At 35.6% G+C, this 72089-nt stretch overlaps 3 protein-coding genes and 2 long non-coding RNA genes across 9 annotated transcripts; 2 read left to right on the forward strand and 3 right to left on the reverse strand.

The window, feature by feature from the left end:
- Positions 1 to 4043: 4043 nt before the first annotated feature.
- Positions 4044 to 7894, reverse strand: LOC120091702 (glucan endo-1,3-beta-glucosidase 7-like). The gene is made up of 5 exons (XM_039049814.2): positions 7567 to 7894; positions 6555 to 7219; positions 5264 to 5587; positions 4408 to 4747; positions 4044 to 4324 (listed from the first exon to the last, which is right to left on the reverse strand). The coding sequence occupies exons 1-5, from the start codon at positions 7634 to 7636 to the stop codon at positions 4287 to 4289; spliced, it is 1437 nt and encodes a 478-aa protein (XP_038905742.1). The 5' UTR covers positions 7637 to 7894; the 3' UTR covers positions 4044 to 4286.
- A 1665-nt stretch (positions 7895 to 9559) lies between these two features.
- LOC120092062 (uncharacterized) lies at positions 9560 to 15082 on the forward strand. Its single transcript, XR_005485892.2, has 2 exons — positions 9560 to 9928; positions 14579 to 15082. It is a non-coding gene; the product is annotated as an uncharacterized LOC120092062 (long non-coding RNA).
- LOC120092061 (uncharacterized) lies at positions 10344 to 14888 on the reverse strand. Of its 2 annotated transcripts, none has more exons than XM_090317734.1 (5): positions 14755 to 14888; positions 14055 to 14116; positions 11586 to 13958; positions 11374 to 11476; positions 10344 to 11121 (listed from the first exon to the last, which is right to left on the reverse strand). In XM_090317734.1, the coding sequence occupies exons 1-5, from the start codon at positions 14864 to 14866 to the stop codon at positions 10475 to 10477; spliced, it is 3297 nt and encodes a 1098-aa protein (XP_090173860.1). In that variant the 5' UTR covers positions 14867 to 14888; the 3' UTR covers positions 10344 to 10474. The 2 variants fall into 2 exon arrangements, with proteins under 2 accessions (XP_090173860.1, XP_038906190.1); XM_039050262.2 differs by having other exon boundaries at positions 10344 to 11127.
- A 2234-nt stretch (positions 15083 to 17316) lies between the features above and the next one.
- LOC120091346 (uncharacterized) lies at positions 17317 to 18774 on the forward strand. The gene is made up of 3 exons (XR_005485692.2): positions 17317 to 17467; positions 17577 to 17851; positions 18113 to 18774. It is a non-coding gene; the product is annotated as an uncharacterized LOC120091346 (long non-coding RNA).
- Positions 18775 to 26568: 7794 nt separating this feature from the next.
- LOC120091538 (putative ribosome biogenesis protein RLP24) lies at positions 26569 to 30119 on the reverse strand. Of its 4 annotated transcripts, none has more exons than XM_039049613.2 (5): positions 29854 to 30119; positions 27661 to 27775; positions 27275 to 27388; positions 27044 to 27180; positions 26569 to 26952 (listed from the first exon to the last, which is right to left on the reverse strand). In XM_039049613.2, the coding sequence occupies exons 2-5, from the start codon at positions 27739 to 27741 to the stop codon at positions 26778 to 26780; spliced, it is 507 nt and encodes a 168-aa protein (XP_038905541.1). In that variant the 5' UTR covers positions 27742 to 27775; positions 29854 to 30119; the 3' UTR covers positions 26569 to 26777. The 4 variants fall into 4 exon arrangements, with proteins under 4 accessions (XP_038905541.1, XP_038905544.1, XP_038905540.1 ...); XM_039049616.2 differs by lacking the exon at positions 29854 to 30119 and adding an exon at positions 29606 to 29817; XM_039049612.2 differs by lacking the exon at positions 29854 to 30119 and adding an exon at positions 28721 to 29814.
- Positions 30120 to 72089: the final 41970 nt, after the last annotated feature.

Consider the following 72089-nt stretch of genomic DNA (forward strand, 5'->3'; position numbering starts at 1 on the left):
CCAACGATTCGAGATTAATCGGCTAAACTCATTAGTCTGATATAACCCCCATTCATTAACTAATGGAATACTCCACTATAGCCCATAGTCGCACTCCCTTCACTGTAGATATATTATGTTCATTTTATAAGCATAATCAGTAAGTCGATCCTTCACAGGTTGTTCATAATCACAACTAGGTCAAAATTACCGTTTTATCCTTGTGAATACATCTTGTTCCTTAAGTTCCTACTGACCTTCTAATGAATAATTATGATTCGTAATCTCTATGAATCAAATCATTTCTCTATCATGAGAAGGTGGGGCCTCGATTGTTCAAGACTTGGAATCAGTATTTAAGAGAACAACCTATCTGCTAACCTTAAATCAGGTAGGAGTGAAACTTTTTTTTGCCATTTTTCTAATTTTTAATAATTAATAATCTTGAAAATCATTTTGCCATTTTTCTAATTTTTTAAATTTTTTTGCTATTTTTTTAAATGAATCTCTAAAATTTGCTATTTCTCTTGTTAGCTCTTTTTATATCTCGATTTAAGATGTTTTGTGTTACACCACAAAGATGAAAAAGACTTTGGAATGCTTATGAGATAGATGAGTTATTATACCTATTGTTGTTTAGTTTTGAGGTGGAACTTAGGTTCGTAACGACTGTGGGAATGAGGGTTGAACCTCCAACCTCTGACCTCTAAGCTCACTTTTGCAATTAATTTTGAGTAGTTAAAAGCATATTTTAGAGTGATTTTAAAAATTACAAAAGTGATTTTGATGTTTTCTAAAAAAAATACTTTCATAATTTTTATAAGATAGATGAATTATTCAAATAATTTGGAAATGATTTTAAAATGATTAAAATTGCTATTGTCATGTTCAAAATCATTTTCAAATTTATTTCTTTTTTTTTTTAAAAAAAAAATGAATTTATTTTTTGTGTTAAATTGTTGATATAATTAAATTTACCATAAGTTGTTGATGTAATTAAATTTAGGTTTAAATACTATTTTAATTTGTAAACTTTAAGGTTTGCTCTATTTTAGTCCTTAAACTATAAAAATGTCTAGTTTAGTTTCCAAATTTTAAAAAAAATGCTCATATTACTCCTTAGTGTTATGATTCTCTTAAAAACTTAAAAGGGATGATGATTTGATATTTTTCCTTAGACATTAGCATCCATGTCAAATAAACAAGTTGGGTACCATCTCCAGAAATCCTTATGGCTTCAATTAGATGAGAAATAAGGTATAAAAAATAAAAAAAACAAACAAACAAAACAAAAATGCAGAAAGAACTTCAAAAAATTTGCAACTTGCACAAAAATGACAAAAACAGCTTGTGAGATGCACAATTTTCTGCCATTAATGGAAAATTACAAGCTACAAATCTTAATATTATTTTCACCACTTCGTTTTTCTTTTTGGGCTATAGTTTCTTTGCTCTTTTCTAGTCTTTTTTCAATTCACGTTTAAAGAGGAAGTGAAGGCCGACAAACATTATTGTAGTGAGAATCAAGAGATTGGAAGAGTAGTTATAGAAATCAAGAGAAATTGAATCTATATATACACAAATATAAACCTAGATATGAAATTAGGATAGCGTTAACAGAAATGATTAATGAGAGAGAATGGAAGAGACTAGTTCAACTGAGAAAATCGCAGATTATAGAAGAAGAGAGAATGTAAAAACGATGAAGACATGATGAAAAATTCAAATTTACAAAAATAAATCAAACAAAGACTATGAGAGAGAATAAGGAACAACACACTCTAATTTATACCCAACTTGCTTATTTGATGGATGCATCACTTATAGAAAAATGCCAAATCATCCTTCTGTTAAATATTTTTAACAGAATATTAATAGCAGAGACTAAATTAGACCTTTTTTCTAAAGTTTGAGTACTGAAACAGTCTTTTGAAAGTTTAGGGACTAAAATAGAACAAAAAGTATAAGGACCAAAATAGTATTTAAACCTTAAATCGATATCCATTTTCCTTGCATCCATCCCGACAACGGTAACTTTATCAGTGCCTATCACTGATATAAGTCTATCAACTTTAAAGTTATCACTTCAAAATAAATTTGTGCATACAAACGTATAAACATATCTCTCCCTACATCCCATTTGGTTGCCTTGAAGTGTTAATATTTCAAAGTTGATAGCCATCGATAGACTTCCATCAATTATAATTTTAAGGGTCAATCTTTCAAAGTTAATAGTTTTTTTACAAAGTTGATAGTGTGTGATAAAAGTCTATTAGTGATAGTCATTGATAGATTTATATAATTTATAACTTGAAGTGTTAATATTTCAGAGTTGATGGCCACTGATATACTTCCATCAATTATAATTTTAAGGGCCAATCTTTTAAAGTTAATAGTTTTCTTATAAAGTTGATAACGTGTGATAAAAATTCAGTGATAGTTATAGATAGACTTATACCACTAATAACTTTAAGTGTTAATATTTAAAAGTTGATAGTTTCCTTTCAAAATTGATAGCCACTGGTAGAAGTCTATTAGTGATAGTCATTGATAATTATTGATAATAAAATATTCACAGTCAATCATCATCATAAACATAGAAACCAACGTGAGATGAAGCATTAGTGGAGAGGGTTTTTTTTAACCTCAACAACACAATCGATAACTGCTGATAACTAATCAAAATTGATAGCCACTAATAGAAGTCATTATGATAGCAACTAAGAGCTTTTAAGTGTTGATCTTGTTGAGATGTATGCCATAAGGTCTCGTAGTTAATATGTTATTTGAAATAATGATTAATTATTTTATATGCTATATCCATTAAAGAAAGATCCAAAGTTATTTTATGAAACTTGAACAGTATGTGGTCGACATACATGTAGATTATGTTCAAGTAATAATCTAAATGGTCAGTATATAGATAAGGTTGGGTGTCTTATCTTAGTGACATTACGGATATGTCTCACTTTGTAATTGTTACACGAACTGTAAAATGTTATAAACAATTTGATCTTAATTGTTTATGTGGAGACATGCGAGTGGGGGTATCCTATACAACGAGTTTGTATAAGATTGGACTGTGAATTAATTAATCTCTCTTTATAACACCGTTGATTGAAGACATTTCATAGGATGACCATAGATAACTCGACCTTAATCCTAAGTGAGTTCACATACGGAAATATGAAATTCAAACTCATGTGACAAGCCACGGACCTGAAATAATCACTAACGAAATACCCCATCTAGAAGCCCGTTGAACTCCTGTTTAATCCTAAGTGGGTTATGAACTCCTGTTTATGAAGACAGACTTTTGATTTGTATGGGTAAGAGTAACCCAACATGCTGCTCAATAAGCCTCCAATGAAAATCACCTTCAATAATCAACTTCGATGACCACCTTCGAGCAATCAACTCCGACCACCAAATAAAAGGAGGAAGAAGTAGGGCTTTAGCGGAAAAAGATCGATGTTTGGAGAGTTCGTGTGTTGAGCCCAGCTTCATGAACACAAATTTTGGAAGATAAAAGAGATCAATGAGGGGGAAGTAGATTGCACAGAAAAGTCTGAAAGGGAAGAAGATCAAGAAGCATAGAGAATCGAAGAGAGGGAATCGAGTAGAGAGAATTGAGAGACTTCATTCATTTGCTCATTTGGTAATTTCACTTGGTAATTTCACACGATAATGATATAAGCAAAATACCAAAAAAAACTTACATTTTCAAAAGATAAGTCAAATTTCATTCGGCCCTGCAACAAACCCTACACGAATTGATTTTTTTTTTTTTTTTTCCTTTTAAGAAGTTTGGTCACTTATGTTTTTTAAAGAAGTCTATACTTTGCTGGTTCTTTCTTTTGAATTTTGTTTGAAAAACCTTGCCATATAAGAAGTCAAGAATATATATACCGTGTCATAGAAATTATTATTATTATTCTTAAAAAACTTCTTAAACTATTATTGTACACGACAGTATTCAATAATTTTTTTTCCATAGCATTAATATCCTTGAAAAAGTGTTATAGATAGGTTAATTTATATTAATTAATAATTAAGAACAAGTATTTTATGACAAAAACAAAAATACCAATTTAACATGTCACACAAATTACAATTTACAACGCTCTCATGGCTCGAAAACAATAAGATATATATATATAAAGGAAAAAAAGTTTCAAAACCACCAGAAAATATACATATTTATGGAGTTGAGAAATTGGAATATGGATCTCTTCATCCTCATTCACCTGCTGAAGATTGCAAGCCTCTATTTCCAGAAATTTACATTAAACTGCATTCTCATCTCATCATGTGCTCCCACCAGGGTAATTGCAGCTATTGTAGCCTGCAACAAACAAAAACAAATTAAATTTTGGACTAAAACTATTAATGGTGAAATTATCTCAATGAAAACTATGGGGTCCTCACTTGGGTTGTTAGAGGAAAGTGTGGCGGTTTGAGAGAAGTCACAGGTCCATGGATCCCGGTCGGCGTTTTGGAAGAAGAGGTTCATGGCGTAGGCGGCGTGTGAGGCTATGGTGTTTGGCTCGAAACACGCTCCACCGGGTTGAATCGCGCTGCAATCGAGCCCTCTTCCACAGGCGTAGTCCAAATTTGCTTGAAGCTGGGCGTCTGATACGCCGCCTTTCGGCACGCACCATGAGCCTCCTCCTGCCTTTGGCTTTGGAGTCGTTGGTGCTTTGGTTGATGGATTAGTTGCTGGAGACGATGGAGTAGTCACTGGTGTTTTAGAACCAGCTGGAGTGCTCTGTTGGTGAACCAAACCACAATTCATGTCAAAAACTTCTACGTTTAAATAAAAAAATTTTGGTTTTTAAAAGTTAAAAGTATATTTTCTTTCCATTTTCCACAATGGCGAGTAAAAAAAAAAGTTGATAAGTTTTTAAAAATTAGATTTTGTTTGAATTTGGTTTTTTTTTTTTTTTTATTTGTTGTTTTTAAAATTTAAGTTTATTAGACACTATTTCTACCTCTAAAATTTCTTTTTTTTTTTATCTACTTTGTAGACACTAATATCATTTTAGTCCCCGTACTTTGGAGAAAGGTTTAGTTTTAGTTTTTATACTTTCAAACATTCAATTTTAATCCCTGTACTTTCAATAAACCTTAAATTTAATCTCCACTGCTGGTATATTATTTATTTTTTTAATTTTTTTTTGTTATTCATTATCATTTTCACTACAAATTGTATAAACATATTCAAATAAAGTATAAGGATCAAAATGTTATTTTAAAAAGATTAATACGAGAATGTGTGTGTTACCTGGCCATCTTTGGAAAGACCAACGTTATAGGTCATTGTAAGATCAGGCTTGAACAATCCGAAAGCTCTTTCAGAGCCAGGCCCAGGCTTTAAATCTTCGTCGTAAAGTGCAAAGAGATACGTATCAACAGATTTTCCTGGCATCAATGGCGTTCCGACCATGGAACGAAGGTGCGCAATCAGATTACCATTGAATGCCTTAGCATTCTCAAGACTCGGACCAACCTCGTCGCCATCTCCTTTGTACGGCCACCCAGTCTCCGCCACCACAATCTCTACGTTCTTGAACCCCATGGAGTTCAATGCAGATCTTATGGCGTCCACCTGCATCCATAATTGCCGTGTTCATAATTTTCAAACGACATAGTTTTAATTTTTTGTAGAATTCTGAAACTTATGTCTGTTTATGTGATTCTCGCTAAATTAATGGAAATAAAATAACACATCTACTACTCGGGTTAGATATAAATTAACGAAATTAACACCTGAAATATTAAACGTTCTACATGGTCGATGGTAACATTGGATTAGATGCAAAATATGGATATTTTGCTACATGACACCAAATCATACAAATTTAAGAGAAAATTACTTTTTAATTCCCTAATTTTAAGAATATGTGTCTTTTGTCCTGGATTTTCAAAATTTATATTTTTGGTCCTTCAACTAGTTCGATCATTCATTATTAAAATGTACTTTTTTTTACTTCCCGAATTTAAAAGGTCTAAGACTGAATTTATTTTGTTAAATTAAATTAAAATTTTAAATTTTAAATGCCATAAAATAATAAGTACATTAAACATTCTAAATATATTCTAAAAGAATTCAAAGCTAAAAATGACAATGCACATGTTTTCTTTTTTTTTAAAAAAAAGAAATCAAAGGACTAGAAAAGTAAAATTTTCAAAATCTGAACCATTTGAAAGACATCCTCCCAACCATTAAATATAATCTAACAATTTAGAGCTATTGGAATTGAATTAGTTATTATAGTTAGTGATTGATATGTTTAAAGATATACTATTTTTATTTGAATAGAAAATTATTTTTTTTAATAGAAAATAGTTAATACAATAGGATATGAGGCTGAAAAAAATAAATATTGTAAAACCACTATTATATTTGAACAAAACCTAAACCAAAATAAAGCTTAGCCGAGTTTTAGTTCGAAATTACGTAACAATCCAACGAATTCGAATATTTTAGTCCGAACTACATAGTTATTTAAAAACTTCACAAAAGCCAAAAGCACAAACAGATCAGAACAGGGCTCGAAGATTGATGAACTCACCTGAGCATCGAACATATTCATGTACTTGATATTCGTGTTCGTGTCGAGCCGGCCGGCGTTTGGCTGAAAAAGACAGAAGGCCAAAGTCTCCGGCCGCGGATCGCTCCGGTAGGCGAAGTATGGGTATGGGTTAATCGTAAATGGTGATCCAGTGGCATTGTTGAACTCCAATAGCCCCTTCAACACACTCATATAATTCGGGTGGAACATCCCCGACGACGGCGGCTCCGATTGGCGAAGCACCGCCATGGAATGGACAGTGGAAACCTTAATATCCTTCCCTAGAGACATCGAATTCAGCGCGTTCTGAAGATTCTGAATCGCCGGCACCAGTTGGTTCATTAGATTTTCATCGTTGGAGGTTATCACCTCGTTGCCGACCGTGATGAGAATGATTTTACTCGCCGGATAGAAGGGGGCTACATTAGCGTTAACCCAATTTTTAGCGAAATTCGGGTCGGACGCTAGGGCTGGAATGTCACCGTTCGCAGCGCCGATTACAATTCCGATCCCTGTGTTTGCTAGGGCTTTGATGATGGCCGGATCAGCGCCGTAGAGTCGAACCTTCTCGATTGAAGTGGATTGAAGTAGCTTCGCCGTCGCAGACGGCGGCGGAAGGTTATCAGCGACTTGACCGTAGTTTATTCCGATGAACGATTGTGAATCTGCAAAACAGAGCACATTCAACTAAAAATTCGCATTCAACCTAACAATTCTTTCGATTCTTGTTATCGAAGATTCTCCATCTACTTTCTTTCTTTCCCTTTCTTTCTCCTGGTCTGGAATCTTATCGCAATCACAATCAAGGTTCAAAAAGACTGACGCCACAAGAAAATTCACAAAGAATCCACATCAATTTCTCAAAATACATCACCAGATCACCAGATCACCAGAAAACTAGATTTGTAGATTATAATAAGAACACAAAACGCAAGAAGAATTCAAGCGTTCAAAGTTGATAAAAGATTCACAGAAAAACAAAAATTAAGAAATTACGAAACCAGAAACTTACAGACTATGTCAGTGGCCAGTAGAAAGCTAAAGAAGAAAAAAACAGTGGAGCGAAGAAGAGTGTTAGCCATGGCGGATGAGTTTGAAAGCTGTGATATGTTGGACACGGGATGCAGAGGGGAATGAGAAATTAAATAGATGGAGAAGGAAGGAAGAGGACAAGGGTAATATTGTAAAATGGATATTAAGTTGGTTCTTTAACTTTTTGGAAAGCGGGCTGCCCGACAAGGGCAGTGAATGATTTCCACCGTTATAGAAACGGAAGTGGAAGCAGGCGCAGTCGTGGAGGGCTTTGCGCGATCGCGAGTAACGTCGATATTATAATATTCATAAAGAAATGATAAAACAGAAAAGCTATTTTGTGTTAGTGAATGACCCAAATGCCCCTTTTTCTTGACCGTTGCCCAACTTCCGTTTCCAATTGAATTTTGTGGGCGGAAAATTAAATAAAGGTATAATTAATACCACGTTTATCAAACTCTAAAGGGAATTGGCACAATCCGAAAGAAATTTGATATGTACATCAATCGTAATAGATCTCAAACGTAAACATAATCAGATTTTTTTTTATCATGATAATAATAAAATTAATCATAAATGTAAAAAATTCATCATTTTCATATCATATGATATCTATAATGGTAGCAATAACAATAATGATAAAGGTAGTAGTCCCATGTGTAATTTTCAACTATAGATTGAGCATATTTTATTTTTCAATTAGATTACAGGATTTGGCAACAAATTTCAAGGTAGGTCCTAAATCTCTTTATGATTACGGAAAGCAATAACAAAAATAATCAACTGTCGTCTCAACTTTGATCAATTTTTACATTATCATCACGATTACTTTTCAGTCGGTGTAAATGTGACCTAGTAATCACATATAAAAAAAAATACTTGGCCATTATATATATATATATATATATATATATATATATATATATATATATTTTGAAGAAATATACAAATATATACTTACATCTTATGACCCATCTATTAAGTTGTCCAATCATAGTTTACTTTTATTGTCTAACACACTCTTCTTACTTTTTTGCTTAACATATTTTCTAAAACAGAAAAAAACTATAACCTGAAATAGACCTCGTTTGATAACCATTTGGTTTTTTGTTTTTGTTTTTTAAAATTAAGTCTATTTCATCTAGAATTCTTACATTGATTTACATCTTTGTAAGTACAAAACTTGAATTCTTAGCTAAATTCTGAGAACAAAAATAACTTTTTGAAAGCTACTTATTTTAGTTCTCAAATTTTGGTATGGTTTTTTAAATCATTAGTGAAAAGTAGATAACAAAATAAGAAATTTAGAGGTAAAAGTAGTATCCGTAGGTTTAATTTTAAAAAACAAAAAATAAAAATGGAATGGTTACCAAACGTTGTTATCAAATTAAGATTTTAGGTCTTATTCTTGGTTTTTTTTTCCGATCTGGCCATTTTTATAGAATTTAAGATTTTTACTCATTTTTTAATCAAATTATTTGTACTCCCAATGAATGTTGATTTTAATTTTTAAAAGTGGATTTCGATTGACTTTATTTAAATAATAACAATAATTTTCATGTAGGTATAATTTTAAAATGAAAAAAAAATCTTTTTTTTCTTTAATTATGAATTTAATTTTCATTTGGTCAAGTTACAAAATGCTACACTTTTATTTATGAATCTTAAATTTAATTTCTATTTGGTTCTCGAATTTCTAAATGTTAAATTTTTATTCCTGAGTTATTGAGTTTTATTTCCATTTGATCTATAAACTTGAAGATTTATATTTTTAATTTCTTTTTTTAACTAATACTCATTCTTAATCTTGAGTGTCAATTAAAATTTACTGAATAAATATGAATATTTGAAAAATTAAAATGAAACAAAACTTAGATCATAATGATATACTGTAGTAATATCAATATTAACCTATAAAATATTAAGAGAGAAGAAAGAAAGAAAAAAAGAAAGAAGGGGAAAACAAAGAAGAAGGAAAAGAAGCATAAAAATCTCTACGCTTTTACTTCGCCCTTAAGAAACAACATTACTGATCCAATTAGGCAAACGTGACCCACGGGCCCCAATTTTCCAACGTGCAAAGGTGCTTTGAGCAGCGGGAGAGCAAAGCATTTCCATGAAAGCTGCAGTGGGAAAAAGCTCGGATTCTCAATTACTTGTTAAATAATTGTCATTACTTTATGATCAAAGCAATAAAGGAGGGCGAGCTTTACGATGGTGGGATTGATTGGTGATGAAGCAACTTCAATCTACTCCATTCGACTGAATCTGATCCGTCCCCTCTCACCTTTACTCATTAAATATAAGACAACTTTTTAATCCAATCCAATGGTTTATGTACGGTACGTCTGCCTCCGATTAAAGGTTAATTGTCGTTCATGGGGTTTTTCCATACTTTCTGAAGAATGAAATGAAACATTGTTTTGAAGTATTGATCGTTTGTTCCATTATCACTGCGTGGTAATCTATGCGATTGTGTTCAATTGTTTATGTCTCTGTCTTTATATGTTGTTCTACATTCCCCAAATGTTCGAAACAATTGAACAAGTACCGCTCGATTCCAATCTTAGCCAGTGTACTAAATCGTTTGCTATATTAGTTGTTTAGTTTCCAGTTGAATTTCATTGATGGGTATTGATCATCAATGTCACCGAAGTGTTGGAAACTGGGATATGCTTTGTTTTCATCCCCAGGATCCAAATTAGAAGTGCATGAGAAGCAAAATAAGAAGTATGAACATGCTTGACTTGCAGAATGTAAAAAAAAAAACACTGCTATAACTTATCTTTACAACTCCAAAACCAACAAATCGAGTTAATGTGTTTATCACTAGACTTGGCAGATTTTAAAATCAACAAATTTCACCACACCTTGAAGCATTTTACTTCTCAAGTTTCTCTGCTCCTTCTTTTTGTCAAAAGATGAGAGACATGTACAAGGTCTCTTGTGACTTCATCGAGCAGTCCACTCAGGACATGCTTTTCCACATCCCTTACAACTTCCTCTCTTTCAACAAACACGAATGTGGTCTCATTCCATCCCAAGTCCCACATACTATTAAAGTCAGGTTCCTGGTTATAGATATCACTTTCGAGCATTTTGGGCAAGTAGTCTTGCAATTCACAATCTGGGTTACCATTCCTTCCATAGAATTTCAATGCCTCAATGTCTCTATGCAACTGCTTGATCAAGTCATCCAAAGATTCTATCTTTTTGGACCTCAAACAAATGTTTGTGCAAGGACGATTGTTGAGCTCTTGCCGTATGCCCTTTCGCTTCATGAGCTCGTAACTACAATCTATTGTGAAATTTCTTCCATTTTTTAAATGGCTATGATGACCACTGTCATGAAGAATGAAGCTGGGGATGTTTAATTTGAAAAGAGCCTCTGCTGCATTCAGAAACCATTCACTTGTTATAAGCGTCTGCTTGAGGTGGTTTTCTTTTTCTGTCAGTGTCTCTTGTTTTCTTGACGTGGAAAAACTATGCATGTGCGCCAGATGTGGGGGATATAAGGTCTTCATGTTGTATTGTTCTGCTTCTGCACCATAAAGAAATTAGATATTGACAGTAAATGCTCAGTACTTCTTCAACGTTTATGCAGTTTTACTTGGGGTACAGTGTCCATACTTGCTGTTTATGCGTATTCTGTCTTTGCTTTGGGTTTTTTTTTTTTTTTTGGGGGGGGGGGTGTTGGGTTTTGGAATAAAATAGGGAATTTCGGACATTCGAAGATGGGTTGGCTCTATATTTATGGAATGAACATGGGCAATTGAAATCTGCTTACCTTCTTCATTTGTTTCAATTTTGGAGCTGCTGATTTCACCTCTGCCAAATACTGTCCTCTGATCTTGCTTATTGCTAGTACTAATGGAGATTGTTTTCTCGCACTGTATGAAAGATTAGGCATATATGAATTATCTTGTTTGAGATGTGAAGGTTGAACAGATAGTTTAAACATATTGAACAATTTGATAAATTGAGAAAAATTGAACATACACTGTCATTTGGAGCTGATATTTGTGGTTCTTTCAAGCTATGGCATTCATCATCAGCAGGAATGGGCGGCGTCAAAACCTGCTCATTCTCTGCGTGTGAATCTGGCGTGCTATTCTGTGGCTGGATACTTACGACTGTTTCTCGGGATTCAACAAGTCGAGATTCCACTTCTTTAGATCGATTTTCTCTGAGGACTTCTGGTTCATCTAGTGCATCAAACTTTTCATGTTTTTCTTTCTCCACCTCCTGTAGTGTTGGACTTTGCTGTTTCATTGCATATGCTTCGTCAATTATAAGCCCCTCACTTTTCTGCATTTTTGTAGGTTTGAATTCATTCTTCACAGGTTCCTTAGCATGTTGCTTTTTGATAATTGGCTCTTTTTCGAATGTAGTTTTTGAGTCCCTTGAAGAGGAACTTTGTTCTACACTCTTGTGGGTTATCTCACCTGTTTTGTTATTTAAATCATAACAGTTGTTTTCTCTGGAAGGATGATTTTCAGGACATCTACTGTTAGGAAGTGTGTAAGAGTGGTGAGCTGTGATGGTTTCTTTGCTGCTTTTCTTACCTCGTCTGACATGGTTCCTATCCTGCTGTTTCATTGGAGAAGTGAATGTGTCATGTATTGGTTTTGTTAAACTCTTGGAAGGGATCACATTTCTCTTTTGATTTCTCTCCTGCACCGTCTGTTTTCCATTCTTCTGTTTCAACTCTTCTATATGGTGATTTATGTCTCCCATCACTGCTTTATGGACCATAGGTGGCTGCTGGTATTTGGGACTGTTTTGGGACTGTTGCTGCATTCTTGATTGAAGTTTGTCTGGATGTCTCTTTTCTAAAGGAAATGTTCTTTCTTTATATCCTTGCATTATGATTGCACGCTCTGATTTTTTATGCAATTGTGCTTCCATCTGCTGCATCCCCTTCCTTTTAAGTTCTCCTCTCTTTTGATCCTTTTCCAAAATTTCTAGCTCCCTGTGCTTTTGGTGATGATGCTTCATATGACCTTCACGATCATCCTTCTCCAGCACTCCTTTCTTTAATACTTCTCCATGTTCATCCCGGTGGCTGTCTGTACCTTTTTGCTCCCTGTATTTTGTGTGAAGCTGCTTTGTAAGTCCTTCCAGATGACACTTACTTGGGACTCTCTGCCTCGTTTCATCCTTGTTTTGTTGCTTAAATATTGTGAGGGTTGGCGTTGATGGGCTTGTTTGTGGCCTTACTCCTTCAATGCCTTTCCATGATGGTTTTCCACTAAAAGTGATGGCTCGAAGACTTGCATCATTTGTAGGAAAGTCGTTCACTGCTTGTGAAACAAATATGGTGTTCACCACAGTTGAACTGTTATCTGATATGATTGGTTTTGGATTTCTGGAGTTGGACCGACTTTCTGTAATATTAGTCCTTGGCTCAGCCTTTTTGGTGATACTCCTGGCGGATGGCTGCAGATCCTTTTGTGTGACCTTATGCTTGGAACCTGAGTCCTTATGTGCATAATTTGAATTGTCTGAAAGATTATCTAGCCCCATCAGTTTTGCAATTACATTTGAGATTCCCACCTTCTCACGTGTGTTTGAAGTCTTGACATCATGGCCACAGGTTGCTGATCTTCTATGGAAACTCAATTTTACCGTAGTTAGAGGTTGCTCTTCATCGTTGAACTTTTCTCCCTCTGCAGTGTATCTCAGGGTTGCTAACTTCTGATTGTGACCATTTCCTTTGACTTCTTGGCTGCTGCGTGAATTTAGGGAGAGTTTGTCCAAGTTGAGTCGTGGTTGGTAAAGTTTCTGATCAAGTGTTTCATCTTTATTTTCTTCGCCATCTTCTTCATTCTCTAGAAGTACAATCCTATTCTTCTGTTGTGGGATGATCATGTGCTCTGAAGCCTCATGCAAGTTCACAAGCATCCTCAAAGATTCCTCCAAATCCATAGCCCCCTTCAACAGTTCCTGTCCAATTTCGATGGAACATCTGCCAAAATCAGAGCCATTTGAGCAAGTTCTTAGAATCTGGTTCAATTTCTGTGCCCCTTTAGATATTTCCTTAATATGCAGATGTGAGATCGTTGGAAAGTATCCAGTTGCATTGTGGTTCCCATCCAGACCGCCTCTTCTATTCATTTTCCCGATTTCAAAGGACCTCCTACCAATTTGTTGCAGGAAGCCCAGCATCAAATTGTTTCCCGATGAAGTATTTCCTCTTAGTTTTCCTCCATTTTCAAGTGCAAAAGCCAAGGCCATGGACAAGTCTCCTATTTGTTCTGAGTTCCGGCCTCTAGTGTAAGGAACAATTTGGTTTGAAGTATCATTAGTCATTGGTGATTTATTGCCTCCGCCATACCTTGTGTTTATCGTGTTCCCAGTCTTGGGAGCACTCTGCATCGAATCATATATGTAAGGATATAAGATGGGTCAAATTATTCTAAAATCGAAGCATCATAAACCAACTTCTCTTACTAAAGTTCTGCATACCATTCCGCTTGTTTTAGTGTTCTTCGAACCTCTATGAATTTGTTTCGAGTAAGCATATGCATCTGAAAAAAGAACATTTCAGACAACACTACATAACATTGAATTTGCTACTGATGTTAGAGCTTATTATATGTCAAAGCTACTTGAGACGTTACAAGAGAAGTTTTTGTGCCTTGAGAAGTTTTATATGTTATACATATTATAAATATAGCAATTTGCCATTAATTGATCTGTTATGTTGCAAGAGAGAAATAGCTACTTTTCTTCTATTGTTCCTTTTAGACTTCTCTCCCAAGTTAACGGTGTTTTTCTTTTTTACTGTGCTTTTAGATTGCTTGTCTTCATGGAGAAAAAGAATCATTCCCTTGAGAAAAGCTTCATATGCTCTTGAACTAGTTTAACTTTAATGTCAAGTTTAATTTCTTGTAGACTCATTGTTAGTAGTTACTAACACAGTTCGCGATTTTTCTCGACATGATTACTCTCTTGTTATAACATGCTCTTTGTTTCTAACTTATCAACAGACATTGAAACTTCGGAACATTTGTTTTAAAAGAATACCAAAAGAAGAAATGGTTGCAGGATCAACAGTGGTGAAGGTAGACCATACCAAACTCTAAGCTACAATTGAATGCAATGAAGGAAGGTAGTTCATCCAATTCAAGTTGAATTCAAGTGAAGGTTTATATAGTTCACTAACCGATCGTTGTAGTTTTGGAACGGTTCGAGGTCTGCGATGCAGCGGCCATTCGTTCCTTCCTTAATCTGAGATCATCCAACAGCTTCTGAGCAAAATCTGATCTCTTTGCCATGTCGGGTTTTTCGGGTGGGAACTCACGGGAACTTCTCTTCTACCAAGCGAGGGAGTGTCTTTACATTGTTTTTTAGGCTATTTCTAAGTGGAAGAAGAAGATTGCTGTGATTTCTTTTCATTGTGGTTGGAAAGGTTCTCTCATGGTTGGGTGAGATGGGAAATGTGTTTTGAACCAAAGAAAATCAATGGAAGTTTGAAATTTTGGGTTTTAAAAGGTTGACGTTAAAGTCTCTCTCACACTGTTTCATTTTACTTTCATTACAATTTAAGCAACAGCGAAGATATTGAAGGGCTTCTCATCCAAGCCTTCTGTGTCAGCTTTCTTTCCCTGTCTTCACCTTCTGCTATTTCTGTTACTCTTTCATTCATTTGTTTATTCCCTTCAAAATTTACAAGTATCTTCACTGCTTGTTTAGTTGTCAAATCGATCATAGTTTAATTATCATTAGGATTTTGGTTCGAATCCTACTATTTCAATTGTATTAAAAAGAAAAAGAAAAAAAAAAGCATAGTGCGAGATTCTGAACGTATAATAAAAAAAATATATATTTGAGTCACATGTCGATGGGTAGAAACACAAACGGGAGAGGAAGGAGAAAATAATTTAGAGATAAATATGTAAATTTAAATTGTTGAAAATTAATTTCTTTGTTATTGTTTTTTAACAATATTTCTCTATAATCTTTAAATATGGACTAAAATTTTAAAAAAGTTAAGGTCTGTTAATAATTATTTGGTTTTTTTGTTTTTATTTTTTAAAATTAAGTCGATAGTATTTCCATTTTCAAATTATTTTTTTTATCTACCTTTTACCAATAATTTAAAAAACTAAGTTAGAATTTGAAGATTAAAAAAGAAATTTTTAAAAACTTGTTTTTATTTTTGAAATTTGATTAAGAATTCAACCATTGTATTTAAGAAAGATGTAAATCATTCAATGAAAATAGACTTAATTTTCAAAAATAAAAATATAAAATGAAATTGTTATCCAATGGAGCTTGAATTTTGTAGGGTAAAAAAATTATTAGAAAGTAAACCCTATATAGATTAAATTACATAAAGTATCCTTAAAATTTAGTATAGGTTTTATTCTTTTGAATATTTAAAATTTTAACTTTGAACCTTAAGATTGTTTAAAAAGGTGAGTATAAATTAATAAACAATTGTCATGTAATATTTGGACACATACATTAATGTAGATGTTGATAAACTACTGATACATCGAATATTTAATAATTTATTTTGACCTCGTTATGATGGAGTATTGATGCATTAATGATATATTTGTAATTCATTTTGAATTAGTATTAATATACAATTGAAATGTCAATGTTATATTTTAGGTATCTTTTCTATCTAAATCAGGTATATCAATTAATTAATATACGAAATATGAAATATTTGTTATGCAATTGAAATAGAAAAATCAAATATAGCTTATATACCATTTAAATCATATCAAAAAATTGAAAATAAAACAAATTAACTAATATAATCTATATTTGGTATATCATTTGACAAAATTAATGTATTAACATATACTACCAATATTAAATTTGAACTAATTGAATATAAATAGCTTTATATCAAAGAAAACCAAAAAATAAAATTTACCATAATCAAACGAACAAATTCGACCATAACACAATTAAAATCATGATATATTAGTTATATAAATGATATTCTTTAAATAAAGTAAATTGGTTGATTGGATATACCAATTATAAAGTATATTAGTTGGATATACTAAAATATAAAGTATATTAGTTCAACCCGCTGATACACAAATGAGGGTAAAATCGTAATAATAAAAAAAGTCAAGAATCAAACTTAATTTTTTTTTTGCTATATTTGCAATTTTAGAAAAACATTATGCTAAATTTAAATATGTTTTTTTTAATTTTCAGATTTCTTCTAAATATTAATTTAATATTTATTTGATTATAATTAATTAATTATTACTTATGAATTAAAATTGAATTTAAAGTTATTTTGTCCATTGGATTATTCAATGTACACAGTAACAAACTAGTTTCCAGAAAATGAAAAATCAAATGATTATTAAACCAAATAGAAGTTTCAAATTGAAATTAAGTTTAAAGCCAAATTATAAAAAAGAAAAAGAAAAAAAATATACTTAACAGACAAAGATACAAGCGTAGGGTTAATTTGGTAATTCAAACTAAGAGGATAGAATATTTTCTAATATTCTCATAAGTAAATTTAAATACGGATGGACCCTAAAACTAGGAGGATCGAGATGCCTTGATCCGTCGGCAGACCTTCTTCCACGTCCTGGATTTGGATAACAGCCGTTGATTGAAAACTAACTGCCAAATTTCTCTGTTAACTACAGGTGAAATCTATAACCGCCGAAGGATTTATGTTAATTACTCGAAAAAAAAAAAATATACATATATATATATATGTGATAAGACTTAGCTTACTATTTAAAATCTTTAGGGATTGCGTTAGGCAAAGCTGTGGAGAGATTTCTTTTGTTTCGGAATTCAAGTTGAGGCCATCATATGGATTCCTCTGTAAATCAAGCTTTGCTTTAGGCCTTAGGGTTTATACGAATCTGCCATATAGCTTCAAGGTATTGCCATTTCTGATTTGTCCTCTGAAATTATCCAAGTCGCTCCCGATTCTGTTTAATGTCCGGTGATCGTTGTTCTTTACTTTCTTGCGTGATCTCTGTTTGATAGTTTCTTAATCTTCCGAGTGATGATGAATTCTGATTACTCATGAAGAAACATCTTCGATTCTTGATCACTCAATTATGAAGTTAATGGCGCGCAGAAGAGAAAGAAGAAGAAAGAAAAGGAAAATCGGCCGGAGACGTTATCGATCCTTTTGATTCGTTATTGACATGACGTTATCGATTCTATCTGGAAAAAGCCTCTCAATGAATGCCAACTCGATCTGCAATCTTGTTTCTATGATTGGAGATATTTGGATTCCGGCTTCCAACTCTATCCAGGTATGATTACTAACCTTTTCCCCTCCCCTCAGTTTATGAGATTTCTTCAAATATTCTTATTATAATTAAGATTTAGCGTTGAAACTAGATCAAGAATCTAACTAACGAGACTAATTCCAAAAAAACATATATGTTCAGCCTTGTTTTTATGTAATCCACACTCTTTTCAAAGACTCTTTCAATTCCTACCCTTACTTTCATATGGAAGCGGATTAATCTCGGTTTACATAATAATGAATGATTACTGTTTCCTTTTAAAAGCGATGGCAAGGGGGAAAGTAATTCAGTTCTTGCTTTCAAGGGATTGCGGCGAGGATTTGAATGAAGTCACTGAATCATTCTTGATACGGATACAGAGGAAGGAGGTTCCTCATTTTCGTCTCAACGATGAAACGTGTATGTGCACATACAAACCCGTCTCTAATTTCTAAAGGAGGTTCCTCATAAATGTATGTTGGTGCAGTGTAATGTTGTGAAGAATTGAACACAATTTGAGGGTAGTTGGTTGGGGCATTACTATGATAAAATGTACATAAAACGACCTTTGCCATGACGGGTGCGCTTGCTTGGCAGGTCAAAAACTTCAATAAAAGTATCATTGTTTCGTGTGTTTGGGGGAGGAGATGACACGGGCACTTTACTCTTTTTTTCTTTTGCCCGACTCTCCTCCCCTATGCTCTGAGTGTGTCTCTCTCTCCCTCTACTTTTGCTTCTATTTATTACGTCTCCATTGCCATTGCATTTACAATAATGGGGTTCTTTAACTATCATTTTTCAATTTCAGTTGGGTCTTTTTAGTTTTTATTCCACATTAACTTATGTAATTTATTCCTATTTCCCACTGTCCTTACCTGTTATTTTTCAAGGCATGGACTCCCTTTTTGTAATTAATAAAATAACAATTCTTCTTCTTTTGACCCGTCTTTCTCCGTCTCATTCTCTCTCTCTCTCTCTCTCTCTCTCATTAATTAGACTAAACTTATAATAATAATTGGACTAAACTTTCTTATCTCATTAAATTGTAATTTTATCATTACTTTTCTTTTTCTTAAAAAAAAAAAAAGGTCTTTCACAATAAAGTTAATGACAAATAAAAATTTTCAAGATCTAGAGGTGTAATTTATGAAGTTCTAATTTATTTTCTTAAATAGAAAGAAAAAAATGAAAGAAATATCTTTGACCAAACCAATTCCTTCTTTTTGATCTTTGAGCTCCTTTGCTTTCTTTCCTTTGATGTCTGCAAATGAGAACGATCCTGAGTTACAATTGAAGCAGTATTCACAAAATATATAGACACACAACAACTAGCAATGTAAGAAATTTTCAACTTGCGTGCAATGTCTTTTCGGTGAGATTCCTATCATATCTCTCCGGCCTATTGCGCTTCCTCTCAATAGAAAGTTTGGGAGAAGAAATGAGAAAGTTTGTACTTAATACTTTTTAAAATAGGATAATACTTTTTAAATTTGGGAGGGTGAAGGGATAATAAAAGTGTAACAAGAAATGAGAAGACAAAGACAATATCACTAAGTTGGATTTCTCTCGGGCCAACAAGAGGGTTGAGCCCCTTGTTCAAGACCTGGATCATTCTTTTATCCCTAAATCGGGTGGGGATGAATTTGTTTTGTACCCTAATGTCCCTAGCTATCTACCCGATATTACCCTTGAAATGGGAGATTTATTGAATTGGTGCTATGCAAGTCTAAGGATAATCGAGATCGAGTTATCTAAGTCATCTAAGTGAAATAGCCAGTCTTAAAAAGTAAACAACGTTATAAAGTAAGAGTGACTTATTTTTTGGATCTTAAGAAAACTCATTACATAGGACGTCCCCACTCCTCATGTCACCTCAACTTCAGATCGCATCTAATAGCCTTGCTAGAATAAGGCACCCAAATTTGTTCGTATACTATAGACCGTTTTTGGCTATTTACTCAAACTTATCCATCTTTATATCTCCACATAAAGTTGTATTCATATAATAGCCATAGATCGAAAAAAATGTTGAATAATATCTTTATTGATAATAGAATATGTTTAACTTTATAAACGGTGAGTTTTAGGACATACAATCCAACACTTTTCAAGTGTTTCGAATTTATGATGCACTAGGTAAATATGGTCATACCTTGAATAATAATCAACGAAGTTGATGGAATATTCATATCTTACTCTAATTTTAACATTCATCAGACTTCAAAGGTCTAAATACACGGTTCTTTAGCTCTAAGACCTTTTCTAGAAAAAAAAGCTTTTAGTCATTTTACCCTCAAGACAAGATTCTAACTGATTTAGTTCTTCACCAATCTCTCAATCATGTTTCTTATTTTGAGTCTCAGTTGTTTTAAATATCTCTATATTCAAAACAGTTTTTATCTCAGTTGGTTTTAACATGTGCAAGTTATTTTTTTAATTTTGCAAAACAAATTTTGATATCTTTTGAAGTAATGAACACTTCATTATTTTCAAAAGAAACTTTGTAGTTTTGTTCTAGTAAACATGAGGCAAATATTAAATTCCTTTTTTTAGAAAGAATGTAATAAATATTTCAAGTAAAATGTATTTATCTCTTATAAATAACTTCATATCTCCAACTGTTTTAGCTTAAACAACCTCCCCAGTCTTTACTTTAAAGGTTGTTTTGCTTCTATTAATTGCCTCCAGGAACTTGTTTTGATTAGCGGCACTTGAATCTATTATCCAGGTTTTTTTATCGTTTTCCACTAAGCATATTTTGATGACAAGCAAATCGTATTTACTCTGTCATTCGACTTTTGCAATCTCATCTATATAGTTTAAAACTTTAAATGAGATGGGAGATAAAGGACATTCCTTTTGAGCCATCATTTGCTAGTAATTTTCATGTTGAATTATTATTACTATTAACTAAAGTGGAAGCAAGTATTATAGAAGAATTCGATATGCTGAAATTTTAAACAAAATATTATTAGTAAATTACAACTAAATCCAAATCAAGTTTTCGTAAAAGATAATAATGTACCCATAGTCATTTTTTGTTTGCAACGATATTATTGTGAGTCAGAATAAGTGCTACCAAGGGGCAGTCAAATACTCCTTCACTAAAGTAAAACTTTTTTGGCTAATACTATCTTTAGAATAACTTTTATTCCTATAGTCATTTAGTTACCGTTTTCGGTCAGAAATTACTAACACTTAGTAATTTTGTAAGTGTAACCCCTCCATTTTCAGACTTCAGAGGTTCGTCCCAACGATGTTATCGAATTGGAAAGTCAAGGTTGGGAATGGACCTAAGAAATTCTATTCATTTTTTGAGTTTGAATTGTTTCAAATCCTATATTACAACCCTCTGAGGGGATAGCCTTCGTTAAACGACTAGCAAGGGCTGCCTAAAGCTAATTAGTAGGCGCAACATAGGAATCTCACGGTCCACCAACGAAAGAGACCGCATGACACGTTGACACATATTCTTCACCCACTTACTATGAACTACTTCCCCCCATTTACCTTAATCTTGACTCGTACAAATACTTTCTGAATGATTATACGAAGCGTTGCATGGACCTCATGGTGTGAACTTTCTAGGGACGTGAGAGTTGAAATCAATATATCATATATTTCATTTTACAATGAACAATTTTCTTTTATTCACCTTGATGTTGACTCATGCAAACACTTTTCGAATGGAGGTCACTCCTAGGGTGACATGAAGTGTCGTATGAACCTCACGATATGAACTCTTTAGAGACGTGAGAATTAAAATCAAAACGTCGTGTATTTGATTTTACTGTGAACAAAGAATTAAAATCAAAACGTCGTATATTTGATTTTACTGTGAACAACTTCCCCTATTCACCTAGTTCTTGATTCATGCAAACACTTTCCAAATAGAGCAGTCGGGGTATAATCGACATGAAGCGAAGCTTGAATCTCTATGAACACTCATAGGGACGCGAGAGCTAAAAACAACATATTGTATATGTTATTACTCTCCCACTGAAGCGTTTTAACAACATATCATATACGTCATTAAATTTCCACTGAAGTGTTCTAACAACATGTCATACATGTTATTACACTCCTACTGAAGTGTTCTACAATTTGTTTGGGTATATTTATACTCAGGTTTATTTCGGCTAATTAAACAACCCTAAGTCTATGTGTTTTATCCAAGTATAAAGCTTATAAATGGATTTTAACCTACGATTTCTAGGTGATAAACCGTTTTATTACCTCACACTATTCACATACACTTATAAAACTGGTTAATAATACTCAATTATTCGGCCATAATCCCAGGTAGGAGGTATTCCATAAACCGTCAACTTAAAAACCTCTAGCCTTAGACTGGATTATGTACGGGTTGAGTTTGTAACCATGATTTATAAGATAACAATCTATTTTAACTATTAAACAAGTCTTTAACCTACATAAGCATACAATTTATCTTTGTTATGGATTTTAATGTCTAATTCAATTTTATAATAACTTATAAAATTAGACATGTTTTGTATCCATAACTTCAACAAAGGCATTCAACATTTAATATAACACTTATATTAAACAAAAGAAACCCTAAACATGCATACTATATATTATAACTCTTTATAACATATATCCAACGCATGTAACGCTTTTTATGGTGGGATTTTAAATCTACATGACATACAATATGCACATATATGTTTTAATTTAAATATAACATACATCACATGCATAAATATTTAAACATCACTGATATGGTTCAACTTTGGCATCCTAAGCAAGCAATAATAACTAAATTATTACAAAAAAAAGGTATAAAAACAGCTTCAATTCTGCATAAATCGACCCAAACTGTCCGAATCGGACCTCCAGAGCTTCAAAAGATGTTGAACCAGACTAAACTGGGCTTAACGGGACCAGAAGAAGCCAGACCGGTCGAACCGGTCACCTCCTACGTAAACTGGCTCATAGACGTGCACTGTTCTTGGCTAGGATGAACAACGTGATACTGCATCCCAGCGTTGCAACGCTATTCATTATTATGCCCGAAGCATTGCAACGCTTGATGAATAGCATCGTGACGCTGATGGACAGAAGCTTTAGTCCAGAAATCTACAGCTCAATCACGCTTGCTTCTCACTTCGATTACAGGTTAATTTCAACTCTATTGATTTCAACTAAATTAGACTCTAGAACACACGTACAAGCTCATCAAACAAGATCCAATTACATATTTAACTTGGGAATCAAAGAGAAATCTAAAGCCAAAGTTAATAAAAACACCATATCAGTCCCCAAACACGCAATCATAGAAATTCACCCACCAAACTCAAATTAATGTTAATTGAGCACTTAAATCATGCTCTGATACCAATTGATGGATTATATAAGCATGCAATGAAAGCAATCAGAATCATTAAGCACTCTAATTACACTTAATTTGAGTTCTAAAAGTATGTAAAACAGGTTTTTCAATAAAGAGGGTTTCAAAATTGATACCTTTAAAGAATTCTCCAAATCTAAGTTGCTTCTCATGAATTTTGAACTTCAAAATCATAGTGAACCACTAAGAGATCTTCTCTACTATTTTCAACCTTGAATTTAAATGGTGGAACTCAAGATTGAAGTGAAATGTCAAAGGTTGGTAAGGGTTTTTGAGAGGATGATGAATTTCTACAGATTTCTCTAAAATCCAGCAGCCAAATCACATTACATTTATGAATTTAGAGAGTTTTATGTGATATTCACATGAAGCACTAATGTTTACAACAATCTATAAATTAATGGCCTAGGTGTTTGGATTGAGAAGATGACAACTCACAAGCTAAAATTGTAGAAAAAAACCACTAACTTAATCCAATCTTCCAATTTCCATTTTGATTTTAGTTAATTTAAAATTAATTAAATCTAAAAAATAAAATTCAATTTCTCAAATAGAATAAAAAATGGAAATTATATTTGATTTTAATTAATTAAATAATAATTTAATATCAAATATTAAATTAATCAAACACCTAATTTTAAACATTAATCCTATTTATGTAATTAATATTTAAATATTATAAACTCTCCAATTTTGTTTAATTTTGATAAATTAAACGTTCAATTATATCAAATATAATTATTCAAACCCTATTTGCAATTTAAACACTTCAAATTGAAACCCTAAATTCAATTTGAACATTTCAAATTGAAACCCTAAATTCAATTTGAACATTTCAAATTGAAATTCAATTTGAACACTTGAAATTGAAATCATTTCAAATTCACTCAATTTACTAATTCAAGATGTTCATGTTTTACGAGCTAGTAGAGGGATCTTATAGACCTACAGATCTGAGCTCCAACGATTTGATACCCTTACCTTTGAAGACAAATCTTCAAGAATCCCTTAAACTAGAAACGGGCACTACCACGATGGCGACCTTGGCATTCTCAGGTAAAGAACCCAGGAGTTGTAGGCTTTGACTATTTTTGAATGAGGGAATGAATTGAGAGAAGAGAGGAGGATGAGGAATTGTTATTGATCTCTAAGAACAAAATCCACATAACGTTTTTGTCACACTACCTACGTGAGAGTAGAGAAAAGAGGGGAAGAGAGTTGTAACTCCCTCCCTCATTTGAATTTAAAATAACATTTAATATAAATAAATAAATATATATATTAAATTGTATGTTATATTTAATATAATATATAACCTATAGTTTCTTTTCACTTTCATATGACATTTAATATAAATCACATTTATATTAAATTTAAAAATTATGAATTCAATTCATATAATTAATATTGGAATCTTATTCAAATATTTATTTCCTCTCACAAATACTATAATGTATCAAATACATTATAATAATTATATCATATATAGTTAAAATAACTTAATTATATCATATATAATTAAATCCCTTAATTAATCTGAACAATCCAAATTAATCCAAAAACTTATTCTCATTTAATTCTATTGAGCTACCAAGGGACCTCATGGACCTGTAACTTGAAGCTCAACGATACATGAATAATTAATAAAACTCTTTAATTAAATTATTCACCATCCGTCAACTGTTGGACACTTCACTAAAGACCGACAACTACACACTTCGCACTACAGATATTTTTCTGCAATAGTACGATAACCCTTTACAAATTGCTCGCAAGTACAGTTGGGCTAAATAAATACCATTTTGCCCCTATAGTTACATCTAACTCCTTAAATACCACTTATCCCTCCAATGAACAATAGATCATTAAACCCCTTTTGGGCCAGAGAGTGTGGCGCCACATTGTTCAAGCCCCAAAATTAGCCCTTAAGAGAGTAATTTATCTACTGACCTCGGGGAAGGGTGAATTCCTTCTTGTGTAGTTGTGTTCCCAACTCCCTAATTAGACGAATCCTCAAAATAGTAGGCTTATTGGGTTGGCGATCTGGCCACATTCACCAATAGAAATCAAATGACCGCTCTCATAAGCAAGAGTTGATAACTCACTCAGGATTCAGGCCATGTTACCTATGGTCATCCTAGTGAAATGTAAGTCTATATTATGAACGGCGTTATATAATGAGACTAAACATTTCGTGGTCCAGTCTTATACAAACTCTATAAAATATTCTCGCTCACATGTCTATACATGAATGATTAGGATCAGATCATTTGTAGCACTTTACAACAATTCTCGCTCACATGTCTATACATAAATGTCTAGACTAAACATTTCGTGGTCCAGTCTTATACTTTCAGATGAAGTGACCCGATGATAGTTTTGGACTTCCTGTACAATAAACTCTATCAGTTTTTCTTCCTCAACTACTACAGGGTTTCTGAAGACATGCCTCTGTATGACATTTTAAATGAATTTCAAAAGGGCCATAGTCACATTGCTGTGGTATTCAAGAAACATGGTCACCAATCTGAAACATTGCTGAAAAAAGGTGACGATGTGCAAAGCAGTGATTTACTGTGAACTGGATAAATGAAGAAAGTAAATGTATACAGTGTTTGGAATCACATCAATTTTAAAATTGTTGTGTATGCTATCTATTTACTAGTGGCTCACAATTAAAAATAATATGCATCTCCTTTGGACCTTCACACGCATTCCATCGTTCAAGAGTTTTATTGTTTTTTAAATATAAAATTCTATTTTAATTTTAAACTTACGCTGCTTCAAAGAGGTAAAGATAAGTTGTTTTAATTCTTTCATCTTGTTTCTCTTTCCTTTTTCCCCCCTGAAGATTTATACGGAGGAAAACATCCTTTGTTTTCAGATCTGGAATGCACAGATTTTTAATTCAAATTTTCTTCACCAAAAACTACTTTTTATCAGTTCAGATTATTCTATCAATTTTAAGATTTAATTAGTTTCTTCTATAATGTTTTCTAAATTTTTATTGTCCTTCAAAATCTTGAGTTACATGAATCAAATTGATGCTAACTGAACGTGACTATTCAAATCCAAATGTATGTGAAATGAAATAAAAACTACAAATATGAAAGATGACAATTTAATAGTTGAAATAAGTTTCTTCAAACACATCTTCACATAGTTTCCACTATTTATGCGAAATTTAATATTTAGTTCTTATCCTATATAAATTCATATTTTTTTATTCAAATTTATTGGATCACATGAATAAATCTATATGCATATGGGTGTTACTCGAAATAGTAGATGTGAAAAATCACAATTTAGAAATTAGAGACGGGTTTGTATGTGCATATCCTTGCGCAAAAACCACCTCTAACAATTAAGATTTGTTTCCCTTTAAACAATTAACTAACTTTCTATTGATGGAGTTCTCAAGAAAACGTAAAACTTTCTAATTGTTGGATGAAAAGGGAAGAAAAGAGTTCAAAGATAAAAACTACAATTGGACTAAAAAGGGCTAAACAACCAACATGAAGTATGTACAATAATCTCGAGGTCATAGGTTCAAGAAAAAAACCAAAAGCACAAACAAACTCATTCTTCCATACGCTGATTTTGCTCTGCTTGTGATGGTACCACCTTGACTTTGATCTTTGGAAGGGTGAGGGAAGGATCCTCCTTGAGAGCAGAAGGTGCTTTGACCAAACTGATGCTTTGATCCAATTCCTTCTGTGCCTCGCCAAGCTCCTTTGCTTTCTTTCCTTGATGTCTGCAAATGAGAACGATCCCGAGTAACAACCAAAGAAATATTCACAAAATATATAGACACACAACAATTAGCAATGGAAGAAATTTTCAACCTGCGTGCAATGTGTCTCGATTCCCTATTGGCTCTGACTTTATCGATCTTCTTAATAGCCTTCAATGTCTCTTCGGTGAGATTCCTGTCATATCTCTCCGGCCTATTGCGCTTCCTCTCAAACTCAAAAGTCGAGTCCTGGATAATAAAAATGCAACCAGAATTGAGAAGACGGACAATAGAAAGTTTGTCTAACAAAAACCCATTTGCTCTACAAATAAATGAGGCTTACCTGTGTCATATCCTTTCCATGCAATCTCCTGTAAGCCTTAGTCCATTTTACTTTACGAGGATTTCTCTTCATCTTGAAGTTCTTGTGGCATTTTGACCGACAAAATCTAAAAATCTACAGAGAAAATCATATTAGGAAATAGGCACAAGGGGCTCCCCGCCACCCCATCACTAATTTAGAAGCCCAACAAGAACAATAATCTAATTCTATAGCCTAAACTATGCATCACAAACAGGCCAAGATAGAACAGAACAATTTTGTCTTGTTGATCAGTAAGTATTGGATGAGATTGACAGCTAAAGGAGACATTTACTGCAAGCAAATACATAGAAGGAATGAGTAGAACAAGGCATACAAATCATAAAAGTTCACAACCTACGTCTTACCGTCGCATCGTTGCGAACAAACTGAATACCATGTCCTGGATATATTGTGGAGGAACAGAACCAACACTTCTCTAACCTCATTCTTTTCTTTAGCAAATAACAAAGCCTAAATTTCCTGCAACAGAAGGCACGGACAAGAGATAATCAAATGAACTGCAACTCATACGTTCAGAAGATCAATTGGAACAAGAAAAATCTCTATAATGTGTTTCTATTATTTCTATTTATTATTTCAATCTATTTACTTTTCTAATTTGTTAGGTATATATTCTTAGTATTATGTTTTCATTAAGACTAGTTTGAAGAAGAAATCCAATAAAGAAAACAAACAGTTCTTCACTTTCTTCTCCGTGGGTGAAGAGAATAAACCAACATAACCCAACAAAACAAAAAATAAAACCTTGAATACATAATCTTCTGATTTATTTGTATACTTCTTACATTTCTGTATGTCTTTCTAGATTTGTTGTATCATTTCTCTTGGAATCACATGCATACGTAACCCCACAGTACTTACAAGCAGCCCTAGGATATTTAGGATCACATCCTTCTACTTTAATAAAATGTTCCCATGCCGAGAAGTTGGTTTAATTGGTTTTCTTTTTCCTAACAATCTTATTGGACTAGAACCACTTTGATTTGAAGTCTCATTCACAAACAATGAATTCATCCTATGAAAAATAAAATTTAAATTAAACACACTACTAAATTTAATAATCTTTAGTTGTTAGCATCAACTATAAATAGGCTAATATCAATCAACAGCCAATAAAGTCATGTTGTGATCAATAGCTGCAACGATATAATGTAGTGGTGAAGAATGTAAAGATTATGGTGAAATATGAAACCCCAATTCTCACCAAAAGCTACCACTACCATCCAATCTAGCTCTCATCTTCAAGAACAAGAATAAAAAACTAAAAGAGTAAGTTTCCTTGGCAAAGTCAGAATCAAACTGACTATATCAAGCCAACATAAACATAAGAAAAAAAATCAAACATGGGGAAAAAATGGCAAATATCCCTGAGATTATAAAAGTCATTTCCCAATTAGTTCATACCCACTAGAACATAAATGTTGAGGACAAAAGAAACTCCTAAAGTCCTTCATATAACATTCTGTTTCTTGAGACTGATTCAAGGCTTCCCCCGTTTTCTTTCTCACATTCTTTACTTCTTTCTTTTAAAACTCAAAAATGCCTTTTACTTGCATTGTATATCAGAGATTCAGGAGCTTAACTAAAGTTTAAGGATTGAGTTCTTATAAATTTGAAAACACAATGACAAAATTGTTACAAACTTAAGATCGGGGCCATTAAATTTTAAATATACTTTTCCATAGGCAAAGAGGAAATTGATAATGCAAGGTTCAAAAGTTTTCACCCTGCCATTTTCTCTTCACAAAATAATTCAAGCAACTGTCTCATCTCTCATAAAAAGGAATAAGCTATCTTCATGTTAATTTTTTCTGATAGCAGTTAAATTCAAGCAATGCCATAGGATTAACAAAATTTAATACGAGTTTGATTTCATTTCAACATATGAAATAAATGGAGGCAGAGAAAAGGATGACCCTTTCCATTGACCTACTAGGGAATGTGAAATCAAACTTTTTTCATACTGAACTCATCTAATCATGAGTATTATTTGATGGTAAGGCTTTTAAAAATTGTGTATTCTAATTCAAACCTATTCCAGAGGTATTCCTCTAACCTCTGCCAAATAGTCATATAATCATAGTCTTTTTTCTACTTTAAAAAAAAATATATGAAAACATATTCCAGAGGTATTCCTCTAATCTCTGCCAACAGAAGATTTCGATCAACAGATAAAAGAAAACATACCCCACCGATTACTAGTTAAAACTTAAGCGAATCCAACAATTTCCACTAAAACCCAAATCAAAATATGAAAACATAAGAACAAAAGAAAGGAAGAAAACTTACAGAAGAAAGAATTTAAAAAACCCAGAAGAAGTCAGTAATTTCAAAAACGATATCACAACAAACCCACAATTTGCAGTCAATAAAAAAGTCGATTCAGAAATCAAGATCACAAAAAAAAAAAAAAAAAAAAAAAAAAAAAAAAAAGCAAATCCAGAAGAAATTTCAGAAGAAGTTCACGATAAACCTGGAAGAAATTTCAAATAAAAAAAAATAAACAAAACCCAGAATAAATTTCAGTTCAAACAAACCTTATCGACGCTGACGGCAAAGAGAGCGACGCTGACGGACGGACAGGAAGAGTGGGGAGCAACGGGTGACCGAACGAAGAAACTGAAATCGAAGATAAGTTTATGTCACCCTCACTAACCCTACTAAAGCGGGCCGAGAGAACCGGTGAACCGAACCAAATCTTAACGGTTTGGGTCGGTGCGCCCTACATTTCAAATAGAAAGCGAACCGTTACACCCTACTCTTGGGATGGAGAGAGAGAGAAAATGGAAGGGGGCAGTTGTGTGTCTTTTTTTAAAAAAACGATGAAAAACTAGGTTTTTTGAAACTTTTTTCCTTTCGTAACCCTTTTTTGTTTTCTTGTTTGTTTTTTTATTTTATTTTTTACATTATTTTATTTTTTATTTTTTTTAAAGATATTATAATTAAAATGAGGAGGGGAAGAATTAAATCTCTAACTTTGAGATCAATAGTATAAATACTATGTCAGTTGAGCTGCGTTCATGTCAGTTTTTCTTATTTCTTTCCATACTCTTTTTATTTATTTTTTTCTTTTTTGTCTTTTCGCCTTTTTTTTTCATTTTTTTTAAAAAACCTACATCCCTTTTTATTTCCATTTTTTTATTACATACTTTCCTTTATTAGCAATTACTTTATTAAACACTTGTTTATAACAAAAATTTTTAGCAAGTGAATATTTGATGTGTTACACAATTTTTGAGAAGAAGAGAAGCGAATATGATGGAGAGCTTTACGACGGCGGGGACAGTAGAAACCATGGCGGGCGGTAGACGGAGAATGCGGCGGATTCCGACGAAGAAAAGCCGAAAAAGCTTCCTTCTAGAGGGAGAAGGTAAAGCCACGGGTGATAGTTTGTGAGAGCAATTCTTTTATGCGGTTTTTTTTTCCTATGTTATTTATTTATTTGTTTAATTACCCATCAAGATTTTGCTGGCCACAAGGGTACAATCAGAACAGGGGATGTCCAGGTAAAATAAAAAAAATAAAATAAAAAACTAAATGACGCAATAAATGCTTATGTATTTTAAATAAATTACCATTCAAAGAATGTTAAAACATTTTTTTTAGAAATATCATTTTAGTCTTGTCCAAATTGAGTTGTACGGTTCAAATAATTGTCCTTTACCACCCCCCCCCCAAAAAAAAAAAAAATTGCTATATGGTTTCTTTTTCTATTATTATTAATTTTTCTCCTTTGTTTTATTTCCTTTTTTCAACAACTCTTTCTTTAACTTTTTTTTTCATCTTTTTAACTTCTTTTTTTTTTTTTTACTTCCCTTTTTTAATAAAAACCTACTTTCCCTTTTTCTGGTTAATTTTTTGTTTTATACTTTCCTTTACTAGAATCCACTTTAATGAATATTTGTTTACAATAAACTTTTCTAGCAAGTGAACAAATTTGCCACCTTTTTTTTTTTTTTTACAGAACTTATTGGTAACTCCGTCCTTGAATATGAGAGAAAAGGAGCAGAGAACCCGATTTTCTTACCTAAATTTCTAAAGGCTGGCCTACATTTTTTTTATTCTTTATTTTCATTTTTCATTTTTTATTATTTTTTTTATTTCCTAAGAATCATACTTTTTTGTATACCCCTGGTGGATACATTCCTGAATGTTTGACATGTTTGCCCCTTTGCAATGAGATCGTCACCAAAGTTTCTCACTACTAGGCACAACGCCTATATGGGTGACTATGTGTGTTGTAGTAGCCATCGCCAACTCCGCCAACAGTGATCTGACTCTTACTAGACACAACCCCTATGTGGGTGACTGTGTAATTTGTAGGGGTGGTCGTCAGCTGTGTCAACAACAATCTAACTTCTGCTAGACACAACCCTTATGTGGGTGACAATGTAGTCTGCAAGGGTGGTTGCCAGCTCCACCAACGATCTGACTCTTGCTAGATACAACCTCTATGTAGGTGACTGTGTGGCCTACGGAGGTGGTCGCCAACTCCACCAATGACGATCTAATTCCTGCTAGACACAACCCCTATGTGGGTGACTGTGTAGCCTACAGGGGTGGTCGCCAGTTGCACCAACAACGATTTGACTCCTGCTAGACACAACCCTTATGTGGGTGATAATGTGGTGTCGGGTGGTCGCCAGCTCCACCAATAATGGTCTAACTTCTGCTAGACACAGCCCCTATGTGGGTAACTGTATGGCCTACGGGGTGGTCGCCAAGACACAACCCCTATATGGGTGACTATGTGGCCTATAGGGGTGGTCGCCAGTTATGCCAACAATGATCTAACTCTTGCTAGACACAACCCTTATGTGGGTGATAGTGTAGCCTATAGGGGTGGTCGCCAGCTCCATCAACAACGATCTGACTCTTGCTAGACACAACCCCTATATAGGTGACTATGTGGCCTACAGGGGTGGTCGTCAGCTCCACCAACAACGATCTGACTCCTGTTAGACATAGCCCCTATGTGGGTGACTGTGTAACTTGCAGGGGTGGTTGTCAACTCTACAGCGTTTATCATATAATTTATTCACTTAAGCCACTTTTTACTTTCCCCTTTTTTTAAACATAGCAAGTGCCCCCTTTTTTTTGTTGCAAAAAAAAGCCCTCTTTCGCCATGGTGTATTTCATAGAACTTCCTGACCCAAAATAAAGATGCTTAATCATTTTAAAAGATGAAGGTCAATCTCCTAATAATGGAATTATCTTTCTTGTGGGAGAGGCGATGTATGGGAATTTTATGGAATCTTAACCTTTCATAGACAATTCTATTTTCCCAACTCGATGGTCTAAAGAGCGATCTGTGGGCCTAATTCATCATTAAAGGCATGGTTTGTAGAGTCTTCAATACATAATAAAGCTCCAAATGAAAATCCAGAGTCAACGTTGGGTTATCGGATTATCAACAGCAAGAAAGTTCAGTGGGGTGCCTCGTTGAAGATTCATGGGGAATTCTTCTACATTTCCCATTATTGGGAATGGTTAGAAGTTGTAGTCGCTCATAACACAACAATACTTAAGAGGGTTCATTTGTTTGATGCTGTTTTGGCTTCATTATACACCTATGATCGCAATAGCGACATTGTTCAGGCTTTTTGTGAAGCATGATGTCCTTCAACAAATACTCTCCATACTTCATCTAGAGAGATGTCTATTTCTTTATAGGACTTGTGGAGATTAAGGGGTATTCCTATCAAAGGCAGATTTTATGACGAAAGCATTCCCAATTGTAAGGATTTATTGGGGCCATCTGAAGAAGAAGAAGAAGAATGTTTGAAAAGTTGTGAACATTTATTTTCTGCTTATTATCACATTGCTTCTCAATGAATAGATTACTCTCAAATTCCTGTGAGTGCGTGGATCACTTTTTGGTTTACACGACTTGAGGTGAAGTATCCAAAGCTATCGAAATGTAAGACAAGAAAATCTTCTCATCCTCGCTCGACTCATAACCCAGATGGAGCTCCCATTCGACGTCCTGACTGGTCCGAGGATGAACTTAATTTATTTCATGGACTAGTCGTTGCAGATGGATCCACGGATATAACCAATTTTGCCGCATTTATTTCTTGTTGGTTTTGTGTGTTCTTGTTTCCCGACAAACAAACCTCTCTCGCCTGGAGGTCTTTAAGGTTGCTAGTCTTATGGTCGTAGGCTACGTTCTTAACCTTGTTGTTCCGGTCTTGGCCAATATTTACAATGGACTACGCCATATTCATGATGCTTCTCCTTCTGCTGGTTATTCAAATGCATGCTTTCCTTTGCATTGTGTTCATGGATGGCTTGCTATTTATTTCAATACACATTACAAAGTTCCAACGGCTGTTAAGGGTCCGCTGATGGTTGAATTCTCTAGTGAAGATGGAGCTAAATAATATACTAATTTTGAAGCTCATGAACACACTAATAAGAGTAAATATGTGTCTTGGCATGCGAGTATTCAGAAACAAAATAAAGATAAGCTTTTAAGAGATGATGGAAAACTGACTTTCTAGCTTTCTTCATTATTTGGGAGTATGCGCTCCTACTTTTATCCTTACGTTGTGGGTCTTCCATAGTCATTGAGACGTATAATCCTTGCTGATTTAGTCGAAAACTTGGATTTTACTAAGATGTTCCATATGACTTAGGAAGGGAAGTCCCGGAAGTTAATTTCACCAATGTTTTGTGGAATTGAATGATATGTGTCTGTGACAATACTTTGTCCCAGGTGTATGTTTCTGCACGTCTATCGAACTTGCAGACCCATGTTACCTCTCATTATAGAAATTGGTGGCTAGCAAAACATGGCACTTATCTTGAAAAAGGGATACAACAATGAATATATAGTACCTTCTCTCCTCTTACCAAGTCCAAAGCCACCAAAAGGACCGAAAATGATATAGGAGGTAAATAGATCTGTATGCTTAGAACTGATGAACCTACTCATGTGCATGCTGAAGAAAATCACAGTAGTAATGAAGACCATCATTGGAAAAGATCTAGAAAATCTAATAAGTAGTCAATATGCGAAGAAGGATTTTTTGACGGAGTACCAAACGCTTCACAATTTCTTGATATCACCACTCTTGAGGTAAATGTTTGCCGTCATTTTTTTTCCTTACCCCTTTCTGTATCCTCTCTTTGCTATTGTTTGTTTACTTATAACTACATTTGCTTTGTAGTCACCTTTAGATGATCGCATCCTAGATATCGAAGAAACCTCAAAATCTTTTATGAGCCCGGATGGTTATGATTCTACATTCGCTTGCATTGGCAAATTTAAAGCACCAGTGGACACAATTGTGAATCCAACCCGTCCTCTTGTTATTAATAAGTCACCCAGGCAGGTAAATAAAATAATGTTTATGGCTGCTTCCAAGGACTCTGGTTTCTATGCTGTCAACGTGATTTCTGATGTACGACGTCACGTTGTTTCGACCATGTGGGAGACTATACATAAGAAAATCATGCGTACTCTTTTTTATAAAGTCCTTTATCTTGAAGATGAAACCTGCCAGATATTTTGAGGCAATTTCTGACTTTTACAATGCTAACCTTTCTCCTCTTAAAAAACTCGTCGATGAATATTTTTGAAAGGTAGAGAAGTATAACCAGTTCCAATCATCATTTTCTACCCAACTGAGTCAGACAAATAAAAGTCGTTGACTGGAGGAAGCCAAGTTCGACTTAGAGAATGTGCTATATGGTGAAAGTAGCATACTTACCCAAAAGAAGGAACTTCGAGAGCGTTTCACATGCATTGCAGGAAGAGAAAGAATTGTTAACCAAGTAGAAGCTATGAGAATTGAACGTGCTGAGATATCCAGGCTTACTTTTGAAAGCGACGAACTTTTAAAACAACGTAAACTCGAAGCCTCTAAAATGAAAGAGAATATAAATAATCTCGAAAGCACTCATACTCATTCTGAAAAAGATACCAAAGCTCTAGAGATCCTTCATGGAATGTTAAAGGCAATGCAACAAGAACTTGAGAACTACAAATGGGCACCATGAGCTAGCTTTATCTATTTTATCTAATTGCGTGCAATCTATTATAATGGCTTTATGGATTTGATCATTCTTAACTTGGCTTTCTAGTGTTATGTTGATGAATCTTCTTATCATATGATTTTTTTTACGTGACTAAACTTAAAATTTTCTTTTAAGTTGCCTACGTATCCTTTTAGAAAAGGGATCAAGTTATAACATAGTTAAATGATTTTTTTTAATACTTATCAAGCATAAAATTTCTTAAGAAACTTGTCGTTGATTGGATCAATTCTCAATTCATCTCGATCGACGATCTTGTATGCTCCACTTGTGTAGACTTCTTTGACGATGTAGGGTCCATCCCATTTAGGTGTGAACTTATTTCCTGTATGTCTCGTCATGATAGTGGGTCTTCTAACAACAACTACCAGATCACCAACTTGAAAAGTTCAAGGCTTCACATGTTTATCAAAGGCTTTGAACATTCGTGCTTGATAACATTCTAACACCTGTTAAGTTTTCTATCGTTTTTTATCAAGTGCTTATAACTTCTAAAGGCGTAACTTGGAGTTGTCTTCTATGGTCAATCCTTCTTGCACTGTCATTCTTAGCGATGAGATCTCTCTTTTAGGAGAAGAACGACTTCCACTCCATAAACAAGAGAATATGGTGCAACTTCTGTAGGGTACGATGAGTAGTTCGATAAGTCCATAACGCTTCTCCGATCTTTTCTTGCTAATCTCTTTTTTTTTTCTTAGAGACCACCTTCTTCAATAGATTACATAGGGTTTTCTTGAATGCCTCTACCAATCTGTTTGTTACCGCATAGTACATAGAAGACTTAGACTACTTGAAGTTAAACTTCCTACACAATTTATCCATCTGAGTGTTAGAAAATTGACTTCCATTATCTATCACGATATGATGAGGAGTGTCGTATCGGTAAATGATGTGTGTTTTGACAAAGTTTACGATGTTTTTCTTCAAAAGGCATAAAACTACTGTTGGATGAAGAGGTTCTGGTGGTTGATGTATAAAATTTGCTTGGAACTGATAAGCTTCACAACGTTTTGCATACTACATTGAGTCGTGGATTAGGGTAGGCCAATAGTAACCCATTCTTTTTATTTGATGTTGGAGCTTCGGTCCAGACTGGTGATCACCGCAAATACCTGAATGTGCTTCTTCTAGGGCTTTTGCTGATTCTTACATTCCTAAGCATCGAAGAAAGAGGCATTCATATGAGAGTTGTCACACCCCCACCCCGAGCCCGCCTCCTGAGCCCGAGGAGAGGTGTAAGGGACTGCAGATATCACCCTTTTGTGATACCTACTGCCCAATTGAACTTCTTTACTCTCAGTAAACTTTAAGTCAAGGAGATAACAACAACTGATTGAGTAGGTCCATTTATTACAATAATGTAATGTTTATACAACTCCAAGACTTAACTACAAAGTTTACATCAACAACTCTAAAACCCAGGAAGTGTGACTGTGGCTTGTGGCAGATCTTGACCTTAGCAGCACCCTGAGACTTCTCATCTTTCGCTACCTGGGAAGAAAAAAATGAAAGAAAAGAATGAGCTTCACAAAGCTCAGTGAGTGGTAAGCAACTTCTAGAGTCTATTTCAGCTCATAAAAACAAGCATATCATAAATACGAGGTTAGACTCAAACCTCAGCTTTGAATGAGTCTGGTCTCAACTTCTATCTACACGCACGGTAGATAGTTAACTGTTACTAATTACAAATGCTTACTCTTTTGTGTTCCCTTTGTTCCCTATGTGCACATAGCTCCCCGTTCATGGGCTCAAAAGCTAAGACTGTCAGCCCTCTGACCATCCCATACAAGGTTCTTCCCATAGGCTCAGGAACTAGACCTCTCGGTCCCCTGACCATCCCGAGAGGTTCTATTTCCGGGCTCAGGAACTAGGTCTATTAATCCCCTGAATATCCCGATCACATAATCTCATTCCCATACTAGATACTCATTCATAACATCAATATATACAATTTACTCAAAAATATATACTTTAAGACTTAAAGGAAAGTGCCACTCACCTTGGCAAGGTAGGAATCTTCCTTTCTAGAAGTTCCTTGATCACCTCAGGCTCTCTTTTGAACCCTAAGATCCAGATTCAATTAAAAGCTCAGATTACTCATAGTTCTAAGCCTTATCTCGAGATACTTACTTCTACAAACATGCTCTAAAATGACTCAAAAAGCTTACCTTAAAATATTAGCTTATAATTTCTCGTGATTTGGCTGGAATCATCAAAACATCAAGACTGGCCCAAGCTTATCTAACAACTTGACCCTTCTGTATTTTCCTCACTCTCCAGCCCAATTCCTTGGAGCTTCTTATCCAAAAGACTTACCCTGAAAACTAGGCTCTCAGAGCTTTCAGGTGGCTTTAAAATCACTCCAAACGCACGAGTATTCTGGGAGAAATCCTCGTCCCAAGTTGATGTTACTTCTAGATTTCACTGTCCGACAATAACTCCTTCTCTTGGAACTTCAAGCCTGACGCATGCCCTTCATGATCAATGCATGCTCTCCTTCAAATCCAATTTCTAACACTATTCCTTACGCTCTTTGAAGAGGATTTGGCTTATGCATTGAAGAAACATCTTGTGGTGGTATTTATAGACTAAAAGAAACCATCCTTCTCATCTCTTAGGTCCTCTAATGTATGACACCTCCTACTCTTGAAGTGTTTGCACCATGTTTTGCCACCACCTACTCCTTTGCCATTCACCTACTCTTATGCCACATACCTACTTGAGTTGTCTTCCCCATGCATAAGATTCCCTTTACATGAAACTTAGTTCGTCCAGCTCCTACTGACTCAAGTTTAACCATCTCTCAGTATAGCCATTTGTCCGAGTGAGCTCATCAATCTTGCATAATGCAAGCCTCAACACCACTCCATCTTGCAGTTCTTACATCCATCACTTAGCTCCCATGCTCCATCATGTAGCTCAGTCGTTTAGTAAATGATCTCGCTCTCAACAGTCTCGTGCATAGCCTATCTCTTAGCTGCCTTGCTCATCATTTAGCTCTATCGTGTAGTACCGATGCCTTATCGTCTAACACATCCGCTCATCGCTTAGCGTCATCGCCCAATGTCTGTGTCTATCGCATAACGCCCATCGTTTAGCATTTTGCCTATAGTGTAGCGCATCTGCTCATCGTGTAGTCTATCACTTAGCACCCACGGATCGTCTAGCATCTACGCTTATTGTCTAGCGCTCGCTCAACGCTTAACGCTATCGTCTAGTGCTATCATCCAGCTTCTACGCTTATCGTCTAGCAGTTACACTGATCGTGTAGTGTCTTTACCTATCGTATAGCCCGATCGTCTAGCACGTCACTTCTCATCGTTTAGCGTCGCATGCACCTTCACGATCGTCTAACGCATCACTGAGCTCCGCGTATTTGTTATACGATCACCTAACTCATCGTGTAGCACTGTTCATTTGCTACACGATCATCTGCCTAGCGCCTTGCGCTCAACATTTCGCTCTCTCCACTCTCGCTCATAAGAACTCAACGCATGAGCAACTTGGGCAATGCCTCTTGCCAGTGCCTCGACCAATCATGTGTCCAACCTCACAAATGCATGGTTTCCTTTCTACTCATCTTATGTGTTAATTTCCCTTAACACTCAACGCATGGTTCCTTTTTGACTTTACACTTAGCCAAATTTTACTAGTTAAGGCTTATCTCAAAGCTACTCAAGAAAAATCTATTTAACTTTTAGAAATTCCCTTTTCTTTAATATAGGATTTAACTTACTCTTAGTTAATTCCTTTAATTACTTGCTTAAGTAGAGAAATTGAAATCCAGGTTTCAAATAGTCGATAAAGTGTATCATTGTAATAGATAAGTCGTGCAGCTCTTCTTCGTATCTCAACTTTATGTCGAAGGTCAGTGGGAAGCTTTCCATGCTCAAGATAATTTTTAACGAGCTAATGCCAGTCTTCTTCAATCTATTGTATCGGTTTCTTCATATTAATCTTTTATTGGTGGAACAATCCACTTTTAACAAAGAGAGATGTTTATAGGTACATCATTTGATGTCGTCAGAGCAGTGGCTAAATTTGCTAGTACATCTGCTCTCTTGGTTTCTGATCTCAGTATATGTCCCAGTATTATGCCTTCAAATTCATCCATTAATCTTCTAGCATAAATGTAATAGGCCTTTAAATCCTCGTGTTTCATGTGATACTAGCGTGAGAGCTGATTTATAACTAACTTTGAATCCCCATATACTTCTATATATTCTATCCAATCTCAAGAGCCATTTGTAAGCCAATGATGAGCACTTGGTACTCAGTAACATTATTTGAACACAACTCACTGAATGAAAGTTATACGACAACATGTGCTTCTCAAGAGAAATGAAGACAACACCGCCACCTGCTCCACTTCTTCGTGCTGCGCCATTAAAGTACATAGTCCAAGGTTCCCTGCTTTTGACATGGAATACTTCTTCATCAGGCAAATCTTCGCATGATTTCCAATTGGATGGGATCGAATGGTCAGCCAAGAAATCTGCCAATGCTTGACCTTTCACTGCCTTCTGGTTTGTTGAAGTATGATTGCCCATTTAGTGAGGCGTCATGCGATGACTGGCCTGGATAAGATATATTTAATAGGATCAATCCTTGCTACCAAGTGTATGGTGAAGGCTTGGATATAGTGTCTCAACTTGTCTATGGCAAAGATCAAGGTGAGACACATCTTCTCAATTAGAGAATAATTTAGCACAGACCCAATCAAAGTTCTAATTAGATAATAAAGTGCACATTCCTTGTCTTTCTCCTTTTCTTATGCAAGTAGTGCTCCAAGGGATCTTTCTTGAGCGACAATATATAATATTAATGATCTTCCAACTGTAGGCATGCTCAGGATCGGAGGATTGAGCAAATACTTCTTTATGCTATCAGAGGATTGAGCAAATACTTCTTTATGCTATCGAAGGAATTTTAGCAGGTTTGATCCCATTCAAAGACTGTATCCTTCCTCATCAATCTCTGAAATGGTTGACATCATTTTGCAAGGTTAGATATAAACCTTCTAATATAGGCCAAGCGACCTTGAAGACTTCTTAACTCATGCAGGTTTCTTGGATTTGGAATTTTTTGGATAGCATCAATTTTAGATTGATCGATTTAAAAGGGTTCATTTTAATTGATGTTTCCTTAGGCGGTCAAAGACAAGCTTTGGGTCCTTTAAGTGGTCATGTCGCTTCTTGGACTTCACTACAAGGTCATCTACGTAAAACTCAACGTGTTTATGTAGCCTATCATCAAATATTTTCTGCATAGCCGGCTGGTATGTGGCACCTGCATTTTTTTTTTAATCTGAAAGTCATCACCTTATAACAATATATACCTTTTGAAGTTCGAAATGCTATTTTCTTCTCATCTTCTAGAGCCATTCGAATCCGATTATATCCCAGTGACCCATCCATGAAAGATAGAGCTTCATGCCCGGTAGTGCCATCCACCATCATTTTTGTGATGGGCAAGGGAAAGTCATCTTTTGGGCACACATTATTTAGGTCACGAAAATCCATGCATACATGTAGTTAGCCATTCTTTTTTCTTACAGGAACAATGTTGGCTATCCATGTTGGGTACTTGACTTCACGTACAAATCTAGACTTTATTAGCTTGTTAACCTCCTCTTCAATTTGAGGAATCAATTCTGGTCAAAATCGTCGTTGAACTTACTTGATTGGCCGATACCCTGATTTAATTTCCAAGCGGTGAATCACAACTTTTGGGTCAAGCCCGGGCATTTCTTTATAAGACTAAGAAAATACATTTTTATATGTCGTGATGGGGCTCTTCTATCATTCCAAGGTTGACTTCCTTCAACTCATCAACCGTTGATTAGCCACCATCCTCTAGTGATAAAGAAGCCCCTTCCGTGTCCTCTTCAAGCACGTCAGAATCTTATGCTTCCTTTATTGTGATATGGCAACAACTTGCTGCATCCTCTTCATCATCTAGATCATTATTTTTCGGTCGGGCGATAACGACATTGTGTCGTTTTACTTTTAACGATCTCTCTGTATTTACAGAAACAAACAACTTCCTTTTCATTCTTGAGGGAATAACATTGCGAATTTTTTCATCACTTTTTGCCTTACATGCTTTTCTTGAGAACGCTATGAGATATCACTTCTAGATTCTTGTTGTAGTCATGCTTAATCTCTCGAAAATAGATACTCGGGTGGTTGGAGTCGAACATACACTATTTATCTTATTCGAGTTTTCATTTAGCCTTTAGAAGGCTAAAAGTTGGGTGGAGCCGGAGATTAAATGTTGATTTTCATCTTCAACTGCATGTATGCTTAGTCTTTGAAAAATTGAAGAACGTGTCGTTGAAGGGGTTATGTGACTAAAGATAGAAGCCCTCTGAATTTCGCTTCTCGCATCCTCTTTAGAATCATAGCTCTCTTTTATAGTAATGTGACATATGTCTGCAACTTTTTTTTCCCTTTTCCAGTTATGCAAATTAGCTCAGGGACTTATATCCAAGTCTAGACCTTGAGATAGGTATAAAATATTTTTGGAGCTTCTTTTGAGCCAAAGAAATCCCGAGCCTTTCAAAAATATTTTTAGATTTTTAAGCTCGGTGCGAGATGTAAAGTCATACCCTACCTTTGCCAGCAACTTATATTCCTTTAGATCAAATCCATCTTTTGTTCGTTTTTCTGGAAGCACTACCACGACCTTTTCTACTTCTCCCTTATCCATCTTTGTAAGTGGTATGGTGAAGTTTTCTTTCAAAATTTCGATGTCTCTGATCCTCATACTTTTTTAGCATTCTGCAAATGGTGATTCGCCTTTCTTTCATTGAGAAAAAGGAACATAGCGTAGGACAGGCGGGTTTGAGACCATTTTTTGTGGGCAAATCGTTTTTTCATTCTTTAATGTTGGATTACAGAAACAAGCAGCGGAAGAAACTAAGATCATTAAGCATTCTAATTCCTTAATTTTGACATTAAAATATGCATGTTCAAAGGGTGATAAGATGGTTTCAAGAAACAAATACCTTTGAAGAATTCCTTTCCAGTCCAAGCTGCTCCTCACGAATTCTCAGCTCCAAATCTTCAGTGAACCACCAAAAGATCTTCTCTACTATTCTCAGCCTTGAATTTGAATGGTGGAACTCACAATTGAGCTGAATTTGTGAAGGGAAAGGGATGAGTTTTTCAGGTGAAGGAGAAGAACTCACCAGGAACTTTTTCCTCTAGCTCTTCAATCCTCCTCACTTTGAATTCTCACAAATTGGAGTATTTTTATTCTTCAACTACAGGCAGACATCAGTAAATTAAGTCAAAGACACCTCAAACTTGAAGATTAAATTGGGATAGATGTGTGAATTGTAGAGTTCCACCTACTAGTTGGCAAAACAATAGATTTTTCCACTAAATGGAAAATTCCAAATTTCAAATACAACTTGATTTTAATTTCAATTAATTCAAATTTAAATTAAATCAAAATTTTAGAATTCAATTTCTCAAATTGAATTAAATTTTAAAATTAACTTTATTTTAATCAATTAAACATATTTAATTAACTAAATAACAATTTAATATCAAATATTAAATTAATCACACACATAATTTTAAACATGAATCCCATTCATGTAATTAAAATTTAAATCAATATTTAAATATTATAAACTCTCCAATTTCGTATAATTTCGATAACTTAAATGTTAATCATATATATATAGTTATACAAACCTTAATTTGAATTTGAACTATTCAAATTCAAATTCAATTTGAACATTTCAAATTGAAATTCAATTTGAACATTTCAAATTGAAATTCAATTTGAACACTTCAAATTGATATCATTCCAAATTCATTCAATTTATTCATTCAAGGTGTTCATGCTTTACGAGCTAAGGGACCTTATGGACCTACAAATCATGAGCTCCAATGATTTGAGATTAATTGGCTAAAACTCTTTAGACCGAATTAATCAATATTCGTTAACTACCGAGTCACATCACTATAGCTCGATAGTTGTACTCTCCTCACTGTAAATATATTTGTGTCCACTTGATTTAACTATAATTAGTAAGTCGACCCTTCACAGGTTGTTCGTAATAACAGCTGGGTCAAATGTTGTTTTACCCCTGAAATTACGTCTTGCTCCTTAAGTATCACTGATCCTCTAATGAACAATTGGTTTGTGATCCAATCACTAAACCAGATTCCTCTTGGGTCAATGAGAGGGTAGGGCCCCTTGTTCAAGACTCAGATTCAACACTTAAGAGAACAAACTTTCTCCTATCCCTTAATTGGGTAGGCATGAATTTCGTTTTGCACCCCATGTTCGCAGCTATCTACCTGGTCTTACCCTTGAAATGGGAGGCTTATTGAGTTGGCGCTCTTGAGCCAACCCACATCTATGCAAATCTAAAGATAATCCCAAATAAACAGGAGTTCATAGTTAGCTCAGGATTAAAATCGAGTTACCTAGGTCATCTAAGTGAAATAGTCAGTTTTAAACAGTAAACAACGTTGTAAAGTAAGAGTGACTTATTTCTTGGTCCAATCTTATGCAAACTCATTTCATAGGATTCCCCTATTCCTTATGTCAATACATGAATGAATTAGGATCACTTCGTTTGTAGTATCTTAAAAAAATTGTAACAACTACAGAGTGAGCCACATCCGATAGTGTTATCAGAATAAAGCACCAAACCTTATTCGTATACTATAGATCATTTTGACTATTTATTCAAATCTAATCCACTTTTATGTTTCCATATAAAGTTCAAGTATTCATATAATAGCTATGGATCTTAGTTTATTGGATTTGTCTTTACAAATGCAATTTACAAATTCAATAACAACTTTATTAAAGAAATGCTGAATAACATCTTTATTGATAATAAAAAAAATGTTTAACTCTACAAACTGCAAGTTTTAGGACATATAACCCAACAAACACCTCAGATTTGATTTCAGTGGTTAGTTCATCATGTCCTTGGTTTCTAAAAGCATCTACTTCATTCGACTTCGTTGTTGTGATTGCTTGTTGCTCGGGCTTATAAGTACCTCTCGCCATAGGTACCTCTTTCGTGATAAACTTCATTGATATTATTGCTTTTTAGATAAAATTTTGCATAAGCAAAGTGAGATTCAACCTCCGAGAATGGTTTCGAGTCAACATTCACTTTTTTGATGTCGTGTTGATAGAATTTAAAACACTAGTGAAGTGTGGAGGTTACTACTCCTTTTTCATGAATCTAGGGACGTCCTAGCAATAGCCGGTAGATGGTTCTTGCATCGATCACGTGAAATATGGTGGTTGCTTGCAAATCCCCTATGGTGATTTCTAGACAAATTGTCCCTATCACTCTCTACTCTTCTTAACTGAAGTCTTGAATTACCAGTTTACTACCCAACAACTCCTCCACTGAAATGCCCAATTGATTCATGGTTGATTTTGGCAATATGTTAACAGCTGAGTTTCTACTCTTGGACATATCCCGACACAAATAGGGGTCTATTATGGAGCTTTGACCCAAGTAGTAAATCTTCGTTGGTGAATGATATCGATGTGAAACATGATGCACACATATTTGTTTGGGTTGCAGAAGTAGTTGGAATTTCATTTCCTTTTAATATTTCGGCGAGTGCATCCTTGGTCTCTCGTGGGAGTGACAACAGATCATTTATGCTGAAAGAACGTAGTTTCTCTAGCTTGGTCGTGGCTTCTATAGATTTTGAAGGGGTGTCGTCATCTTCAGTCGTACTGATGACATGGCATGAAATAGTTTCGACTGGAAAGCTCTTTGGAAACAAGTCTTTCAAGGTTACTGGTTGTCGAGGTCGAGGAATCTCTTCACATTCTTCAATAACTAAACGAAATCTTGTCGTATTCTTCCTTGTTTTTCTTCTTTGAAACTTACTCTTTCTTTTGTAGTCTCAATACACACAAGATTCTTTCTGAATAAAATTTTGTCTGTGCCTCTTTCGACGAGTTACTAATGTCCATCCCTCATCTACATATTCTACCTTTTCCTCTTTTTTCTAGGAGTCAACTTTCTGGAAGTCGGTATTTCGTAAGGACTCTAATGAAGAATATATAATGGCAGGCTTAAGAAATCCAAATTGGATCAAATTCCCTATGGTAAGTAGTTGAGTATCAGGATGAATCATTATTGCGACATGATTTGTTTGCGTCACATTGTCGAGGTCTAACTCAATTTTATTCTCTTGAGCTAACTTTAAAATTAACTCCTTTAGTACAAAACATTTTTCCACTAGATGACTAACAACTCGATAATACTTGCAGTAATTGGGATCATTTACTCTCCCCATTTTTGCAGGCCGTTTACACTCGGGAAGTTCAATGAAATGATTCTCCAGTAGTGGCTCTTATATCCGGTAGATCAGAGTCTGAAAAATGGTAGATTTTTTCTAGTCTCTCATTCAACGTCAGGCGTTTTTTCTCGCCACCATCTTGGCATTTTTCAATCTTTTTCACCTTGAAGATGAACTTCAAAAGGGTTGTATTGACGGCCATGGCTTCTTTAGTGGCACCCTTCGATACCTTTTGGATGCTCTTCACTTATTTCTTTTCTTTCTTTACCTCTGGGGCCAGTAAATCGTTGCTTCCTCTATTAGTAATGCTTAGCTCGGGTCGCCAACTTTTCAAAGGTACGGGGTTTTATCCCTTGTAGAATATACAGAAGTCCCCAGTGCATTCCTTGAGTGCACATTTCCACTGCTGATAGTTCAGTTAATCTATTTTTGCAATCAAGGCGTAATGCTCTCTAGCGGTTGATGTAGTCAATGATCGGCTCGCCTTTTTGTTGTTTGGTGGCTGTGAGCTCTATCATGATGATGATATGCCCCGTGCTATAAAAACAGTTGAGGAATTCTCTTTCACACTGCTCCCAGCCATCAATAGTTTCAGGTTCAAGGTCGATGTACCAGTCGAAGGCATTTCCCTTCAGAGTTTGAACGACATGTTTGACCATTAAATCTCCTCATGTACCAACATTCTCACATGTTTCAATGAAATAAGCAATATGTTGTTTTGGGGTGCCCTTCCCGTCAAACTGTTGGAATTTGGGTGGCTGGTATCCACTTAGCATTCTTAATTTTTCGATCCTCATTATATATGGCTTAGAATATAAGAGGGAAGTTTGAATAGGTCCATCATACTATGCCATAATGGAGTTGGCAATCATCTCCCTCAATTGCTGAACAGACAACGAAGCAATTGACATTGAATTTTGTGGTTGACCTTCTTGCAGAACAGTCTTCCCCTTGTTATTAGTCCTGGCTATGGGTGTATGACTTGATTCAGCAGCGTCACGACTCTCGATGTGATTCTTGAGGGATGCAATTTCGTAATCCCTTTCTTTGACATCCTTCATCAACATGGTAACTTTCTTTTCGAGTTAAGCCATACTCTCTTCACTTGTTCCCACGCCGACTGTCACACCCCCTCCCAGATTACCCTCTTAACCTGAAAGAGAATGTGACGACAGTAGTTATCAACCCTTGTGGCACTTACTGCCTAACTAACATGCTTAACCTCCTTAAAAAACCCTAGAAAACAATCATACATTTACTGAGCAACCAAAATTTTAAACATTCCTAACATCAACAGGGTTCCACAAAAGCAACATGTATATAACTTATTTACAAACACAAGATACATTGGGTCCCAACATACTAAACTAGAAAATTTATGATCAACATATGTGTACAAGTATTAACAGAACAAACACCTAAACTTTCTCTAGGATGGAATCCTTGAGTGGTAGAGCAACAACATAGTTACCTTCTGGGGAGAAGGAACCATTGAAGGTCCTTGAGCGGAAGCATAGGGTCGGACCAAATACTCAAAATTTACAAAACATAAATTTTACAGCAAAAATATAATGATTATGTAATTAAAAGAAATATTACAACATGCATTAAAACATAGATTACAGAAAAGTAAAAGGGTTTCAGAAACTTTACCCTTGAAGAACACTTCTTCATGAGATTCCTTCTTTGAATCTTACCACGAACAATCTCGAACCCTCTTACCTTCTACTATGACACCACCACGAAAGATTCCTCTGTATTCTCTGGATGAGAATTCAGGAGTTTTGTGGGCTCTGGATATTTTGGAAAAATAATGGATTTGATAGTTCTGAGAGGAAGAGATATGTTCCAATTTTTTTTAGAACTTTTCTGTATATCTCTCACTTGTGAAAAATAACTACAGGAAAGAAGAAGAACAACTTCTTTTCTACCCCCACTAACACGTTTTAGAGAGAAAAAATGGGAAGAAGGTTACAATTCTCTCCCAAAAAGATTTAAAATAAATTAAACTAAATTAATTTGTTTTTATAAATCAATATATATATATATATATATATATATATATATATGTATGTATGTATATATTAAACTATATGTTATATCAAATATAACACATAACCTATAGATTCTATATTGTATCAAATACAATATAACCTATAGTTTTTATTCTCTCAGCAATAGCATTTAATATAAATCTCATTTATATTAAATTTAGTTATATGAATCAAATTTATATAATTAATATTTGAATCATATTCAAATATTTATTTCCTTTCAAATAAATTTTATATTATAATGTATCAAATACATATAATAACTATATCATATATAATTAGATTAAATGAATTATATCACATATAATTAATTCCGTCAATTAATTTGAACAATTCAAATTAATCTAACAATTGATTCTCGTTAATTCCCATTGAGCTACAAAGGGGACCTCATAGACCTGTAGCTTGAAGTTCCAATGATATGTGAATAATTAAAGTTTAATTAAATTATTCACCATCGGTTAACTATCGGACACTCCACTAAAGACCGACAGCTGCACTCTTCACACTACAGATATTTTTGTGTATTCATTGGATATAACCAATCAATAGTACGATGACCCTTCACAAATTGCTCGTAAGTACAGCTAGAACCAAAATTATCGTTTTGCCCCTGTAGTTACATCTAACTTCTTAAATACCACTGATCCCTTTAATGAATAATAAATCATAGTCGAACTATGACCAAACCCCTCTTGGGCTAGGAAAGAGTGTGGCACCACATTGTTTAAGCCCCGAAATTAGCCCTTAAGGGAGTAATTTATCTACTTGTCCCGACATTGGGGAAGGAGTGAATTTCTTCTTGTGTAGCTGTGTTCCTAGCTCCCTAATCAGACGAATCCCCAAAATGGTAAGATTGTTGAGTCGACGATCTGGTCACTCTCACCCATATAAATCAAAGGACTGCCTTCATAAGCAGGAGTTCACAACTCACTCAGGATTCAGGTCATGTTACCTATGGTCATCCTGGTGAAATGAAAGTTTCTATTATGAATGATGTTATATAATGAGACTAAACATTTCATGGTCTGATCTTATACAAACTTCTTTGTATAGAATATCCACGCTCACATGTCTTTACATCAATGATCAGAATCAAATCATTTGAACTTTACAACAATTGTAACATCTACAAAGCGGGTCATACTCGTAATGTTATCAGGATAAGGTATCCAACCTTATCCATCTATTACAGACCATTTAGGTTATCACTTAAACATGATCCACCTATATGTCTCTACATACATGTTTAAGCTACAAAGATAACCTTGGATGTTAGTTTATTGATTTGTGGTTAATGCAACTAATTATGAAATAAAACATTACATATTTTATTATATAAATAAAATGTTTGTCTATTACTATTACAAACTATAGGACCCTACGAGATTTAAGGCATCAACCTTAATAATGACCACTACCTGGGGAGGAGAAAACATTTAAAATAGGTGAGCTACTAGCCTAGTGAGTGACTTAATAAACATAAATCTCATACTTCTTAAAACTAAAAGCTAGAAGCTGAAAACTGCCAAGCAAACTTATACGTAAAACTTGTAAACATATCATATCCAAAAATGTAGTGAAACATGATCCTTACTTGAGAGAGAACCTTTTGCTCAATCCCTCAATGTCGAGTTTTAATTGGTGTGGAGTGATCTCAACACAGCAAACATCGAATCTACCTATGTGCACGTGATAATAGCTAAGTACCGTCACACCTTTGGTACTACTACCCAGATACCTTTTCAATGTCCTTTAGTATCAACTTACTATTAAAACATCCCTCGATACCTTCTTAATGTCCTTTGGTATTGGGTTTTTCATTAATATATCATAAGTACTTTATCATTTGAACATATACTCTGGAAAGCATGGTAACATAAAACATATGCTTAACATATCTATCATGTAAACATGATTTTCTAACACATGCTTTATAAACATTAAACGCACAAGTCCTTAAAACATGCTTTCATAACTTCTTAAGACTAGGCATGCGTTAACAACTCTTTTACACTTGGTTTGCTTGGAAAACATACTTTAAAATATGCTAGTATGAGTATAAACTTTCAAGTAAAACATATATTTACTAAAACATATAGAAAACATTCATAGTCACGCACAGCCTTGGGTAGTATTCCTAGGGTTGATAGGCTTCTCTTATTGGTGTTAACCCTGTGGACGTAAAAAACATATTTAACTACTAGTATTGGCCTCCTTGAAAGACTAACTTCAATAAGTTCATATTTAGCCTATCATAAGGTGCTTTCATATCAATACATATCTTCTATGTGTTCAACACTTAGAGATTTCCCTTGGAGTTTAAGCCTTTGCTATGCGGAGAACACACATCACCATCGCACACACTCATGCGCCAATCGCATGTCCTAGGTGCCCCACTCAGCCGCAATCAATGCATACACTACCCCCTATGCATCCAAGCCTTCAACACACGGCCACACAGCCCAATGCACAACTCAACGCATGCTGGCACTCAACCTAGCCCTTGCACACACGTCAACCTATTGAGCTGCCTAACTTTAAGCTCAAATAACTTATTTTCCAAACCTTATATCAAAAAATTTTCCTTCTACAAACTTGTTTAAAATTGTCTTAACTAGCTTACCTTAAATTTTGAGCTCATAATTTCTCATGGTTTGGTTGGAATCCTTCAATCTTCACCTCTAGCTCAGATTTCTCCAAGAGCCTAATCTTCTTGCAAACTCTTCAGATTTTAGCTCGATTTCTATGGAATTTCTTTAGGTAGATTGTGTTGTAGAAAAAGAAATGAAAGGTAGAGGTGGTCCCATCGGGCATGCCAAACTGTTCAATAAGTTTTCCAGGGAAATTCAATTTGTTGACTCGAACTTCGTATTTATATTGATTTGTGGTATATAAAGGTACAATCTCTAATATATCTATTTCTATGATTCTTTCTCTCAAATGTTACAATAAGTTTAAATCTTAATAATCCAAATTCTTATATCAAATCATTTTTTTAAACCAAGTGAACATGAATTTAAAAAAAAAATAAAAATATTTTTGTTGATATTGAAGTTTGAAATTTGGAAGATAGTCAAATAAACCCAATTGAAATAAAAAAGATCTTTTTTACTTGATAAGAATTATCAAAATTTTGTTAAAAAAAATAATACAAAATATTTTAGTTTATATATTATTTTATACATGTTTAATTCATATATTCTTTCATAATATATTTTATACTCCATCAGAATAAACAGTTATTTTCCTCACCCAACTTCCATAATTTTTATAATTTTTTCATCAATTATTTTTAAAAAATAAAACTCTCTTACACATATATTAAAGCTTTATTATTCAATTTTTATAATTAAGTTCTTTTTTTAAAACTTTATGCAACACGTGTACACAATAGTATCAAATTCGTCATAACAAAAAAAGGAAGAAAGGAAAAATTGTTGAAAAAAGAAAATATACCCCCGAAGTAGAAATTGTTGGCAATGCATATTAAAAAACACTTAGAATGTTAAAAAATTTTAAAAAAACACACAGAAAAACATTGTAGTAATGTTGAATGAAATTTAGAAAAAAATACTTGAATGCTAAAAAAAAAAAACTCCATAAAAAACTAGGAGCGTGGGTTAACAAAATTAAATCCAAAACTAAAACCAAATAAAAAAGAAAATAACATAGGCAAAATAAGAGAAATAAAACATAAATTCTAGAATATAATAAATATCAATAAAACAAATTTTTTAAAGGATATATCTAGATTCACCAACCACGTTTAGCGAACCATAAAATTAAAATCAAACTCCAACTAAATAAATTCTAGAATATAATAAATATCAATAAAACAAATTTTTTAAAGGATATATCTAGATTCACCAACCACGTTTAGCGAACCATAAAATTAAAATCAAACTCCAACTAAACTGGCATCCAAAATTAACAAAACTTATAATTGTATTATTAATTCAACACATCCAAAATCAATAGGATAAAAACATTGGATTGTGCCGCAAGAAAAACATTAAATTCAAATAGCATAATTTTTATCCGTTAAGTTAGTTTTATAATTTGGATTCAAAATTTTGAAACTGAACTATGACAATCAAAATAATGTATTATTAACAGAAAAAGATAAATTCAAATGGATTTTATTCTGAATAGAATTATATCTTCTTTTGATAAAAAAAAAAAAAATTAATTAAGAGTAATCTCAATTTACTCGACTGGATATATTTTATTCCATTAATATTCTAATCAAATCATTTAAAAATAAAATCTATTGAATTAAAACCAAAACCAGTATAAATTTTTATATTTTTATCTTGATTTTTTAATGGAACCTGTACAATAGTAGAACTGAGCAATAGACCACATGGGTGAACCAGTATAAATGGTCTAAATATGGTTCATTAAATATTGTCTAAATTTGGTTCATTAATTTAGATTGATATAATGTTATTTCATGGGTTCCCTCTATTGATTAAATATATAATATTTTATACCGTCTAAAATATCATTAGTTCGATTTTTGGAATTGAACATGCATTTTGTAATATATTAATCCTTGAGTTAGGATTTGTTTATTTGTTTATTTTTTTTTTTTCAATAAGCCAAAGAGCAACTTCATTAAGAATAAACAAAACTCATAGGGCTACAAATGTGTAACATCATATTCAATGACAAACAACAAACAGGGAGGTGGATTATCAGTTCGCAGTGCTTATGCAAAGTTTATGCTTCATTAGTTGAAATCTTTTAAAGCAGTGGCAAGAATAGAGGGAAAAAAAAATATTTTATAAAAATTATTAAATAAAAATTATATATCATTTTTCACTCCATAAACTTCTTTGCATGAGTAGTCACGTCGATACCATTCTAAATGTATGTTGATAAATTATCTCCCATGTTGGGTATCTCTCTCCATCTCTCTAAGTTCTACCTCTATTTATTGAGTGTTACAATTGGACTATTAACAATATTGTGGTTCCAAAGTTAATTATGAATGAAAAAATACGAGTATGTTCCCGATTATATATTGATAAAATTTGATATTAAATATCCGTTGCATTTGTATCTTCAATTAATGAGTTTCCTGAAATTTCTTTATCAATGAGTTTAGGCTAGCGGTTTATAATAATAAGTACTAATTTTTACATGCTTTTGTTCTTTTTTTCTCTTTTCAAATTTGTGGTTAAGTACACACCAATTCATAAGAATTTGAAATAAAATTTAAAATCAAGAAGAAATTGTTGCAAATTAAGAGAGATTAAGTTTTTAAGGTTTCTGTTTCCACAGAAAAAATTATATTTTTGATGAAATTAAAATTTGAAAAAAAACTGAAATTAGCATGATAAAAAAAATTATCTATTTTCAATTAAGAAAATAGAAAACAATCATTTTTTTATTTTATTTAAAGTTTAAAATTAAAAGGATAATCACATCATCCAAATCAAATAAAAAATTTAATATAGATAAGATTATAATGAAAAAAAATTAATACTTTGATTTAAATTAAATTTAAAATTAGGAGAATAATCAAATTATCCCATCTAAAATAAATAAACAAAAATAGAAAGATATTTTGGTTTAATTAAGAGTTTAGGATTAAGAGGCTAATCAATCAACAAATAAAAAGTTTTTTTTTTTATTAAATAAGAAAAGTTATCATGATTCTTTTTTTGAAAATAAATTGGTTTAAATCAAAATTTGAAATTAACAAGATAATCTAATCATCATTTTTTTTCTTTTCAAAACAACTAACTAAGAAATTATTATCATGAATTTTAAAAATAATAATAATTATTTTTTCTTCGGTTTAAAGTGTAAAAGCGAGAGGGTAATAAAATCATCCAAATAAAAAGTTTTTTTTTTAAAAAGAAAGGATTATCATGAAATGAAAAAAAAAACCTTAGTTTAAATCGAAGTTTGAAATTAAAAAGATAATCAAATCATCAAAATTAAAATTAAAAAAATTAAGTAAGATATAGTAACCACAAAACTGAAGAAAAAATAATACATAATTAAGAGAATAATCAAATAATCCAAATACATACATCAAATATATTTTCTTAACCAGGTGACCATGAATTTTAAAAAAATAATAAAAATATTTTTGTTAATGTTGAGGTTTGTAATTAGGAAGATAATCAAATCAATCCGATTAAAATAATTTTTTTTTTTATTAAGATGATAATTATCACAATTTTTTTTTAAAAAAATACAAAATATTTTAGTTTACATATTATTTTATACATGTTTAATTCATATATTCTTTTATAATATATTTTATATTCAATCAGAACAAATAGTTATTTTCCTCACCGAACTTCCATAATTTTTATAATTGTTTTTTCATCACTTATTTTAAAAAAATAAAACTCTCTTATACCTATATTAAAGTTTTATTATTAAATTCTTATAGTTAAATTCTTTTTTTAAACTTTATGCAACACATGTAATACATTAGTATCAAACTAGTCATAACAAAAAAAGAAGAAAGGAAAAAATGTTGAAAATGAAAATATACTTGTTCACACGAGGTTTCCAGAAAAACGTGTTTCGTGGAGTTGAACTCGAGTCGGTATTGGTGTTGAAGTTGATTTGATGCGATGTAGTTCGATCTCTAATACTTGATCCTCTGATTCTCTCTCAGTTTAGTGAATGTGCTTGACTTGGAGAAGAAAAACACCGAATAGGAAGAATCTGCCTTATAGAAGTGTTGGGAGTCTTCTGATTGTTGATGAATTCTCTCTGGGTCTTCTGAATGTAGAAAATGCTGCCCCACAAATTTTAGAGAATTTCTCTATTTATAGAGTCCTCAGGCGGGCTTCGTGGGCTTGGTTGGTCCATGGGCCTGGCCCTTGGGCCCAATTAGTTGGTTTTGGGCCTGATCTGAGATTTGGGTCCAATTCAACTCTTTTTTTGTAGTTTGGATTTTGAACCCGAATAATAATATCAAATTGGGTCGATTTAATCTCATCTGATTCAACTGTGTGATGTCATCGAAACGGGTCTTCAATTCAATTCGGAACATGTGTCAACTTCTAATTGGACTCGAAGTTAATGATTTAGAAATTCATCATTAATTTAGCAAACGACGTGGTGACTTGTGATTGGTCCAAAATTTTATCCTTCAACAAATGCCCCCTTTCGAGATTTATGCACACTTACAGGTGGGTGAATCTTGAATAAAAAAAAGAAAAAAAATGAAGTTATGATCGGAATTCAAGTATATTTGTTCTTGAATTTGATCTCAATTGATGTGTTAGTTAAACTATGAATTCGGTACATAAGTTCGAGTTTGGGATAAAATTTGGAATATAGCCAAATTTTAACTTGACACTTTATTCATAATTCGATATCGAAGTTAACCATTTGAATTTTGATAAAATTTGGAATATGGCCAAATCTTAATTTGGGACGAATTTGACATCTATCTCACCACCCGATTTGGCTGGGTCGAATTTAGGATAAAATTTGAACTAGAATCTCCTTAAACTTTAGACTGAAATTTGGAATAACATTTGAATTTAATTCCAATTTGAATGGAATACGAGTCTGAACTTAAATGGAAGAAATTTTGGATAGCCGAAGTATTGTAAGACAGCCCAATTAGCGAGATTCTCCTCATGAGCGAGATCCTCCCCACAAGCGAGATTCTCCTCATGAGTGAGACCAAGCTTTCCTAGCGATACTCCTTTACCAGCGATCCTCATGTTCAATTTTTTTTTTCAAGCAGCCGTCTGCTTATGACCAGCGATGCCAGCGATACCAGCTTACTAGCGATGCCAACGACACTAGTGATATCATTTCTAGCGAGATTTCCTTCTCCACACTGTTTGCATTGCACAGATTCTCTCAAGACTTAAACTCAAAATTCCTCGCTGTTGAATCTGGAGATTCAAAACTCCACCGTTCCCCCAATTCAGGCAGCATCCAATTGAGTGTGATTTTTTTTTTGAATCTTAACTAATTTGGGCAAAAATCGGGATTCCGCAACCAAACAAACAGTATTCAGTTCAAATAACCCGTGATTTTATCAGATTTCAACTGATTAGTAGAAAATCCCATCCAAACTTAGCTATATATATATATATATATATATACTGGCATGACACATGATTTTCTTCATCTTGAAGTGTGATTTCTATTGTTCTTACGTCCTTTGCATCCTTTGCCAATTAGACTTGGATTGCAAATCAGCATTGGATTACAGTAGGAGGCTGTAAGTGAGGAGAAGAGAGAGAAAAAAGAAAAGATGGGAAATTAGGGCTACCCCTCCCTTTTTTGTTTTCATATATATATATATATTTGTTTCTTAAATTTTTGTTTTTTGTTTTTTGTTTTTTTTCTTCTCTCCCAAAAAGGAACAAAGAAATTAGGGTGAGAAATTAAAATTTTGTTTTTTTCCCCTAAAAAAAATTAAAATTTTGTTTTCTCCCAAAAAAATTAGGGCTTCCCCCCAATTCTTTTTTTTTTTCTTTTGTTTTGTCCTTTACGTCATGAGAAAATGGGATTTTTTTTTCTTCAAAAATTCCTTTTCTTTTCTGCACATTTTTTTAATATGCTTTTTTTTTTTTTTTTTTTACTAACTTGCCCCCTCTGACTCTTTGTAGGAGTTGAAGCGTAACTTAAGAGAGCACAACCGTTTAAATGTCGCCGACCGTCAGTAATCAGGGTGGGTTTTTTTTCACGTCCGTGTGATCGACTCCTTGGTGTACATGTTCTTCCTCATATTCTTGCATCTTGTTCGTCGTGGGAGGGGCCCCGCAAAGGCTTACAACTCTCCCATTCGATCACCTTAGGGAGGATCCTCGAAAGGTTTGCCTCGTAGCACCATTCCTGCATCCTGCTCATCATGGGAGGGGCCCCGCAAAGGCTTACAACTCTCCCATTCGATCACCCTAGAGAGGATCCTCGAAAGGTTTGCCTCGTAGCACCATTCCTGCATCCTGATCATCATGGAGGGGCCCCACAAAGGCTTACAACTCTCCCATCCGATCACCCTAGGGAGAATCCTTGAAAGGTTTGCCTCGTAACACCATTCTTGCATCCTGATCGTCATGGGAGGGGCCCCGCAAAGGCATACAACTCTCCCATTCGGTCACCCTAGGACGGATCCTAGAAAGGTCTGTCTTATGCGCCGCTCGTGCATCCAGGTCGTCATGGGAAGGGCCCCACAAAGGCTTACAATTCTCCTGTTCGATCTCAGAAAGGTCTACTATGGATTCTCCAGTCCTTTTTTTGTTAGCAAGTCATCATGGAGGATAGGGGTTTTATTTATTTATTTTTCCTTTTTTTTATTTATTTTTTCTTTAAATGGTTGGAACCTATCCCTCCTGTGATATATCTTTTTTTTTTTTTTTTTGTTGCAGAACAATGGTTCACTTCACCCAGCACGTTTCATCTGATGAGAGGCATCTCGTGATTCTTAAAGACCGGAGTCAGCCCATGAAGGAAGGACTTAGCTTTTCTATAGCAAAATCATTAGCCTGTCCTTTTGCTGATTGTTGGCCCAGTTTAGATGACAACTTGATCCTTGTCAAATTTTCGATGGAAGTGCCCTTGACCCGAGGAGAACGTGCATGGATCCTACAATATTCTATTCACGAGGAGATCCCAAATCCCAATCGAATGCTGACTCTTGGACATCGTATAATTGAGGGTCAAGTCTGCTGGACCGTCGTGACGAAAGTCCTTTGAGAATTTGGCTTCGTTGACTGTTACTGGGAGTGGCTTGAGGTTGCAGTAGGTCGAAACAAGCGATTCCTCCGTGACGTCCGTTTTCTTGGCGTAGTGACGACCTCCTTGTACACGTATGATTGCAATGGCGACATAGTTCGAGCTTTTTGTGAAGCCTGGTGCCCTTCAACCAACACTCTCCATACCACGGCGGGCGAAGCATCGATTTCTTTGTGGGACCTCTGGTTACTCGGGGGCCTTCCGGTCAGAGGAAGCTTTTACGAGGAGGTGGTTCCTTCCCTCAAAGAGCTAACCAGTCATCGCGACAAAGAGATATACTTGCCGAAGACGTGTGAACACCTTTTTCAGGCCTATTTTTCGATAGTGTGCTCGCAAAGAGCAAGCCGTATGACTCCCTCGAAACATGACTCCTTAGTGTCTATCAGCTCCTGAATCTCTTTTTGGTTCCTAGGGGCTCACAAATATGACAAGCCCGTTACACGAAAGCAAAAGAAAGCCTCTCGGTCTCGGTCCACGCAGAATCCTGATAGTTCGCAGATTGCATTCCGAGATTGGTCCAACAGGGAGAACATGCTATTCGCAGAGTTAGAGGTCGAATACGAGTTGAAAGACAAAACTTATCTGGGCGCCTTTCTATCCTGCTGGTTATGCCTTTTTGTATTTCCCTAGAAAGGTGGTTACCTTTACCCTGGGGTCTTCAGGATAGCTATTTTGATGGCTCATGGGACTGTTTATAGTCTCGCCATTCCGGTCTTGGCCAATATCTATCATGGCCTGGGGCTGATAGTAGAGGCTTTGAACCCGATCAGGCGCATAGACTTTCACTTTCCCATGCATTATGTCCATAGTTGGCTGGCCCATTACTTCAACACACATTACTCTGTTCCTTTCGTTGTTTGAGGTCCCAAGATGGTCTGATTTTCTGGTGAAGGTGGCTCGATTTACTTCGACGAGTATGAGGCATAGGAATTGATCCATAGCGGCGCTAGTATTCAGTGGCATGCAAGCATTCTGAACAGGAGTAGGCCCGAATGCCTAACTGACGATAGAGACCTGTCTTTTCTAAAGTCCAGTTATTTCTCCAGCATGCGATCAGGTTACATATCCTCCCAGTGTGGGAATGTCTGAACTATAGAGTCTTATAGTCCTTTTCGTTTCGACCGACAATTCGGCTTCCATTAGAACATTCCGAATGATATTGGGGGAATACCTCCCGCTTCTACGTCGAAGAACGTTTTACATTACTGGAGATTATGCACGAGACGCAAGCCCTCGTCTTAGGTATTCTTGCCGGCCCGTACATTGGATCCACACACTCATGTTACCCCACGATTCAAGGTGGTGGTTAGTAAAGCATGGGAACTACTTCGAAGGGAATAGTCATTTGTTAGTGATTAGTGCTATACCTCCCCCAGCATTGCCGAGGTTACCCAAAGGTAGAGGGATCAACCATGGGGGGAAGCAACTTCGCCTGACTGAGGAAAGGGCGACGATCGTACAAGAAGACACTTCCAAACCGGTTGAGGAGGACAGTCATAGTAGTACCAGTGATCATTGTTGGAAGCGACCCTCTAAAAAACACAGGGCCTTGGATGCCGATTTTCTTGAGAGGGTTCAAAATGATCTGGTGGCTTCTAATGCTCTCAATCTACTGGTATGTCGTCCCTATATATAAGTCAGCTCATCTCGTCTCCTTTTTTTTTTTTTTTTATAAACTGTACAGTTTACATTTGGTCTCCCCTTCTGCAGTCACCCCTGAACCTCTCTCTTCAAGGATTTGAAGCCTCACGAAGCGAAGGATCTTTGGTGGGCCATTTTGCCATTGACTTAGCCATTGAAGGCGTTGGTACCTTGAAAGTGCTACCGGTGGATCTTGTGCCAGGGTCCTGTCCAGTGCGTGCTATCCCCGGTGATATCCCTCGTGTCAAGGAGGCGGTCGTTGTCGGGAATATTGAGGCTTCAGATTTCGTAGCCAAGGAAACTAATTCCCCCTTGGTGCTTGTGGCAGGAAGGGTTCTCCAACCCAAAGAAGCGTTGAAAGTCTTGGCAAGTCCAAGTGGCAGTGAGTTCCCGAGGCAAGTAGATAGGGCACCACCCCGGTCGTCCCTGAGATTTTCGAGTTCTACGCTACCACCGTAGTTTTCGACGTTCGACGCCATGCAGCCTCGACCATATGGGAGACTATGCACAAAAAGATCATGCGTACTTCTTTCGAGAAGGTTCTTAGTCTGGAGAAAGAGACACATGAGATATTCCAAGCCATTTCCGACATTTTTTGTGCCAACATCCCTCTTCTTAGAAAACTTGTTGATGAGTACTTTCGAAACGTGGAGAAGTACAATCAGTTTCAGTTATCCTATTCTTCTCAATTAACTCAAACAAGTGAGGAGCAACGCCTGAGGGAAACTAAGTCTAATCTGGAAAAGATACTGTACGATGAGAGTGGTGCTTTTGCTAAACGAAAGGCGCTACTTGAACGCGACTCCTAGGCCTTACAAGAAGAAGAGACACTATTAGCCAGGTTGGAGGCCATCAGGGCCGAATGGTCTGAAATATCGCTACTGATTTCTGAGAGTGAAGACCTTTTGACTCAGCATAAGCTTGAGGCCTCGGAGATGTAGAGGGCGATAAACAAAATCGAGACCACCTCAATCCTTTTTGACAAGGATGTCAAAGCTTTGGATGTCCTACACCATGTGTTGGAAGTGATGCAGCATGAGCTGGGGAACTACCACTGCATACCTTGACTTGATGTTGCTCGTTTTATGGATTAGGTGTACTCTTAGGCTTAGCTACCAGATTCGACTATTGTAGCGCTAAAACATTTTAAATAGAATTTTTTTGGTGTCATTTTCTCAGTGATGTTCTCTGGCGCCTTGTAGCTTCCTTTAAATTTATGCCTCTCTTATTTGTTTATTTATTTTTTCTTTTTTCTTATATATATATATATATATATATATATTCTATCACGTGACTGAACTTAAATTTCTTTAAGCTGCTTACCTACCCTTGATAATGACAGGGATCAAGTCGTAACGTGGTTCGTACAAAGGTTTTTTTTTATTTATTTTTTATTTTTTATGCGTAAAAACTTCTTAAGAAACTTGCCACTGATTGGGCCAATTCTTAGCCCATCCTGATCGATTATCTTGTATGCTTCGTTTGTGTAGACTTCCTTGACGATGTAGGGTCCATCCTATTTAGGTGTGAACTTATTCCCCGTATGTCTTGTTGTGATAATTGGTCTTCTTACGGCGAGCACTAGATCACCTACTTGAAATAACTGAGGATTTACATGTTTATTGAAGGCCTTAGACATTTGTGCCTGGTAACATTCCAGCGCTTGCTGAGCTTCTAATCGTTTTTCATCCAGTGCTTTTAACTCTTGGAGTCACAGTTTGGCATTGTCTTCTATAGTCAGCCCTTTTTGCACTGCCATTCTCAACGATGGAATTTCTCTTTCCAAAGGAAGGACATCTTCTACCCCATAAACGAGAGAGTACGAGGTGACTTGGTAAATGCCTCAGCCAACCCATTTGCGGCGACGTTATATATGGATGACTTGTACTGCTTAAATTTGAATTTTTCACACAACCTATCCATCAAACTATTGGAGAATTGTCTTCCGTTATCCGTTACGATCCGATGGGGAATACCGTACCGATAAATGATATGAGTGTGGATAAAATCCATCACGTTTACTTTCTTAGCTTCCTTTAGCGCGACAACCTCAGCCCATCTTGAGAAGTAGTCAGTGGTTGCGAGGATGTAGAAGTGCCCTACTGTCAACTTAGATGTTATAGGGCCGACCAGATCGAGCCCCCATGCTTCGAAAGACCACGAGGCTATGGTCGGATGTAGAGGCTGGGGCAGTTGGTGAATGAAATTCGCATGATATTGATAGGTTTCACATTTCTTCGCATAATCCATTGAGTCCTGGATCATTCCCGGCCAATAATAACCCATTCTTCTCAGTTGGAATTGTAACTTTGGTACTGCTTGATGTGCGCCGCATACGCCTGAGTGTGCCTCCTCTAAATCCTTTGCTGACTCTTCCTTACTGAGGCACCGAAGGAATTGTCCTTCAAGGGATCGACGGTATAAGACCCCTTTGTAGTAAATGAAATGCGCAGCCCTCTTGCGAACCTCAATTTTATAGCGGGAGTCATCCAGGAGCCTTCCATGTTTAAGGTAATCTATGATGGGCTACCGCCAGTCTTTCTTGTCGGTTAGGTAGACTGATATCACATTCGTTTCCCCATATGCGGTCTCAATCGGTGGTACAACCCATCTTCGCCAAAGCGATATATTAAGGGGCACATTATCCAGGTCCGTTAAAGCAGTGGCTAGGTTTGCCAAGGCATCCACTTTCTTGTTCTCCGTTCTCGAGACATGTTCCAATGCCACGCTTTTGAACTTCTCCATCAACCGGCGAGCGTAAGTGAAGTAGGGTTTCAAGTCGTCATGCTTCACCTCGTACTGGCATAAGAGTTGATTGATTATCAACTTTGAGTCGCCGAAGATTTCTATACAAGCTACGCCAATCTCTAAGGCCATTTGGAGGCCAATTATCAAAGCTTGGTATTCGGTGACGTTGTTTGAACATGACTCGACAAGTGCGAAGCTATAAGGCAACATGTGCTTTTCTAGCGAAATGAGAACGATACCTGCCCCACCATTTTTTCGTGCCGTACCATCAAAGAACATGACCCATAGTCCGAAGGTCTCTATGAAGAGAACTTCTTCATCGGGCAAGTCTTCGCTTAACTCCCAATCTGATGGAACTGGGTGATCTGCTAGGAAGTTGGCTAATGCCTGCCCTTTAACTGCCCTTTGTGGTACATAGACTATGTCGTACTGTTGATGCATGATTGCCCATTTGGCTAAACGTCCCGAGATGACCAGTCTGGACAGGATGTACTTGATGGGGTCGGCTTTTGCGATTAAGTGGACTGTGAAGGCCTGCATGTAGTGCCTCAACTTATCTATGGCAAAGAAGATTGTGAGGCATGTCTTCTCTATAGGGGAATAATTGATCTCGGCTCCATTCAGGGTTCTAGTTAAGTAATAGAGAGCGCGTTCTTTTCTCTTTTGTCTTTCTTGTGCCAGTAGTGCCCCTAGTGATCTCTCTTGCACTGCAATGTATAGTATCAATGGCTTGCCTGCTACTAGGGCTCCTAAGATAGGAGGACTGATCAAGTACCTCTTTATGTTATCGAAAGCATTCTGAAAGGGTTGACACCGCCCTGCCAGGTTAGAAATAAACCTCCGGATGTAGGCCAGACGTCTCTGCAAACTTCTCAGCTCATGTAGATTTCTTGGTCTTGGCATCTTCTGGATGGCATCAATCTTAGATTGGTCTATCTCTATCCCTCAATGTTTCACAACAAAACCCAAAAAATTTCCTGAAGTTACGCCAAATGCGCATTTGAGGGGGTTCATCTTTAACTAGTACTTTCGCGGACGATCGAACACAGTCCTTAGATATTTCAAATGGTCCTGTCGTCGCTTGGTCTTGACCACAAGGTCATTCACATAACACTCCACATGTTTATGTAACATATCGTCAAACACCTTCTGCATGGCATGTTGATAAGTAGCGCCGGCATTCTTCAACCAGAAGGGCATTACCTTGTAACAATATATCCCTTTTGGGGTTCGAAATGCCGTCATTTCCTTGTCTGCGAGGGCCATCTGTATTTGGTTATATTCAGAAGACCCGTCCATGAAGGATAGGGCCTCATGTCCCATTGTTGCATCGACCATGATTTCTGTGATGGGCATTGAAAATCATCTTTAGGACAGGCGTTGTTTAGGTCGCGAAAGTCTACGCAAACACGAAGCTTTCCATTCTTTTTTCTAACCGGGACAATGTTGGCTATCCACGTTGGATATTTAACTTCATGAATGAAACCGGCCTCAATCAGTTTATTGACCTCAACCTTAATTTGAGGGATAAGTTTTGGCCGGAAGCGTCGTTGAGCCTACTTAACGGGTCGACACCCCTATTTGATCGCGAGATGGTGGACCGCTACTTTTGGATCTAATCCTGGCATCTCTTTGTATGACCAGGAGAAAAAATGCCTATATTCGGTGAGTAAACTCTTGTATTCGTCCTCCTCCTCTTCCGAGAGAAACGCACTGATGAAAGTCGGACGCGGCGCTTCTACGGTGCCCAGATTCACCTCTTTTAGCTCGTCCACCGTGGATTGACCACCGTCCTCTAGCCCTTGCGGAGCGTCCTCCACTTCCTCTTCGATCATACCTTCTTCGGATTCTTCAGTGATGGTGATGTGGTGGCACGAAGTTTTGCCTTCCTCCTGCTCTAGATTTCTATTTTGAGGATTGGTGAAAATGACGTTGCGCCTCTTTACTTTGAGCGTGCCCTTACTTGTGTTTAGAGTAACGAAGGTCTTTCTCTTCATGCATGAGGGGATAGTACTATAGATTTCTCCATCACTTCTTGCCTCTCCTGATGGCTTCTGGTCCGATAACGCTTCAACATTTTTAAGATCCATTCGCCGCCAGATGGACGCTCGAGGTATCGGCCTCCTCTTTCCTGTAGTTGTTTCGAGGGCGTCAGCGCATGCTCTTCTCTTCCCCTTTGTCTCACTAGAGACATATTGATCGAGGGGATATTTAGCCCTCTCGTTCTTCAAGCGATAAAAAATGGGAGTACGAGGTTTTCCTTCACTCTCCTTTGGAACTGTGCCTAGTCTTTCGAAGGCTGACGGTCGTACCCCCACCGGTGATTGACAGATAATTTCCTCATTTTCTTCATTGGGCGGAGTTAACCTTCGAAAGACTGAGCGTCGAATATCTCTGGGAATGGATGTGGGCTTCCCCTTTCTGCTTCTGTCATGCTTAATCTTTCGAAGACCAAGGCGCGTGCGGCAGGTGGTCTAATATGGTCGAGGGCTGAAGCTCTTTTATATTTGCCCTCATTTTCTCCTGTATCATCAACTTCTTCCGCAGTGATATGATTGCTGTTGGCCACTTTCTCCTTCGCTTTTCTGATTATGCGGACTGGCTCTAACGGCTCATATATGAGACCCGCCCTCGACGTGGGTATAGCGTGTCCCTCTTGCAAAAGCTTTTTTTTGGTTGGTGAGAGTTGGGGTTGCTCGTAAATCTTCAAACTTTTGAACTCAGTGTGAGTTGTGAAGTCGTAGCCTGCCTTCGCCAACAGCTTGTAAGCTTTGGGATCGAATCCATCTTCCGTTTGCTTCTCGGGCAGCTTTGACCCCGTCACTTCCGCCTCCGGCTTGTAGACTTCCTGCTTCGTTATCGGCGTGAGGGTGTGACGAAACTCTCCTATAGAATTTCTATGTCGACGACCTGCAAACCTTTTTAGCATTCCGTAAAAGGTGACTCACCCTTGTTTCGTCTCGACAAAGGGACATAGCGCAAAATCGAAGGTTTTGAGGCTTTCTCGCCCCTCACCACAAGTGTTTCTCCAACGTCGAGGGATATTCTATTCTTTTTTGGGTTGGAGGCTTATACCTCACTACCTGCCCTTTTTTCCGCGTCTACTGGCGACCTCGACGGGGATCCACCTACTTTCTTTGTCAGCAAGTTCCCTGCCGGCATAGTCTCACCAGAATTCTTGCTCTTTAGGTAAAACTTTGCATCTGCAAAGTGAGACTCGGCTTCAGAAAATGGATTAGAATCCACTTCGACCTTCTTAATCTCGTCTTGGTAAAATTTGAAACACTAATGTAGTGTCGATGTAATCACACCATTCCCATGAATCCAAGGGCACCCCAATAGCAGTTTTAGGTGGTCTTTGAGTCTATCACATGAAACAGCGCGTCGGCCTTCAGATCGCCAATATGAGCTCCAAGCATATCATGCCTATCGCCCTTCGGCTGCCTTGATTGAAACCCTGAATTATTAATTTGCTATTTGATAGCTCTTCCATGAGTATGCCCAACTGTTTCATAGTCGTCTTAGGCATTATATTGACGGCAGATCCGTTGTCGATGAGGATTCGACCCACTCTCTATTCTTGAATGTATCCAGAGACGTACAAAGGTCTATTATGAAATTTGTATCTCAGTAGTAGATCTTCATCTGAGAAGCCTATGGATGTGAAACACGAGACATAAGTACGTGTTGTAGGGGTCAATGCACCAGAGACGTTGGATTTTAACAGTGCTTCAATCAGAGTCGTTTTAGCTTCTCGCGGGAGTGAAAACAGGTTGTCTATGTTGAACAATGACGAACCCTTTGGTTCTTCTGTCGACCTTAGTGGGCCTGGAATGGTATCTTCCTCCTCCTTGATACTGACAGCACTAAATGCGGCAATCTCTGGTATCTTCTCTGAACCCCAAATGCAGAAGTTCTTCGGGAGGAAATCTGCTAAGGTCATCTGTCGTTTGGAACAAGGAACATCCTTGTCTCTCCCGTCAATAGCCTTGGGCCTTTGAGCCTTTTTTCTACCCTTCCTTTTTTGTGCCTTGCTCCCTCCCTTGTAGCTTCTATGAGAGCGTAGCTCTTTTTGGATAAAGTTCAGCCTTTCCTTCTTACGGCGTGCCACAAGGAACCAACCTCCATTATCGTCATCGTCAGTGCACTCTCTTCTGTTTTGAGGGTTTGTAGTTTAGACCTCCTGTAGAAACCGCACTACCACAGGTTCGAAGGTCCCAAACTAGACCGAACTCTCCCTTTCTTCATAAAATATGGTTGGTGGTGCCACGCTTGGAGTTACCGTCATCGCAGCATGATTCGTTTGGACCATCTCGTCTAGATCCAGCTCTATTTTCCTTTCACGGGCAAATTTGAGGATTAATTTCTTCAGTACAAAACATTTTTTGACCGGGTGGCTAATGACCCTGTGATACTTACAGTAGTTGGGATCATCCACCTTGCCGGCCTGTTCTGGTCATCTACATTCTGGCAGTTGGATAAGGTGGTTCTCTAGTAGTTGCTCAAGCATATCTGCTACGTCAGAGTCGGGGAATGGGTAAACTTTTTCCTGTCGTTCCTTCAGGGTTGGGTGACATCTTTCACTCTCTTGGTCGTTCTTCTCTATCTTCTTTTCTTTTCCTTTTGAGGCAAACTTCAATGGGGTTGTATTAATGATCATTGATTCCTTTGTTGCGCCCTTCACAATTTTCTCGACGCCCTTCACCTTCTTCTTGTCTTTCCTTGGTTCGTGGTTTAGAAAGTCCCTCGTTCCTCTGTTGCGATACTTAGCTCCATGCCGTGAGCGTGGGTTGCCAATTCTTCAAAGGTATGGGGCTTTATCCCCTATAAGATATAGAGGAGTTCCCAGTGCATACCCTACGTGCACATTTCCATAGAAGATAATTTGGTGAGTCAATCTTTGCAATCCAGACTCAGAACTCTCCATCAGTTGATATAGTCGACGACTGGCTCCCCTTTTCGTTGTTTGGCATTCGTCAGCTCCATCATGCTGACAGTGCGCCTAATGCTCTAGAAGCGATTCAAGAATTCTCTTTCAAGTTGCTTCCAGCTGTCAATCACCTCAGGCTCTAAGTCTGTGTACTAGTCAAAAGCGTTCCCTTTGAGGGTTCTGACGAACCGTTTGACTAGTAGGTCTCCCCTTGTTCCTGTATTTTTGCATGTTTCTACGAAGTGGGCGATATGTTGCTTTGGGTTGCCCTTTCCATCGAATTTTTGGAACTTTGGGGGCTGATACCCTATAGGCATTCTCAGGTTGTCGATCCTCTAGGTGTATGGCTTAGAATACATGAAGGAAGTTTGGGCTGGCCCTCCATATTGAGCTCTTATGGAGGTCATGATCATGTCTTACAGTTGTTGGACTGACAAAAAGGCCATTGAGGCCGACTGTTGCAATTGGTTTTCTTGTAGCATGGTCTTCCCCTTGTCGATTGTTTTGATCATGGGTGCTTGATTTGATTCAGCAGCCTCTCAAGACTGCATTTGTTCTTTCAGGGCAGCGATCTCATGGTTTCGTTCCTCGACGGCTTTCATCAGAAAGTTAATCTTCCTTTCCATTTCAGCCATGCCCGCTTCCGCCGTCACATTCGCCATCATGACAGAGATCACATCTGGCGGTGAATCTCTTTTCAGCCTGCTGGATGCGAAAGTAGAGTTGTCGAACAAGGGGTTTTCCTTGATGACAACCCCATTTTGTGGGGATTCCATCATTTGCCTCAAGATGTCGTGGGCGATGGGGGAGCTCTGCTCTTGCTCCTGCGTGATTTCTCTTGAGCGACCGCGGGTTACTGGTTCCCTGTACAATCCGTTTGTGGAGGAAGCTTTGGATGCCACCTTCTTAGGCGCCATTTGGCTTGTTTGAATGCTGAGAAAGAGATGAGAGGTAGAGAGGTCCCACTGGGCGTGCCAATTTGTTCACACGAGGTTTTCAGAGAAATGTATTTCGTGGAGTTGAACTCGAGTCGGTGTTGGTGTTGAAGTTGATTTGATGCGATGTGGTTCAATCTCTAATACGTGATCCTCTGATTCTCTCTCAGTTGGGTGAATGTGCTTGACTTGGAGAAGAAAAGCACCAAATGTTCTTGAAGTAGAAGTCTTGGAAGCTTGAAGTAGAAGTCTTGGAGTAGAAGTCTTGGAATAAAAGTCTTGGAAGAGTCTTTGTGTCTTCAAGGGTCTTCTGCCTTATAGGAGTGCAGCTTCAGGAGTCTTGGGAGTCTTCTGATTGTTGATGAATTCTCTCTAGGTCTTTTGAATGTAGAAAATGTTGCCCCTACAAATAAAGAAAACTTCTCTATTTATAGAGTCCTTAGGCGGGTTTCGTGGGCTTGGTTGGTCCATGGGCCTGGCCCTTGGGCCCAATTAGTTGGTTTTGGGCCTGATCTGAGATTTGGGTCCAATTCAATTTGAAACATGTATCAACTTCTAATTGGACCCGAAGTTAATGATTTAGAAATTCGCCGTTATTTAGCAAATGACGTGGTGACTTGTGATTGGTCCAAAATTTTATCCTTCAACAATACCCGAAGTAGAAAATTGTTGGCAATGCATATTAAAAAAAAACTTAGAATCTTAAAGAATTAAATAACACACAAAAAAATCGTGGGAATAATGTTGAATAAAATTTCCAAAAAAAAAAAAAAAAAAATACTTGAATGCTAAAAAAAAAGAAAAAAAAAAGAAAACTCCATAAAAAACTAGGGAACGCGGTTAACAAAATTAAAGTCAAAATTAAAATCAAATAGAAAAGCGAATAACATAAAAGAGGCAAATTAAGAGAAGTAAAACATAAATTCTAAAATATAGTAAATGCACACCAATCAATATTAATAAGACTTATTTTTTAAAGGATTCACCAACCATGTTTAGCGAATCATTAAATTAAAATCAAACTCCAGCTAAACTAGCATCCAAAATTAACAAAACTTGTAACTTTGTTATTAATTCAACGCATGCAAAATCAATAGAATGAAAATATTGGATTTTGCTGCAAGGAAAACATTAGATTCAAATAGCATAATTTTCATCCGTTAAGTTAGTTCTATAACTTGGATTCAAAATTTTGAAACTAAACTATGACAATCAAAATGATATATCATTAGTTCAATATTGTTAACAAAATTAAAATTGAAATTGAAAAAATAAAAGAGAAATAGAACATACCTGAATGAAAATTTTGGGAGTTTAATTTGACCCATTTATAGAAAAATATAGATTCAAATGGATTTGATTTGGAATAGAATTATATCTTCTTTTGAAAAAAAAAATATATCCAAAATACTATAAAGTTTAATTAATCATTATATAATTAGAGATAGTAAAATATTTGACTTTAACATAATATTAAATATAAAAATTAAAGTTAACAAAATGAGGAATATTTTAAATTTAAAACAAATCATTGTCTCATATGACGATGAGATATGATAAAATTATCTTTATTCCTAATTTTAGAACCGTTATTTCCCTGTCATGCTTAACCTTGTAGGGGCTCTTGAGGTGCCTTGCTATGAGTCCAAGCGGTCAGAGTCAGATGAGGAGTAGCCCATGATTCTGGCGCGTTTAGTACCCTAGTTTAGATTTCGATTTTTCTTAGTTTTCTAGTTTTAAATTTTAGTTTTAGCTTCTTATTTTCTTTCTTAGGTATGTTTAGCTTAACTTAGCTTCTTTTAGGATAGGATTTTTTTTTTTTTTTTTTACCGTTTCTAGGACCCTTGGCCCTTTTTTATATTAATCTTTTGCAGGGTTTGACCCTCTTCTTTTGTCTTAGAAACATAATTTCTTCATGATTCCGTGTTTTACCTTGTTCGAGGACAATCGAGAATCATGTTGAGGGTGATTTGATAGCGTTAAAAATGTCTTATCTTGTTTACTTAATTTGGGATCGTTCTTACATTTTATGAATCTATTTTATGATTTTACAGGTTTTGGGTATAATTTAAGTAGAATCAGCCCTTGACACCAATTTCGGGACAAAAAGAATTATTTGGAGGTTTAGAGTGTCAACCGGGAGCAATTATCACAAATTGGAGTAAAGAGGCGAGCTAGCGTCATTACGTAGTAACCCTCATTTTCGTGGAAGGCTTGGAGCACCGTGGAGCTATCCTGAAGCACTGCAGTGCTAAGCACTTTATCGAGCGAGCATCGCAACATCGACACGTTCTATTTAAAAAAAAACCCTAGTCATCCCTAGTCTTTTCTCATCTCCTCTATATTTCTTCTTCCCTATCTAATTGAGACCTTCTTTGATTTTTACTTTATAATTTCAAGCATGTATCTAGGCTAAAGGTAAGATTATCTAGCTTAGGATTTGAGATTTTGTTCTTCATTTGCAAACTTATGAGGTTATGAATAGTTTTATTATGTAATTTGATGGTTTAATGAATTCTCATATTGTTCTTATTCCATATGTGTAACCATTAGGTCCTTAGACCGCTAAGTAGCAAAAGTTAAGTTATGATTGCAAATTGATTTGACAATTTGAATCCATTAGCAATCATCTAATTAACTTAGGTGAAATTCACACCAGACACTTAATTAGGCAATTCCAAATTATTTCATTCGTGTTAGCAATAGCTGTAACTTTAATGCTAATTGACTTACATGTTTAGGATGGTTATCATCTAAACAAAAAGGTCAATTCAATTGATAGGATGTTCATTTAATTTTCCTAAATGTGATAGGCTAAGTTTACACATATAAGATTACAAGCAATTTGTGTGATTAATCGACGATTGAGTAGCAAATTAAGAGTAATCTCAATTTACTCCGAGCTGGATATTTTGTCTCATTGATACTCTAATCCAATCAATCTTTAATGTTGTGCATCTTTTGCAACCGCTTTTCTTTACAATCCCCCCCCCCCCCCCTCTGACTACCTAAACAGTAAGCGTTTTAAATTAGAAATAAACTAGCTCTCTAAGGATTGACACGTAACTACGCTAATACTACGAAATTAGAGAAGGAAACGGAACATTACTTGATTAGATAAAAAATATTGACAACTTTTGGTTTGTCACACGTGCATCAATCAATCTTTAATGTTGTGCATCTTTTGCAACCGCTTTTCTTTACAATCCCCCCCCCCCCCCTCTGACTACCTAAACAGTAAGCGTTTTAAATTGGAAATAAACTAGCTCTCTAAGGATTGACACGTAACTACGCTAATACTACGAAATTAGAGAAGGAAACGGAACATTACTTGATTAGATAAAAAATATTGACAACTTTTGGTTTGTCACACGTGCGATGCACGTGTCTTCCACCAATATGTTGTAAATACTCAAAGAAGCTATTCTAGTATAGTTAGTGCTGCCTTATAATTTAATAGTCTTCGATTGTTAATAAATGACTCAAACTTTATTATTATTATTATTATTTTAAGAAAGACTCAAACGTTGTTACTATTTGTCAACTTTTTTAGAAAACTTTTCACATATAAAAAAAGTCAAATTATTTACAGAAATAGAAAAAAAAAGAAACACAAATAGATACTGGTAAACTTCTATTAATGATAAACTTGTATCAGTTTCTATCACTAATAGTATCAATGATAAATTTATATCAGTTTCTATCACTGATAGACACTGATAGACTTCTATCAGCGTCTATCAATGATCTACTGTATCAGTTTCTATCACTGATAGACATTGATAGACTTCTATTCTATGTATGATAGACATTGATAACGATGTTGGTGGTATACCATACCGTATTGTACAAAATATTCACAAAAGTTATGGCCTTCCGCTATGTTAGACCCTCCCCTAGAAGCACAATGGCGGGTCCCTCCAAAACTAGTAATCCCCGAAAGGCTTTCAAGGAATCACAACTATCTAAAACCAACAAAATTTTCAATAACAATGTCTAGTGTATGTATCATAAACTTTCTAAAAAACAAAAAATCTACCAACAACTAGCAACAACAAAATGATTATCTATTGATAGGCAATTAATAGTAGTCTATCACTGATAGACAATGATAGACTACTATCAGTGTCTATTTGTGATAGATAGTGATAACAATGTCTATTACAACTATCTAAAAGCAACAAAATTATCAGTGATATAGACAGTGATACACAACTATCAGTGTCTATCTGTGATAGGTAATGATAGTACCCTATCATCTGACCTTCCATTGTCTATAATTATGATTCTAATTACTATTTTGGAACTAGCAATAAAACTACCAGAAACTACTCTCACTTAGTCTATAATTTGACCTTCCATTGTCTATCATTGTCATTCTAAATA

This window comes from Benincasa hispida, chromosome 9 (genome assembly GCF_027475165.1).
Source record: "Benincasa hispida cultivar pf3 chromosome 9, pf3_genome.v1.1, whole genome shotgun sequence".
NCBI lineage: Eukaryota > Viridiplantae > Streptophyta > Magnoliopsida > Cucurbitales > Cucurbitaceae > Benincasa > Benincasa hispida.

What these genes read in the sequence shown, in the direction of transcription:
- LOC120091702 (XM_039049814.2), bottom strand. Translation starts at nt 7,636, where the DNA reads ATGGCTAACACTCTTCTTCGCTCCACTGTTTTTTTCTTCTTTAGCTTT. An exon ending in ACTGGCCACTGACATAGTCT is followed by an intron (nt 7,220 to 7,566) that starts GTAAGTTTCTGG and finishes TCTGTTTTGCAG; the next exon opens with ATTCACAATCGTTCATCGGA. An exon ending in TGAATATGTTCGATGCTCAG is followed by an intron (nt 5,588 to 6,554) that starts GTGAGTTCATCA and finishes TTATGGATGCAG; the next exon opens with GTGGACGCCATAAGATCTGC.
- LOC120092061 (XM_039050262.2), bottom strand. Translation starts at nt 14,866, where the DNA reads ATGGCAAAGAGATCAGATTTTGCTCAGAAGCTGTTGGATGATCTCAGA. An exon ending in TTCCAAAACTACAACGATCG is followed by an intron (nt 14,117 to 14,754) that starts GTTAGTGAACTA and finishes TTCTTTTTTCAG; the next exon opens with ATGCATATGCTTACTCGAAA. An exon ending in AATTGAAACAAATGAAGAAG is followed by an intron (nt 11,128 to 11,373) that starts GTAAGCAGATTT and finishes TTTATGGTGCAG; the next exon opens with AAGCAGAACAATACAACATG.
- LOC120091538 (XM_039049612.2), bottom strand. Translation starts at nt 28,770, where the DNA reads ATGAAGGACTTTAGGAGTTTCTTTTGTCCTCAACATTTATGTTCTAGT. An exon ending in TTGTTCGCAACGATGCGACG is followed by an intron (nt 27,389 to 27,660) that starts GTAAGACGTAGG and finishes TTTTCTCTGTAG; the next exon opens with ATTTTTAGATTTTGTCGGTC. An exon ending in TCGAGACACATTGCACGCAG is followed by an intron (nt 26,953 to 27,043) that starts GTTGAAAATTTC and finishes TCTCATTTGCAG; the next exon opens with ACATCAAGGAAAGAAAGCAA.